Source organism: Dipodomys merriami, unplaced genomic scaffold (genome assembly GCF_024711535.1).
Source record: "Dipodomys merriami isolate MVZ:Mamm:240054 unplaced genomic scaffold, mDipMer1.0.p SCAF_3, whole genome shotgun sequence".
NCBI classification, from domain to species: Eukaryota; Metazoa; Chordata; class Mammalia; order Rodentia; family Heteromyidae; genus Dipodomys; species Dipodomys merriami.
This window is the reverse complement of record NW_027204492.1, coordinates 3,245,829-3,317,917: the sequence shown is the minus strand read 5'-3', so window position 1 is coordinate 3,317,917 and position 72,089 is coordinate 3,245,829. Positions and strand designations below refer to the sequence as shown.

At 41.3% G+C, this 72,089-nt stretch overlaps 1 protein-coding gene across 2 annotated transcripts; it reads left to right on the top strand.

The window, feature by feature from the left end:
* Positions 1-52,738: 52,738 nt before the first annotated feature.
* Vma21 (vacuolar ATPase assembly factor VMA21) lies at positions 52,739-62,949 on the top strand. Of its 2 annotated transcripts, none has more exons than XM_070039577.1 (3): positions 52,739-52,863; positions 57,773-57,882; positions 58,626-62,949. In XM_070039577.1, exons 1-3 carry the CDS (start codon positions 52,754-52,756, stop codon positions 58,766-58,768), a joined length of 363 nt encoding a protein of 120 aa, XP_069895678.1. In that variant the 5' UTR covers positions 52,739-52,753; the 3' UTR covers positions 58,769-62,949. The 2 variants fall into 2 exon arrangements, with proteins under 2 accessions (XP_069895678.1, XP_069895679.1); XM_070039578.1 differs by lacking the exon at positions 52,739-52,863 and adding an exon at positions 52,950-53,121.
* The last annotated feature ends 9,140 nt before the right edge of the window (positions 62,950-72,089 follow it).

Here is a 72,089-nt window from a genome sequence, read left to right as displayed (position 1 = left end):
CCTGTCCTGATTCTGCGCATGATGTAACTAAGGCTCAGAGAGATTAAAAGACTTGCCCAAGGCAAAACCACAAGTTAACACTGGAAGCTGAACAGGAGAGTAGCTGATTCTTCATTTAATCCACCTTGCCCTCAGACACAAGAGAGAACAGTACATATAATGGAGTCAATGGAATTAGAACCCCATTAAGATAACTCTTGAATATATTTCTTAACTGTCCAGATACCTTCTTCTGACAACTTCTAAGTCAGTCGGAATTCGTCATTTTCTCTCTAGATTCTATCCCATAACCTTGGTTCAGGCCAAGAAAAGCCATGGAAAACTCCAGAAGACAGAAGAGAAAGAAGCATTCTTTCCCAGCACACTGTGTGGGATGAAGGGGAGAAGCATCATACCAAGACTCACAGAACTCAAGAACTTGGTGGCTATAGTGTCTTATCTTGTGTGGTTAGATATGACCGTATCCTCTAGGCATTTCACATGCTAGCTCTCTCCCCTTGATAATATCAATACCTGGAAACAAAAATTAATCATTTCAGGTTCCTTGGGGCATGTTTGGCAAGCAATCCATTACATAGCTGAAAGGGTAATCCAATTTAGTGGGCATGATGACGCAGGAGGATTGCGTGACTCATTGGTGTCGCGTGCTCCAGTGGTTAACTGACGTGTTGCTCAGAACTACACTGCCAAAAGAATTGAATGAAGAAGACAGACGTGTGTGTGGTGACCTTTGGCTGTGGCGATGGTGCAGAACAAAGGCTCATAGGCCCAAGGAAGGAGAATTCTATTTCAACCCCAGAAAGACCTTTCTGCCAATGGTGCTACAGACATGGGCCCACACTGACTCCATGAAGAAAGAGGAAGTGGTCAGGGCCAGGCTGTGCATATAGATGGTGAGATCCTCTAGTAAGGACTCTGTGCAGGAGAATCCTGAGTCATGGGAGTGACTGACTAACAATTCCTTACCATTAAAATGTCGAGTCAAAACAGACTATCTTCTATGGCAGGGGTTGCCAGAAAATGAAATTTAAGAGATTTCTATGATATGGAACTGGTCTCACAAGTATCAGATGTATTCTGAAATACTGGGCCTCTTTGGATGGGAATGATGCACTTGTCTTGGGGACTGCAAGTCTCTTGAGGGAGAGTTCATGTGTCATTTACCAGTTTGGGGAGGTGATATACTCTCCTGGGGACTTGAACTTGTTGCCTTGCTTTATTGTTTAGTCTTTTTAGCTTTCTTTTTTCAGAGCTGAGGACTGAACTCAGGGCCTTGCACCTGCCAGGCAAGTGTTCTTCCACTGAGCTAAATGCCCAATCCCTCGAACTGGATATAAAAAAGAGGTAAACAACCTCTTCCTAAAATCATGATGGTTGTCAGAGGAAGTGATCAACATGCTCTATAAAAGCCCTAGGCATAACTCAAATCAATGACCATGTATGCAAAGTTCTACAGGAGTTATCACAGCATTGGGTGCATTAAACTCTTTAGAAGGCATGAAAGCAGTTTCATTTGACCACAGAGAATTATGGCAAACCACAGGAAAGAAGGAAAGAAGTAGGAAACATCATGAGCAAAGAGTTGAGAGTCAGGAAACTGAGACACAAGAATGCCAAGTCGTACCAGCTGTGTGAGTTGGAAGTCCAGCCTGGCCACCTATTGACTCTGATGCTTACAGAGTTACTTAGCCTTTATATTCCACAGTTCTTAATTTGTAAAGTCGGGACAACAATAGCATCTCCTTATGAGATTGTTAAATTATAGAAATTGAGCATCCAGCAGGCTGGCTGAGACACAGGAAGCATTCTGTGCCCGCCATTAATGGAACGTCATGCTTCCAATCATCAAAGCCCATTTATATTTTCCCTCTTATCACACACTGAGATAATGAGTGTCCTACTTTTAATTACTCACAGTTTAATGAGGCAGACAATACCAATTAGAACATTTTCCTAATGAAAGTGTTGGAAGAACATAAGTCATTTGCGATTTACTAAAAGCTTATTTGTGCATCTTTGTTTGGCACTCTGAAGACATTGCCATGGAAATGTTATATTGAGCTATGGCTGTGCTAGTCCAGCATGGCTACATTACGCATAATGGAGCAAAGGACTGCTCTTCAACATGGCCCCAGGTGCTCCTCACTATTTTGACCTGCCAAGTGTTCATGGAGTGAGGGCACGGTATTTGCACAGGAACTTCCCCACAGTTAAATGGAACTGCAGCTATAAGCTAGGAGAGGAAGTTGGTGAGATGATATTTGTAAGTCAAGGTCTGAATGTGACATGACTTATCCATCATCCTCTTATTTTCTCATGACACACACGCATACATGCACACTCACACACGCATGGAATCTGAAGTTCACACATCGAAGAGTCCCCATAGAGACAAGAAATGTGCCATACCTCGTTCTTATTGACCCAGCATCAGGCCAAGAGGCCCAACAGCCAATCCAACATTATTCAAGGTATGAACAATGAGAATGAGTGACAGCACTAGAGCCCTGGGGTCCGCAATGCAGGACCCCCTCCTCGCCCTCTCAATGTTCTCAAAGGAGAAATAAGTTTTCTCCCAGAGGTGATGAAAACTTTGACATGACCAAGAAAGTGACTGTTGAAATCAAGTTACCATAACAAAGGTGCTGAAATTAAAGGTTACCCTTGAGGGCTTCTGGTTTCAAAATAAGCAAGCGTCTGCTTATTGCCATACATCAACACCAAGTTATAGAGAAAGGGAGCAAGGTTGTTCTGCAAAAGCTAGTGTACACAGGCAGCAAGCTTGTTTTTAGATAAACTTATTTAAAAACTCCCAAGAGAACAAACCCGAATTGATCTTGCAACAATTGATCAATGGTGCCTAAGTGTGGCTCACATTGATCTGTCTTACATAGCAGCAGAGTTCCTTGTCTGAAAGGATGATAAATAACCATGAAGTGTCCCTGCTCCACTGTGTTCGAGGGTCACTCCAACCTCCCTTCTTTTGACTTGCTCAGCCTCTACATCCTACTTATCTACATAGGGAATACATGCAATGATCACTTTTTAAGAGACTTGTGTTGCCTTTTATGGTTTTTTTTTTTTTTGTCAGTTGTGGGGCTTGAACTCTGGGTCTGGGCACTGTCCCTGAGCTCTTCAGTTCAAGGCTAACGCTCTACTAATTGACCCACAGTGCCACTTCTGGTTTTCTGGTGGTTCATTGGAGATAGTCTCAGGGACTTTCCTGCCAGGGCTGGCTTTGAACCATGATCCTTAGATCTCATGCACCTCAGTATCTAGGATTACAGGCATGAGCCACCAGAGCCCAGCTTGTATTGACTTTTAAAATGTAGAAAATTAATGAAGGCAAACGATCTTCAGATCCATTAGATGAAATCACACTTTGTTATCCAATTTGCTAAGGGAGAGTCTTGAAATGACACAGAGTAATATTTGAGAAGAGCCAACTAACCCATCAGAGTCGACAGAAGAGACTTTTTAATCAAGTGTTTAACCAGCATTTTCATCAAATGTGGGTCCCTATTGGATGGATGTTAACTATGTCTTTGTAACAATGCCTGGGGTGGCTGAGTATGATGGGTCTTTTGCTACTCCTCTGGACAGTGAGACCCCATTTCAATAACATAAGCCAGGTGTGTTGGTGTATGTTTGCCATCCTAATTGTGCAGGAGGCCGTAAGAGTAAAAACAAGCTGGGCATCACATGAGACTCTGTCTGAAAAAATAAAGCAAAATAGAAAAGGGTTGAAAAGAAGAAAAAAAACCAATGCAAGACAGACATTTACTCTAATCCCTTCTATTGAACCTCCTCATTGTATGGTGGGATTACAGCATGTGTACTGAGGCAAAAAGCATGGAGACAATGAACACTACAGGTAGGGACAGTACAAGAAGCAGTGAACAGCTGCAGTTAGTCCTTCTCTCGAGATCTCATATCGCACACACCGTTTTTACCACTTGCCCACTTTATACCCTAAGTATTTGTGCGTCTGGCCCATCCCTAGCACCTGACACCACACCCAACTAGCAAGCATAGCATAAGCATTCAGTGAATGCTGAATGGCCAAAGCACATGTTTGGAATGCTACGTTTGTCCTCTAGATCGGAAGCCATATATAATATATCACAGGATAACCTCAGCTATGAGGAGGAAGGGAGTCCTTCGTGCTTGTGTCGCTTCCATATTTTTATTTATGAAAGGGAACTCCTCGCCAAGTTCTTATTTATCTGTAATTCTCACTTTTTCTCCTCCCCTGTCCTGTGAGGCAGGGTGGGGGAAGAGGGGGGAGAGTTTCCAAGGTTATTTCCACTTAGCCATTCAAGGCTGTCGACGTTTAAATCTGCTCTGCCAGGGACGGCAACTAGAGAAGGCCAAGCCAAAACCTGTTGATGCCAGACTTCCTTTCCCTCCTGCTGTCATGAAGGAAGAAGGAAGAGTGCTCTCTTATTCCAATTGTCCTACACCGGTACCTTGGCCTTTGTGGGCCTCAACTTGTTCATCAGTTGCTTTGGGCATCACTAGGTAATCCAAAAGGCAAAAATTCTCTCAAATGAAGCCAAGACTAGAACAACATGATCAGTTTTACAAACTCCCCAGCACTTGCAGTCCACATCCCTTGCTCGGTCCTGTCAGTATACGATCTTCCCTGCAGGACAATCTGAGTCCTGTGCTCCTTTGTCCATTTGAAAAAACACCATGTGACTGTTGTGCTCACATGCACAGAGCAGTGGTGAAGACCTTGGGTGAGTCAAGGGGACCACGTGCCCTGATCCATACGCACTCTGTGTCTTTTCTGTCAGCTCATGTCAGAGACAATGAAAATAACCACGTAGTAAAACCCAACCCTGACATCTCTCAGTCCAGGTCATGAAGACAGAAGCTAACTTGACAGAATTTGGCCTTGATCAATATAATATGTCAGATCTTACACCATATACTTCAAAAGTGGAGCACCTCCAATTGAACAAGTACCACTTTAAAGAATGGAAACAGGTCACAGATATATGCAGGATTTTTTAAATGTGAGAAAAGTCTTGGAGATCATCTGATATAATAACTTTTTTTTATACATATGGAAACTGAGGTATCAAGCAGTGAAATTTCTTGCCCAAGATCACACAGCAAGTGAGCTGAAGAAAGAATTGAAGTCCTGGTTTTCCACCTGCCAGACCAAGTCTCTTTTGATTAAACCTTGTATCTTGAATTTAAATGCAGATGTTAAATGTGGCAGAATTTCAGTGACAGACACAAAAAAAGAAAAGAAAAAAAAGACAGATCTGGCTTTCTGTTTAAAGTAAAAAAGGTGCTAAAACTCAAATGACTCCTAGATTGTGGCCATTTATCAGTACAGATGACAGGAGAATATCTCTGCTCTTGTCCTCAGCATATTCCCTCCTCCCCCCTCAACACACACCTTGTCTGCTATGAAAAATGCATTTCTGTTAGTGATCAAAAACAGCCCTGGGTCTGGAAGAGCCTTTTCTGGGAATATATATATATAAACTTTGGCAGGACTTCAATCAGTGCAGCTCAAACCCCACACCAAATCCTGCATAATATCAGTCAGTCTCCTGTCAAATGAAGACATTTTCTGGGAACTTGGGAATGATGATTATGACAATCTGTGGTTCTGAAGACTCACAGGCTGATGGAAATGAGTTGGATGAAGCTGATAGGTGTAGTGGAATACACTTTAAGAATACAGCATTCTGGGGCTGAGAAGATGGCTTAGTGGTAGAGTGCTTGCCTTGCATGCATGAGGCCCTGGGTTCGATTCCTCAGCACCACATAAGCAAAAAGAAAAAAGACGGAAGTGGTGCTGTGGCTCAAGTGGTAGAGTGCTAGCCTTGAGCTGAAGAGCTGAGGGACAGTGCCCAGGCCCAGAGTTCAGGCCACATGACTGGACCCCCCCCCAAAAATTAGGGGCTGGGAAGGTGGCTCAGTGGTAGAGCACTTGCCTTGCAAATCTGAGGCCCTGGGTTCGATTCCCCAGCACCACATTAAGCAAAAAGAAAAAAAAAGCCAGAAGTGTCGCTGTGGCTCAAGTGGTAGAGCGCTAGCCTTGAGCTGAAGAGCTGAGGGACAGTGCTCAGGCCCCACGACCGGACCCCCCCCCCCACAAAAAAAAGAATCCAGCATTCTATCATTCTTCATGAAAGCAAATTAAGTATGAAAAAAGACCCCACTGGGAAAATTGTCTTATATAGTATGCCTTTTCAGAAGGTGAAATTCAGACTTGGGAGGAAGGGGCCATGTGTTTCCTGTAGTTCATAGCTTGCATGTAGTTGTGAACAGAATCTCCACTGGTGGATGCTTTTGAATATTTATTTAAAAAGATAATTATAAAAACATAGTCAACACTAATGGAGTGGGGTGTGAGTCCTAGAAGACGGTGACTTTTAGTGTAACAGCACATGTGGTTGTCTGGGGGCCACCTGAATAAAAGGCTGATACTTGAATCCACTTGTTGGGTATGGAGTAAGATGACTGCACTAGGAAGGCAGCATGGCTGTGAGAATATATGAACAACTAATATGCTACATGAAAGGATGGCAATTTGTCGAGAAATACTTTGAAGCTGGGTGCCGGTGGCTCGCCTGTAATCCTAGCTACTCAGGAGGGTGAGATCTCAGGACCACAGTTTGAAGCCAGCTGGGGTAGGACAGTTGGTGAGACTCTTATCTCCAATGACCCACCAGAAAACCAGAAGTGGCACTGTGGTTAAGTGGTAGAGTGCTAGCCTTGAGCTGAAGAGCTCAGGGATAGCACCCAGGCCCACAGTTCAAGACCCATGACTGACAAAAAAAGAGAAATATAATCTTGAAAGGATTGAGCAGATGCAGACCTAGTAAATTTCAAGGATCTGGGTGCTGGTAGTTCACGCCTGAAATCCTAGTTACTCAGGAAGCTGAGATTTGAGGACCAAAGTTTGAATCCCATTGGACAAAAGAGTCCTTGAGATTCTATCAACAAAATAAGCAGCAAGAAAGCCAGGCTGGAGGTGTGGTTCAAATGGTAGAGTATCAGGCATGAGTGAAAAAGCAGACCAAGAGCACAAAGCTCAATTCCTGGTACCAGAGCGCGTGCGCATGCACGCATGCATGCGCATGTGCGCGCGCGTGCACACACACGCACACACATCCCAATGTTCCAGCAGTTAGAAAAAAAAGGAATGGAAAAAGGCATTTGGAATTTTAACAATAATTGAACCAGTTTCAGCTATTCTCTGAAGATAATTCATAGGGAAGATGATATTTCTAGATCTTTCTGCTGTCTCCCAGCTCCCTGTCTCTACCACCAGAATTGTCTGGAGAACTTGCTTGAGCTTTAGTTGCTAGGGGATTTAATATTCTTGGTAACTTTTAAACTGTTGAAGTAGGTGGCATGTTACTAGACAAATCATACACTGCATTTGAAATCTTGATTATCTTCTACTGAAGAAACAGTGCTTTGTGACATGTGCATTGACTGGACGGTGGGACATCTTGTTGGCAGCCCTGGCAGGGCTATTAATGTGCTGTGGGCAAGGGCGACAGCACAGCAGGGGTCTTGGCATCTCTATCAGAATGACAGGGGCTGTGGACGTGGCGGAAAAATTGTAGAACTTGACAAAACATTTCAGATTAATTACTCTAGTTCTTGGCTGCAAAATTCTTTTTTTTTAATTTTAATTTATTTTTTTATTGTGAAAATGCTGTACAGAGGGGTTACAATTACATGGGCAAGATAATGAGTACATTTCTTATCAAGCATTGTAGCCTCCTCCTTTGTTTCCAACTGTTTTATTTTTATTAGCATGAACACCAATTATTTGTCCAAGGAGGTTTCATTTTGACATATCCATATATGCATGATTTGTAATTCTTTCTTTCTTTCTTTCTTTCTTCTTTCTTTCTTCTTTCTTTCTTTCTTTCTTTCTTTCTTTCTTTCTTTCCTTTCTTTCTTTCCTTCCTTCCTTCCTTCCTTCCTTCCTTCCTTCCTTCCTTCCTTCCTTCCTTCCTTCCTTCCTTTCTTTCTTTCTTTCTTTCTTTCTTTCTTTCTTTCTTTCTTTCATTCTTTCTTTCTTTTTTGGGGCAGGTCATGCGGCCTGAACTCTGGGCCTGGGCGCTGTCCCTCAGCTCTTCAGCTCAAGGCTAGCGCTCTACCACTTGAGCCACAGCGCCACTTCCGGCTTTTTTCTTTTTGCTTATGTGGTGCTGAGGAATCGAACCCAGGGCCTCATGCATGCAAGGCAAGCGCTCTACCACTGAACCACCTTCTCAGCCCCAAAATTCTTTACAAATGGAATCCATTGCCAGGTTGGGACTAGGATGCACATTTTACGTTAGAATAGAAACTGAATTGTGCCACCCCATATTTGAAGTGATTTCTGTGTATGAAGAGACTAAAATAATTTAGTTGTGTCCAATGGGTGGTGAATTGCATTGATTTTGGCCAGTGATTTCCTTTCAGGTGGTCCTCCCTATGGAAGGTGATTTCTTAACGCTTCCCTGCAGAAGATGAAGAGCTCTGTGCTCCTACACAAGCTGCTTGCAGCCTCTCTTCCCTACATAGCTAAGTAAGCTGTTTTTTTCTCTGTCCTGCTTCTATATAATAAATGGCTGAACTAAAACTGAGCTATTCCGTAAATATTCCTTTTTATTACTGTGACTACCAGAGATCCAGGGCTTGGCTCCATAATTTATGATAGTGTTTTCTCTCTCACTCTCTGCTAAGATTTTCAAGATATAAAATGTTTTGGCAGCCTCTCTCAGGTCTGATATGAAAGCCAAACTGCAGGTCTTCTATCTTTCTCCCAAATTCTTCATCTATAGTTCTCTCATCTGAGTACCTCTCCCTGTGCTAGGCCTTTAGCGTCTTTTACCTGGATCATTGCAGTAGGTCTAGTTGCATACTTTATTTTTATTTTTTGTTTACTATGGTTTGAACTCAGGGCACGGTGCTTGACTCATGCCCCCATCTCTTTTTGCTTTAGCTGTTTTTCAGATATGGCCTTGTGGGATTTTCTCTCAGTTTAGCCTTGAACCTAAATCTGCCTACTTTTGTCTCCTGTTATAGACATGAACCACTATGTCTAGCTTGCTTGTTTACCATGACCCACCCAATCTCTAACTCTGGAATATCTAGGAATACAGACATGCACTACTATGTCTGACTACATTAATAGTTTATAAGTCATATGCATTCTATATATTTTTCTTAGTTGTTGGCTTTGCTTTTTAATCTAGAGTATCTTTTACTGAGCAGAAATTTTGAGGTTCAATATGGTAAATTTATCTCTTTTCTCTTTTGTGGTTTGTGGTTTTTATGACTTTTTAAGAATCCCTTCCTTAGGGGTGACATTGTCCAAAAAAGACATGCATTCATTACCTGACTTATGAAATGGCAAACCCTCTATACACCTAAATAACAATAAGATTATACTAAAACAGAATCCCTTCCTTAATCTGATACTTTAGTGACATTCTGATATATTTTCTTAAAAACATTCAACATCTGCATTTCATATTTAGCACTCTAGTCTACTTGGGGTTTCTTTCTGTATATGGTTTGACATAAATATATACACGTTTGTATATGTTTTATGTGGATAATCATTTTTTTCCAGTATCAGTTATTGAATAGTTCTTGTTTCTTACTTGATTTGTAAATCTCTGTTACTGTTATGATTTCAGTACGGCTTGTCCTTCGAACTCATGCAAGAGTTTCATACCCAATGAGAGACAATGAATGATACACACTCTCTTTGTCTCTAGCCATGTGACACTGATTTCTCAGGAGACTGCCACAAGAAGACAGTCACCACATGCAGCCCCTAGACACTGCATCTCCAAAACCACGAGGCAAAAGAAACCTATTTTCTTGATAGAATTATACTGGCTCAGGTATTTTGTTATAGTTATGAAAGCTGGCTAACATAGTTATGTATGGAAGTTCCATATGTATGGACTTGTGTCTGAGCTCATTGATCTGTTTAACCTGTGTAATATCACACTGTTACAATCATTAGGGCCTACAAAAAGATTTTATATCTCATGGGGAAAATCTCTTACGTTGTTTTTGTTCTTAGAATTTCAGTAGCTAGGGGCTGGGAAGATGGCTCAGTGGTAGAGCGCTTGCCTTGCATGCATGAGGCCCTGGGTTCGATTCCTCAGCACCACATAAGCAAAATGAAAAAAGCCAGAAGTGGCGTTGTGGCTCAAGTGGTAGAGGGCTAGCCTTGAGCTGAAGAGCTGAGGGACAGCGCCCAGGCCCAGTGTTCAGGCCCCACGACTGGACCAAAAAAAAAAAAAAAAAAAAGAATTTCAGTAGCTATTTTTAGCACCTTGTTTCTCTGTGAGTCTTTAAAATGATCACACTAAGTACCATATTAAAAAAAAGTGAAGGTCTTCATGGAAAGTGTGTTAAGTATACAGAGTAACCTGGAGTATTGACATTTTTATGATAATGTTTAAAACAGTTAAAAATGGCAAGATACACAACTTACATGGAAGAGGTGTGTTGTGTTCAGATACTTCCCTAGAATTGTACAAGGGCTTATGTCATAGAATCTCAAAAATGTTTGTCAGAAAACGTTCTGTCAGTCTTTCTCCTGTGTGTACTCAAAGCACCCTCTAAGCACATGCAGGGCTTATTATTTGCCTCCTTAATTCTGTTGCATTACGAGTCCATCTTTTACCATTGCCATAGACTCAGTAACCTTGAAGCATCAACATGTTGAAATATTTTAAAATGAAATTTTTCTCTTACCCATAGCAGAGGACTGGAAGGAAAAAGTTGTAGGTAGTGTCTGCAAGTAGATGACAGTGATATGATCCTCTCAATATGTTTTTGCTTTTTTAGTGATAAAATGTTCTCCTACACCCTTTCATTCACATGTACCTATCCCTTCGACGTATATTAGAGAGGACATGTGAGGAGAAGAAAACCATTTTCCAGTACAATGGAGCCTCCTGTTGGGGGTAGATCGAAAGCCACAAAGATGGCACTTTGCACTGCCCAATCTCCTCAGAGACTCAGAGTTCATTCTTCTTGAGCAGATCCCACATCCAGAAGGAAGTAATCCCCAGGAACGGGCTGGACAGCAGGGATTTTCTGAATCGCAATCTCTAACAGAACACCCTTATATCATATTGACAGGTGAAAAATTAAATAAATGTGGCTCAACTAGAAGGTGGCCAGAGATGCTATAGAAAGGACATTGAATTGGGAATCAGAAGACCAGATTGTAGCCACCTCTCTGCCAGTTATCCATCTTTTTACATGGCTGAACTTTGCCTTCTGCAGACACAATTGGCAGTCCATTCCAAGGGAAATCTTCAAAGAGCATGGAGAGAAGGGCCCACAGCTTGCTCTGAGGTTGGGTAATTATCTGGAAATTGATTCTTATCCTAAAACGACTGTAAGATCCTTCATTTTGAGGACTATTGTTTTACTCATTGATTGACTGACTGACCCATTCATTCCACCAGTCAACAGATCTCTCTCTAGCAGTTCTTCGGTGGCAGGCACTAACTCTATTCCTGTGAACAAAGCAAGGAATGAAGCTGTACCCTGAAATGAAGCTGTAACATGGAGTGAAACTGTTACCAGGAAACCTGACAAGAAGTAGTGAAGAAGGGATCTGGCTAAACTCTGGGGTTACAAACAGACAAGCCAGTGGAGATATTGGAGTGAAGGGAACTTTTGTGGTTTCCCCCCCCCCCCCCCAGCCTACCTCCTCACTGGGCAGGAGCGTGGTCCTCAGAGATCATCCATGTCAAGGAGCCTGGCACTATGTCCATGAGGCCTTCTGTACAAGCTTAGCAGGAACAAGCACATGACAGCAACAGCAGTCCCTGTGAGCTCTGAGCCTACAGGAACAAGGGCCAGCTGCAGCGGGCAGCACACGCTTGTGAAGTGCCCTTTTCATGTGCTTCTGAATAACCGACTTATGGCTTGTTTGAAATAGCGGTGAGAAGCAAGGGGGATGCAATCCGGTGCAACAACTTAGCCTTGTTTCTTGGTTATATTTGTGCACTTTCCAAATGACTGACCTGCCAAGAAGCAGAGGTTCCTTTCGAAATGAAGAACAAAAATCACCACCCTTCTCTTAAAAGTTTAAAGTGCTAGAAAACTGCTCAGAGCAGGGTGCCCAAGTGTCTCATATGACTTTCCCGAGGAGAGAGAAGCACGGAGCACAGGTTCAGGTCCTTCACCAAGTCATAGTTAGAGGGGGCTGGCTATGGGGCCAGGTCACAGATATGGGATGAAGGGACTGCAGCATGACCCAAAAAATTAGCAGAAGTTCCTCCCCCTCCCCCCGCCCAGTACTCTTGCCTAGGAAACTGCAGATCAGAAAGAGGAGATCCAATCCCTGCCTAGCTACAAAGGTTGTGGAAGACACTATGACCTTCCACGTTTGGGCTTCCTGTCCCCCTTCGGCATTCGGCAGGCTCATCAGGACAGGAGAAAGGGGGATGAAGGCCCTTGGCCGGAGAAACCTTAAAGGGAGGTGTATGAGAGTGCTGGAACCTCCATCTCCTAGCTCAAGGAAGATGGGAGAAAGTGAGGGCCAGGGAGGGAGGCACTTGCTCAAGGTCATCAGGGAAGCCATGGGTGTCCAGTGTCTAGTGATGGCTCCGTGGCCTGCAAGAAGCACTAAGGGTGCAAGGCCAGGACCTCGTTGGGAGGCTGGGGTGTTAATCAGCTGCTGGTGACAAATGAAGAGTCATTGCCAACAGTCTCCTTTCCACGCCAGGGAAGGAAATGAGAGCACTAGACATCAGTTACTGTATTTCAGGTTGGAAAACTTTTTGCAGTTTTTAGGAGTAGCTGTTTCCCAATTGAAGTAAAAAGACAAAAATGATGACATGGCCAAGTAGGCCCCTTCTTCCCCTGAGACACCTACTGTTCCCTCCCCATCCCTAATCAACAAGAGAGACTGTCACCACAATGTCAGCATGCAGACATGTCTGGTGACAGACCACAGGCAGCCCTAAAAGAAGAATATCATCATATCATATAGAGCTCTCCTTCATGACAACTCCAATTCTATTTGTCTCCTGTGTACTAACAGATCTCCCATAACCATTCCCACAGCCAGCTCCCTTGAAGGCTTGCACAGCCTAGTCACAACTGCTTTTAGTTCCCCTGCCCCGGTGCTCAGGAGTCCTTGCTCTCCAACGTCACAGGCGGTGGCGGCAGCAGCATCCTTCTCAAAGGTCTGTATTTTTGAGTTTATGGGGCTTTCATGCATGTTTACTTGTGTGATTTCTCAATATTTCTCAATGAATGGCAGTAAGGGAGACATAGTGTCTCCCTCAAGCTTTAGAAAGGTGGAACAATACTCAAAGTGAACATAGCGATGCTAATTGTGTAATCTTCCTTTGAGTCACAATGTGCAAATGCTATCTATATAAGAAATACTTTGGCCTTTATATATCCAGGTTCATAATAGCCCCAAAGAGAAAGCAACCTAAATATGCAATGACTGATGAATGATTACACAGAATCAAGGTCCTATAACTTGGAATATTAGTCAGTCTTGAAAAGCAACAAAATGTTGACATACTACATAATGAACACACCTCACAGACATTATGCCAAGTGAAATTAGCTGGTCTCAAAAAGACAAATATCTCTAGTGCCAACTCCACACATAGAAATGTTGAGGTGAGTCTTCTAACAGAGATGTAGAGGTCTTTGAAATGTGAAGTAAATATTTGCTGCAATGGAACTACATTCTTTTCAGAATGTGTGCGATTGTTTTCTCAGTACCAAAGATTTCCTTAGTAACACTGCATTACTACGTAAATGAACATTTATATTATTCTTAACCAAATAAATTTGTCTAGTGATTAGGATTGGCTGGGCCCTGTGGAACTAATACATTCAATTAAAATGACCCAAGCAGAATAAAAATATACCAATTAACTCATTGGCAGCACCTTCCCATAACCTCATGTAAATTTTTGTGGTTCCTCAGAATGAAATGCTAGCTGTAATCTAGTCATAGCAGCATTGGGAATGGTCATATTTCACAATGTTCTAGCGAGGTCCAGCAGGGCTCACTAGACCTGCTGCTTCCACAGGAGAGAGGAAGAAGGCTCCCAGGGCCAGTCTCAGTAGCAGAGAGGTAGAACATGGTAACAGGAGAATGTCAATCCATCAATTCAGGGGAGTCAGATCCCAAGGAGGGGCCATACTTCCAAGTCTAACCAGAAGAGATTTACAGAAAGCAGTAAAGTTCATGAGCTTAAGGCAAATTAACCTAGGTTTGCTGAATATTTATATTTGCAACTAAGAGTGATGTGAACCTTGATGAGGAGAGAAAGAAAGTAGATTAGGATTTGGTGTGACCTAACTACTTTGATTTCTAGAGGATGTCAAAAGCAGAAGTCCATTGCCAGTTAGGTGGCTAGCCAAATATAGAGGGCTATGTTAACTTGCTGCCTGGAATTAAGAAGTTTGAAAAAAATCAAGGTACGTTGCAATGTGGACTAGATAAATAAATTTCTTTGAATCAGTACCTAGAAGAAGCTCAGTCATTACAATGGATTCAAAGGAAAGACTCAGCCCATGGAGGAAGGCTTGGTAAAACATGCCATAGATCCTGTCATAGAAAATCGTGGCTGAATTCTAAAACAGGCCCTGGGCCCTGAACACGTGATTCCATGATTCCAGTATAATGAGGGAGCCATGGTGGGCAATGTTCTCCTCTGGTGCCAGAACTAAGGATTGGGAGTGAGGGAAGCTGAGAGCCAGGAGGACTTGTTGCTGCTGTACTGTAAGGATGCTGCTGCTTTTCCCTCATGAAACAATCCAGCAATGCGATCGCAAAGGCTCTTTACCATCTCATTGGCAATCCTCCTAGAGAAAGTGCTTTGTACAGAGAGAATCCAAGGTAAACTTAGACAAGGGTTAGATTTCCGTGTCTTCTGCACTAGGGACTGCTGACCTTCATCTTCTTCTTCCCACTCCCGCCATCACATAAGATGATGTTCATTTGGGATACTCTAGTCCCTTCAGTGGCTATGCCTGGACTCCTATCTTTGCTTAGGACTCCAATAGCCTTGTTTTCTAAAAGATTGAGACCCAGTGGACGATGCTTTCCTTTGGGAAAGAGGGCATACAGATTCCAGGAGAGCCAGATGCATAACTCTAGTGGTGTTCTCCATACCCCTAGTCTTCAGACATACTCACACACATAGTATACTTATTTTTGGAGGCAATTTGGGGAAGATAGTTTATCATTATTTATTCACTTCCCTGAGTTCGAGTCATTTCTTTTTTTTCTTTTTTTTGGGGGGGGGGTCCGGTCATGGGGCCTGAACTCTAGACCTGGCGCTGTCCCTCAGCTCTTCAGCTCAAGGCTAGCGCTCTACCACTTGAGCCATAGCTCCACTTCCAGCTTTTTTCTTTTTGCTTATGTGGTGCTGAGGAATCGAACCCAGGGCCTCATGCATGCAAGGCAAGCACTCTAACACTGAGCCAACTTCCCAGCCCTCAAGTCATTTCTTTTAAAAGTAGACCTTTTAAAATCGAAGAAACATCCATTTATTTATATATAGAAATTTCACATATTCTTAAAATGATTTCTCTTTCCATAGTGCAGTAATATATGTTTGTCAGAGAGGAATTGTAAAATTTGTCTTTCATGAACTAATTTAAATTATATCAAGTAATGGATGAGAATCAAGATTCTGTCAATATTTTCAAAATAAGAAAATTGTGAAATATCTCTTTTCAAAGTTATCTTGACAGTTCCCCTACCCTGGGTCATTTCCCATCAAAGAGCCTTAATTCTGTTTCCTGAAGACCAGGTCATAGGATGCATGGCCTAGCGCTGCCCCCCTCTCCCCCGCTTAACTCCCATGGCCGCCAGTATCATCAGATGGTGAAACTATCACGAAGTCCCTGCCTACCATCTATCACCAGCCATTCTATTCCATAGTCTTCAAAGGGAGGGCACTTACTAGGTGCTCTAGAATACATGGCCCATAAACAGTGTCTCTTAGAGTATGGCATTGACACGAGGACTGGTGTAGGTGAAAATCTGATGTGCACAGGTCCTCTGGCTATGCAGAGGATGAAACAATTTGATTGGTCTATGAGGATTCTAACTTTTCTAATTAGCTTGTATTTGGGTTTTGGTAAAATGATTTCAAATAAATTATTTTTATCCATCCATCCATTATGAGAGGCAGCATTTATGAACTTTATTTTCCAGACAAATAATATAAGGATCAAAGAGGGTTGACTGACTTTTTGAAAGTCTATAGGTCACATGAGATGGACTTCTGGAAATTCATCCCCATGTTTCGTCATTTGTTGATTCATCTAATATTTACTTAGCAAGTATGAATATGAGGCTTACATTGTGACAGGTGGAACACTGGGCTCTTGATTTAATATGGAGAAGCCAATCAAGGAAGATTGCAAATTATACATTTAGAGGAGCAAAGCAAGACTTTGCTTTAGGATGATTTCAAGATTTCACATTTTTCATTCTCTTTTCTTTTCCTTTAAGACAAAGAGTGTTGTGGTTAAGATAGATTGCAGACCTAAATTGTCTAGGCTCTCATTTCAACTCCATTAGTTTGCAGTTGTGTGACATAGATAGGTAACGTCTCCTCTGTGTGCTTATGTTTTCTCATCAGTAAGATGGAAGTAATAGCAACCACTACCTTAAAGAATGACGGGGAGTTCTCTGTATTTGCATAGTGCACCAGTATTTGCACAATGCTAAGAGTACTATGTGACCCATAGTTAGTGGTATGTAAATAATGCTCTTATTATCATTTTGTCTTTAGAACAGGAAAAAATTTAGAAAAAAACTCGGGGCAAGTTGGATGTGGCGCAAAGTGATTTAATTAGGCAAAATTAGAATTTATTCAAGTATCTACAAGTGTCCTGTGGCCTTCCGTCACACACAAACAAGAGATTCCATTGCAAAATACGCTTTCTGTGTCCCTTGATGTTGAGCATTTGTTAAGAATGATGGGATAGGGCTGCTTTTGCTGCATGCAGCACAGAGAGGTGGCTAAAGACCCAGCTAGAGGACATACTATTCATCCAAGGAAACAAAACTCTCTTCTTTCATCCAGATTTTCAAAGTCCCAGCAGAGTTCTCAGCATGGCTTCTTTTGTGAATTCATTAGCACACTGGAAAGTAGGTAAGCACACTGCGCTGCCCAATTGAGGTGACCTGGGACAGAGTCCCAGCAGCTCTACTTGATGGCTGGGTGACCTGTACAAAATCACCTTGGCACTGCATCTCTGGACCACTTATTTTGGAGACTTCCCAGTTCAGGCTTAGCTCTCATGTTTAGTATGTTAGGATGAGAACATCTAGGTTACTTTTGGGAAAAAAAAAATTCCTAGTCCCACTCACCTTTTTTGGCAGGGGAAAGCAACCATTTGTTTCATCATCTCCCTTATCTCTGCATCAATAGCCTTCGTTGGTATTGCCTACTTTTCCATGATGACCATTTCCTGTAGTATCCTAGGAGTCTACAGAAAGAGCTGCATGTGTTTGATTCCTCCTTCTGCCATCACTTACAGTACTTGATAAGCACTTGTGGCACTAATGAATGAATACACAAAGACCTAAACTGTCAAATGTAAACTAGTGTGGTACTGGGGTCTTTGGCTGAAAAAGTGGAAAATTAGCCAGTACTAGTGCTGGTTGCCTGGAAATTCCATGGCTGGAATACTGCTTGTAGTAGCTCTGTGCCTTTCTCCTGTTTGTATTAACACTTGATGAGTCTGTGTTCTCTTCTGAGACTACAATGTCTCTGATCTTCTTTTCAGCCGTTCCTAGCTGATACAGGTGGATGCCTTTTAGCACTGTCTCTAGAGTACTGCCTGCCTTTAGAGCACTGATTCCTGATAAGATTTTAGCTTCTTCACTCCAGTTGATCTAACACATGGACTATGCCCTCTGTTTTGAATCAAAATGGATTATGCTGTGTCTTTTGAATAAAAACCTGCAATCACTTACTGCAAGGCAAGACCATCATGTTGGGGGAGCACTAAGTTGAGAATCAGTATCGTGGTTATGGGGAAACACTGAACAAACTCCTTGAGTCCTCCTTCTTCTGTTCCCATGGCTAAATCTCCCCTACATGAAGTCTAAGCACAGCCTCACTGTGAGCAAAGCAGGCCTTGGTGTGTCTTTTACACACATCCACCCTGGAGCCATCTTCCCAGGACTGTGACCCTGCATAGCACTCATAAGGATGATCACAGGCTTGAGTCTAAACAAGCATTAAGAACCCCTCCCCACCTTAAACCTTCATTGAAGACTGCTTGAAAGCAACAGACCCCAGGACTAAGTTCCAGGTTGCTTCTCCAATACCTTCCACCCACAGCAAGGGGATTTATCACATATATGGGAGGACCTGGTTTTTGTTGACTTCTCCTTTGCAAAACAAACCAAAATCAAAAAAAAACTCTATGTCATTGCTTCGGTGAATGCTATCATAAGCGTTATTTCTGCGAAGAACGCTTTCCATTGTTTGTTTGGTGGTACAAATGAGTAGGGTTCCTTAATGGCATTGTAAGAATACTCTTCAGCCAGGAGCAGTGATAGTTCAGTGTCTGAGGGGAGGAATGATGGGACATGAGCTCTGAGGCCAACCACTCATGACAGAGCACCTGATCCTGACTCATGTGCATGAACCATGTCAAGCTTCTTAGTTTCTCTCCTGGCAACTTTGCATCCAGTATGGCTGTCCCCAGGCTCTACTATGCTTGAGCTCTATAGCATCCTCCACCGAAGCCCCTACAGCAAGACTAACTTCCAAAAGGTAACCACTATCTCCACATCCAGTACTGGAAATGTCTCAAAGATCACTCCAGTTAAAGGATAGGCAACCTATATCAAGGGCATTCAACGCCACAACTTGGTGCTGTGTGAGTTTGTCCCTCTGACTGATGAGCCCTCTTTCTTCTCCACTCTTCTCTTCTCTGTCCTCTCTGTGACTGCAATTCAATGCTCTGGGAAGGTGGAAGGAGTGAGCATGAGGATCAGAGTGTTTTTTTTTTTCATGTGTCTTATTCTGAAACCAGTACAGGAAATGAGAACTCAAGAGCTACTTTTGGACTCCGGTGAAGCTGGCATAAACTGTAGGAAACTACTTGACTTAAAGAAATCTCTTACTTCCCCCCTAAATTGATCTATGGGTGACGCCAGAGTAGGATCCAGAGTCATATATTTGTATTCGCCTTCTTTCATTGTGAAGAATAAACACTAGATCATGATTCCCTGGCTAAAGTTGAGACCTAAGCAGGTCAGTACTGTCGAAACCTGTAAGGAAGGAAAGATTCCAGACACTGCTCATACCTCAAAGAAGTGACCTTTGCTGTGAATTAATTGTTTGGAGATCATATTTCTCACATGCTTCTCTCACAGAAGGAACTGATTAGAAGATAAAATTCATTGCAAACTGGGAATAGCCATTTACTTTTATGCCACGGTTAAAATGTATTTTAGAGGTAGTTTCTTCAATGCCTTTCTATGAAGATTAGTCTTGGCTGTGAAATCCAAGAAATTCCCTTCAGTCAGGGGCTGCGTCTGCCTATTCAGGCGTTAAACTACTTGAAGACTGCAAAGCAATATGAGAAAGTGTCCTGGATTAGGGTCTGGCTAGAGCAGAAAGTTGCATTCTTTTTTGTTTCTTTGTTGGTTGTGGTGACAATACTGGAGCTTGAACTCAGGGACAGAGCTTTGGATTTTGCTTTTTTTTGCTTAAAGCTCACAGTCTACCATCAGATCCACAGCTTCACTTCTTGGTTCTTGGTGGTTAATTGGAGTCTCATAGTCTTTCCTGCCCAGGTTGCCTTTGCATTGCAATCCTCAGATCTCAGCATCTGAGTAACTAGGATTGCATTGTATATTTCTGGGGGCTTCGGGGTAAAGACTGGAACTGCTACAAGGAGGGTTATTTAGGTACCTGAAAGGTGCTGAGGTGCCCAGTTTACAACAAGGCACATGCATTTTCCCACTACCTTGTGGATGAAGCAGATACTCAGTCAGGGGACGTGGGAGTCCTCAGCCCTTTCCACTGGGTAAATACCTTTGAAATACTACAAGGTGTTCCATGGTCCACTCTCCAAGATAGGGAAACTGGGCCAGAGCAACTTTCACAAAGTTGGCCTAGAAAGAATGGCAAATTCAGAGAGAAGGCTTAGGTTGAATTTTCTCCTTGAGAAGCTGGTAGTCTGGGTGTCAGACAGTAAGGAAATATACTTGTTGCTATGCCAGCAAAGGGCAGGCCTCAGAACAAAGTTGAGCACATAGAGCTTCCTCCCACCTGGGCTGGCTTTGTAGGATGGGCCTTTGTTAATTGCAGCCCAGTCCCCTCTGACCTCTTGCAGCACACTGTTTCCTCCTCTACTAGAGTGCTCAGCACTGGACTGCATTGTCTGTTTATGTGTCCGTCTCTCCAATTAGCCCTCCAGTATGAGAGGGCAAGGGCCATGCTTTGTTCATCTCCCTCTTCCCAGGGCCAGTCTGTGCAGAGAAAGCCTCAGGGCAGCTTTACTGGCTCAGGAAGCTCAAAATGGGTGGGGGAGTACCGGGGAGAAGAGAAGCTTCAGAAAGAGAAGAGCATGAGGCTCATTGTCATCTTCCCAATACATTGTGAGACCCCTGAGCACCACTGTGTCCTCATATCTCTGTATTCCCTAAGTGCTTATCCTTGTGCTAGCTGAGGTTCAGAGTACTAAACTGGTGAGGGTCTTCCCTCCGCTCGCCAATTTATGCAAATACAAGCAAAATCCACTCTCCAGAGCCCACACCTCAGAAGTGCTGCCTTTCCTATGAGGGAAAATAGAAGCATGGCACTGATCACATTAAGCTGCCTGTCAGTTTTTGGACTCAGAAAAATAGGCAGAGCAACCCACACTCATATCCACATCCCATAAGCACAATGGAACAATCTAACCCAGACAGGATAGTGGACTATCTACAACATGCCAGGTCTGCTTTCCACAAAAATGTCTACTTAGCATCCTTCCTTTGTATAGACAGAAAATAGCAGTGCTTGAGAAGAAGAACAGGACCAGGAGGAGGAGGCAGGGGACAAGAGAATGTAATGGGGTGTGTGTAGTTGAACATGATAAAAAATACATTATTTACATGTACAAAAATGTCATAATGAAATCCACTATTCTGTACAATTAATAAAAACTACAAAAATCTAGCTGTTAGAATGGATAGAATTGAAGATCATCAGGTTAGTGAGGTAAACCAAACTCATAAAGCCAAAAAATTAGCTATTTTTACTTATCTGGAAAGTATAACTAAAAATATGCATGTTTATGGACAAGTACATGTATATATACTTTCATGTCTTAAAAATGGCTTATTAGACCAAACACGATGATTCCATTTATATTTCCAGCAAATGACATAATTTTATTCTTTATGCCTAGACAATACTCTGTATCCAATTTTCTCTTTTTTTTCTATTGATTGATAGGTGCTTAATCTGATCTTATGGAGAATAGTGCTGCAATAACCTGAGGTGCTCAATATCTCTTCTTACTTCCATTCCTCTAAGTAAATGCCCAACATTAGGATATCACTATCACATGGTAATTTGTTTTTAGTTTATTGAGGGACCTCCATACTGTTTCCCATATTACATCCCCCCAAACAGTGTCTGAGGATTTTCCTCCCACTATCATTGCCAACATTTATGGCTCATTTCTTTGATGATAGCCTGAATGACTAGTGTCAGATGTAATCTCAGTGTCACTTTGATTTGCATATCCCTGATGCTTAACTAAGTCAAACTATGTGCATGTACTGATTATTAGTACAACTTCTGTTTTTGATAGGGTGAGGGAGGTCATGGGGCTTGAACTCAAGGTCTAGGCACTGTCAGCCTGGGTCCTGTCTCTGAGCATTTTTGATCAAGGCTAGCGTTCCACCACTTTTAGCAACAGATCTACTTCCAGTTTTCACTTGGTCAATTGGAGGTAAGAGTCTCATGGACTTTATTGCCTGGGCTAGCTTCCAACCATAATCCTCGGATCTCAGCCTCCTGAGTAGCTAGGATTGCAGGTATGAGCCACCCGTGCCCAGCTGTACTATCCTTTTTGGGAACTTTCGAGTCAGTTTATTTTCCCATTGGTTGATTGAATATTTTGGATGCTTAATTTAAAGTGATACGTATGGTCAAATTCCAAGAAGAAAGCACAAGACTCTCCAGGAACTCTAAACAGAGATAGATAATAAATCCAAGGGCAATCAGCGTAAGTCAATCCACTTGACTATAGAAGCCAAGCCAGTGAGTATAGGAGATATGCTACCTTCTTCATGAATTTGAGGTAAAGATGGTTAGAGATCACTTAATCTGTACAATTCAAAAATGGTAATTAATACTCATGCATTATAATTTATGAAGTACCATATGCATAATCTCTTATTTGATCTTTGTAGTAACTCTATGAAGTATAGAGTCCATCTTTCACATTAAATAAACAGAAGGCCAAAAAAGTGAAAAGATTTGTCTAGGGCGTACCATTTATAAGTAGACCATTTGGTCCTAGAAGTGGGCATTCAGGGCTATAGTGCAATGCCCCTACATAAACCTTCCCTTCCTGCAGAAAGTTTATTCCAAAAAACTGACAGGTTGAATAGAGTGACTGTGTGAGGGTCAGAAGTGGGTCTTTTCAGTGCTCCTTGAAATCAGATAGTACTCCCTTATGTCTAATCAGAAGGACTACTTCAGGGAAGGCTTGCTTCCTACTATTGGATTTTTTTTGGGGGGGGGTCCGGTCGTGGGGCCTGAACTCTGGGCCTGGGCACTGTCCCTCAGCTCTTCAGCTCAAGGCTACCACTCTACCACTTGAGCCACAGCATCACTTCCAGCTTTTTACATTTTGCTTATGTGGTGCTGAGGAATCGAACCCAGGGCCTCAGGCATGCAAGGCAAGCGCTCTACCACTGAGCCATCTTCCCAGCCCCTACTGTTGGATTTTTTAATTGGAAAAAGGAAACCTTGTTCAGGATCCTGCTCTCAAAGTTCCACTTTAGGCAGACATCTGATTGCAGGAGAAAGAGATGTATACATGCATTCGAGTGGACAGTTTACCTGCCTTACCTTCAATGTATTTCCCTTTTATGTTTTGTGGTACTAGAGTTATGAAAGCATGGCCCTGTGTTTATTCTGTTGCTTGATGCACACACCCTTTTTGTTTTGTTCTTTTTCAAGTTAATACCTGATACTGTTTGCTGTGGCCTGTTGGACCTCCATCTTTCCAATCTCCACCCAAAGAGCTGAAATCATAAATGTGAATCACTGTGCACAACCCTATTTCTCTGTAGGATTTCTCACTTTTTTTGCCAGTTGTAGGGTGGGAGAATTTGCTGAGATACATATGCAAAACCATGTGACAATGGCAGAATGCCATTGCTAACACATATTATCTACAATCTCATGTCATTATTATAATCACTCAAGGGGTGGGATGCTGCTGACAATTTTTGTTTACTCTGTTCTCAGACTGTGCAGAGAGGCTAACACCCTTTCTTTGCACTAAGAATACAGTGTTTCAGCTGGGCACTGTTGGCTCACATCTGTAATCCTAGCTACTCAGGAGGCTGAGATTTGAGAATTGTAGTTCTAAGCCAGCCCCGGCAGGAAAGTCTGTGAGATTCTTATCTTGAAGTAGCCACTGGAAAACTAGGAGCAAGAAGTGGCACTTTGGTAGTAGAGTGCTAGCCTTACGCTGAAGAGCTCAGAGACAGTGCCCAGGCCTCGAGTTCAAGCTCCAAGTCTACCAGCACCAAAAAAAGAATATAGTGTTTGCATGTCACACATTTCTTCTCCTCTAGCTATGTTCTCTACTCAGGCAATCTGTCTCATGTACTGTCGTAACTTCAACTGACAACAACGTGTGGTGATTCTGAGCTTCATTTTCCAACTAGATTTTCTCCTGAGAACTCAGATCTGAGTATCCACCTGTGCTTTCCTCCCTTTCTTATTATTTTTCTCTTGTTTTTATTGTGTACTACAAGAGTTTGAACTTGGGGCCTTGTACTTGCTGGGAAAGCACTACACCATTTGAGTCCTTTCTGCTTTCATTCATTTTTTAGATAAGAGCTCATGCTTTTGCTCACATGAACGTAGGACTGGGGCCTTGCTACTTTTACCTCCCAAGCAACTGAGATTGCAAGCATGACAGTATCACGCCCAACCTCCCATAGATATTTTGTTCGCATCCAAACTCATATGTCCTTTACATATCTCAGCCTCATTTGCTCAATATGGAACATACTCTCACAGCAGACAACTTCTTTTTTTTTTTTTCTAAAGCAACTAGGTAGACTTCAAGGAGGAAGGGGCATGCAGCGAGTGTATGATTGGATTTAGATTTGGTGAGACAAGAGGGAAAGTATTCAAGTGAAAGAGAAGTGGGTGGAGGCAGCAAAGCTTCAGGATGTAGTAAAGACTCAGACTGGATTACTTTTTCCAATCTCCCTTCTTAGAACTCCATTTCACCTCTTGGTAAATACCTACGTCCTAATAATACTCTCCACATAACGTTGGCTAGAAGCTGCATAAAAGTCATAGAGTGGTGCTAGGGTATCTGGGGCCAGACTTAGATGAACCCAGCTTCTCCCCATCTGTGCTTGATGGTCTCAGGATCTTGGGTAGCTCCAGGCGTGGGCTCCAGAGGCATCACTTCCTCCTGGGCCAGATGGGTCTAAGATGAAGAGAGAAGCCTGGTCTTCATTAAAAGCTTCTTGTGGGACAGATGGAGTGATGCATGCCCACAATCCATAACTCAAGGGGCTGAGACCAGAGGATCATGAGTTTAAGGCCAGCATAGGCTACAAAGAATCTGTCTCAAAAAGACAAAAACCAATAAATAAAGTGTCTGTGAATGCTGTTGCTTCTCACTAAGGACCATGGAATAAATGAGTGACTGTGTAGTACACCCACAAAGGTACTCCATATATTATTTTTGCTGGCATGAGGACCCTGTGAAAATTGTTATATTGCAAAGAAAGTTCCTTACTTATAAAGTGAGGGGACATCGTTGTTCAAGTGGTAGCCACAATCACCGACCACTTCCTGAATCAGTGGCAAAGCTGTAGAGGCTTTCTGTAGGCATAGTGGAAAACCATGGATTCAACAGCATATGCACACACCAGTTGCAGATTCTTTTAAAAGGTGTTTAGATTTAGTCTAATCATGTATTATTTTGCAAAGAACTAACTTGGAAACCTCAAGGCATTTCTACTGAGGAACAGATTGGTCCTTTCACTGTTCAATAAACACACAACAAATAACTATGATCCTGTCCTTGCACCTGTTCTACAAATGATGTGAGAGGCTCATTTAGCTACTCCCAGGGTGGCCAGTACCCTGAGTTCAAGCCCAGGCTGAATAACCTTTAGAAGGCAGACAAGCACCTGGATATCCAAGTAAATAGTTTAAATACTCTGTTATTTAAGACTATACTTCCACGAACACATTCAGGTTTCAGAGTTAATTAAATACTTGTGGAAATTTTAATTTTTTTACTCATGAACAGCAAAGATGATACGCTTTCTTTAAACAGGGCCACCTGGGCAGTGATTATTAGTTTTTCTTGGGTCTAGACACAAATTGAAACGAGGATTCCAGGAGCAATTAAACAAATGGGAGCATTCTTGTGTGGCTTAGGCCTTAAATCCTTTCAAATCTCACTTCTTGGGCATTTTCTTTTAAAAGTGGTGTGCCTGTTTGCTTTTTATTTGGCTGAACGGGAGAGCAAGTGGGGCCAGGCAGACAGTTCATCCCCCAGGAAGAGGAAATTAGGAGATTGGGTGCTGGCTTTAGTTAAGTAACCTTTGAGGCTCAGGTCCCCCAGCCACTTATCAATCCCTTGGGTATGCTGATGGCCTTCTGCCTAGGACATTGTGTAGAGGAAAGAACAAAACCTGTAAGTATGTGATAATGAGAAGTGGAATTAGTCCACAAGTTTTCTACCTGGAAACTGGGCATGTCCCCTCCGACACCATCACTCTGTAGTTCTCTGTTTGGATGAGTTTTGCAGGGGTGCAAGTTTCCTATAGTTGTATGGTTGCACCTGGTTTTGGTGAAATCTTTTTTTTTTCTTTTGGTCAGCTGTGGGCCTGAACTCTGGGCCTGGGCGCTGCCCTTCAGCACTTCAGCTCAAGGTTAGTACATTACCACTCGAGCTACAGCACCACTTCCAGCTTTTTCTACTTATGTGGTGCTGAGGAATAGAACCCAGGGCTTCAGGCATGCAAAACAAGTACTCTACCAGTGAGCCACCTTCCCAGCCCCTGGTGGACTCTTAAAATCTGTCCATGTCCTAGCTGCATAGCTAGTGAATGCTCATCTTCATATGTCCTCCCTCTCTCCTTCCCTCCCTCCTTGCCTCCCATCTCCCTTCATCTCTTCCTCTCTCCTCCTCTCTTCTTCTTATGTTCTCTCCTTCCCTTCTTCTTCTTTTCCTGTCTCTCTCCCTCTCTCTCCCCACTCTCTCAGATTCCCATTGGATACCAATCATTCCTTTACCTTAATTCCAAGCATGGAGGCTGCAGTCTTTTTATACTATGGGAAATTTTCTTATGAGTTCACTGGTGATACTTTGTTTTAAGAATTTTCATTGAAAGGAGAATCCTGAATCCTTCTAGAAATTCTTGCTAATAGACTGAGGGGTGGGTGGATGAATGAAAGCTGTCACAGCATCATATATACTGACACCTACAAAGTGTGTGTGTGTGTGTGTGTGTGTGTGTGTATGTGTCTGTGTGTTTGTGTGTGCCAGTAACTTGGGCTTGAACTAGGCCTCATGCTCTCACTTGGCTTTTCCACTCAGATCTGAAGCTCTACTACTTGTACCATGCCTCTAGCCAGAGTTTGTGCTGGTTAATTGAAGCTAAGGGGCTCTAAGATTTGTCTTCCCAAGGTTATAACCTTGATCTGGGGATTAAAAAGCCTCCCAGCAATTTCATTCACTCCTTGTCACACCTCTTAATGCATTCTCTGTGTGGCCAAAAGGGACATTTCAAACCCTCTAGGGCAGGCAGAGATGTGTCCCTGAGCCAGGCACCCTGAGCTGTTCAGATTTAGGCCAGCCACACTGAAGTCTGTGCCTTGGAAAGTGACAAGTCTTTTGCTGGGTGAGACAAGATGGTATCAAGTTGGTGACAGGAACATGCTTGAATGTTCACTAGACTTTTTCTATACCAAGCTGTGGCCAGGGTATCTGCTTAGACGTGAACAACGAGGAGATGAGTTCGGTCCTCAAGGACAAGCCACTTGTCACCAGACAGCAGGCAGTGTTCTTGCTGCTACTAGGGTGATTTATGAAGCACCTTGGTTGCTAACGTCTTTTTAGTGGCCTTGCCCCAGAGTGTCAGCCATGCCTAGTCATTTGAAGAGGTAGGGAATAAAGGTTGCATCAAAGCCAAGTTGCTAGCTTTGGGGATCGGTGGCCTTTCCCTGTACCCTATCGCCAAGATACTGGAGCCCCAGGAAAACCAGGGTGCCCACAGAACCCTTAGCGCTCCTTTGCAGATTGTGCCCTCCACACAGCACAGAATGGCTCCACAGTGCCACCTAGAGGCTGTCAGCGTCGCAAGGCAAAGGCAGTTTGGGCTTTAGAATCACGCGGCAATAGTTGATACTTCCGTGCTTTGAAAGCATGCCTGGGCGGAATTATATTTGGTGAAGGCCATTTCTGAGTGTATGCCTGTACATTCAGTCCCTTCTAGCCTATTTCTTGTAATGGCCTAGTCGTCCCCCAGTGTATGCACTTAGATCCACTGGGATTCAAGAAGATTTGGGGAAACCCAGATGCTCCTGCTAATCTCTAGTCACAAACAAAAGGTACAAACAGGACAACTAATCATGCCAAACATCCAGGTGCATGAACTGCTTCAACATGTCACAAAAAGAACAATACCTAAACAGGGTACCAGTGGCCTGCACCTGTAACCCTAGCTACTGTGCAAACTAAGATCTGAGGATAGTAATTCAAAGTCAGCCTGGACAGAAAAGTCTGTGAGACTAATCTCCAATGGACCACCAAATAGCCACAAATGGAGCTGTGGCTCCAGTAGAAGAGCACCAACACTAATCAAAATTGTAAGGACAACTCCCAGGCCCTGAGTTCAAGCCCCAGTACTGGTACTGGCACACACACACACACACACACACACACACACACACACACACACACACACACACACACACACACACACACGAGACAGCATTCCACAACCCTGAAAAAGAGAATCATCTTAAAGTAACCTAAGCCAGGTACTATCATTGTGGGTGTGGGGAGAGCTACTAGCTCTTATCTCCAAAGTACTCATTTATACCTCTGCCTTACACCATGTGTTCAAATAGCATCTAGGTGGAATGAATAGTGGAGTGTTACATTGGAAGAAAGTACTAGTGCATGTTTGCATAGGTTTCTAGTTATGAATATGTTCTAAATATAGTACTAAACACAGAAACTATAAAGAAAAAGACTTACCGAATTGAATTAAACTTGAAAACCTGCCCATTTAAAAAAATAAAGTGAAAAACCAAAATAACATGCCTCGAAAATTACCGCATAAGAGAGAGACAGTGATTAATGTCCTTAATATATAAGGAACTCTTAGAAATCAATAGGAAAAAAAGATAAACACTGCAGCAGGAAGATTGGAAAAATACATGAAGGAGCAACTTATCAAAAGACAGGTAAATAAGAAACATTAACAAATGTTCAGCCTTAGTACTAATTAAGAGAATAGTAATTAAAACTACAGGGAGATGATATATTTTCAGTTACAAAAAGGAGCTAAAATTTTAGGGTAGAACTAACTGCCAGGGTAGGAAATGGTCCAGCAATGCTCCCTTTCTTGCTTTATCTGAAGGACATAGTAGAATAAGAAAGAAACAACCTAGATATGCACAACCATTTAAAGTCATCAGTGCAGTTTCAGCAATCCATGCTATATTATTAGATAGAAAGAGTATGTGAGAAGAAAATTGCATGTCTAATGTAAAATGATGGAGAGGTTGATCAGAAATAAACCTCAACTGCACTCACCTCAAGTTAGGAAGCAGGAGGAGGGATTCCTGTAGCATTTTAATGTCTTTTGGCTTATATTCTCTTATTCCAACATAGAAATCTTTGCATTGACTTTCTTGCATTTATTCTTTTTATTTTCTTAATTTTATTAAATTACAAGAGTAGTTCAAGCTTGTGAAAAATTGAAGGGAGACAGAAGTCTGCCTGTAAAAGCTCTCCCTCTCCTCTCACCATTCATTTCCCCAGAGAGGACAGCTGTGAACGGGTTGATATACATATTTTCCAGACATTCATGTGCACATATAAACATATATATGCGTATTTTGACATCAACAGTATTGCACTGTATACACTGTGCTGTAACTTGCTTATTTCATTAAACAATGTGACACAGACATATTTCATGCAATACATCTAGACCTTATATTTTAAAGGACTGTGCTACTCAACAGCTGGCTATTATTGCCTCCCACAAATTGACCTGTCTGTCTGTTTTTCTGTTAGTCTATCTATCTGTCTACACACACACACACACACACACACACACACACACACACACACACACACACAAATCTGTATTTTCAAGGAGTGTGATACCTCTGGATTTGTTCTTTTTCATCAAGATTGTTTTGGCTATTTGGGGGTTTTGGGGATTCCCTGTGAGCTTTAGGACTTTTTTCCTACTGTGCAAAGTGCCATAGGGATTTGAAAATCTGTGGATCACATACAACAATCTGGAGATTGTAACCATATTGATGTTTTCTATCCAGGAACACAGCATACCTTCTATTTCTTTGTATCTTCTTCAGTGCTTTTCTCACTGTCTTATAGTTTTCAGTACACACATCTTTCCCCTCTCTCATTAAATTTATTTCTATATATTTTCAAAGTATCTTGTAAGCTCTTGCTAGACACAGAACAGAACCTCTGAGGAGATCCCTCCTTCCTCACCCAACTGACCTGCTCTCTGAGAATGACCCCTGAATCTTACTTCCAGATGGCCCAATCTGCATGCCTCCTTTACAGAGGAGGACAAGGAAACCCAGAGAAGAGGAGGTCTGAGGACAAGGGCAGCAGGGAGTCAGAGACAGACCATCTATCTGCTCAATCGCAATTCTCATTTGTGATGCTTTCCCTTTGTTTCCTTTTTCTTTTCTTTTTTTGGTTATTTTCCAAGATGAGCTCAGGATTACAACTTATTTTCTATCACAAAATGGATAAATGCAAGTTGTGCAAGATTTGGATGCTAAAAAAAGCAAAAGAAAGGAAAAGATACAACCCACCACTAATCTGTAGAAGTTTTCTGGTCTCTGTAGCTCCTTTCTGCCATTAGTATTTCATTGATATTCACAATTCAGTCCCACTGAGAATCCCCCTTCTTATGACTTCTGTAGTTTTTATCCTGGATTCCTCCATCTCCCTCTCCTTTTTCCCTCTTTCTCCCTTTTCCTTTCCCTCCTCCCTCTCCATTTCCTTTTTCCCTCTCTCTCTCTCCCCTTCTCTTTCCCCCTCTCCACCTATTTTTCCTCTCTTATGTGTGATTTAAGGCAGGCAAGAGCACAGTTTGTGCCTGGAACCATCTTCAAGTCAGTGTTATGCCTGACATCTTTCCAAATGCAGCCCTGAGGGCCAGATTGTACCTTGGGGATGCCATGTTTGCCTTAAGAGATCTGCGGCTCAAATTTAGTTCTGAGTGTATTGCTGGAGCCTTGGGCATATTTTGGACTTAGTCTTGTTGTCAGTCACATTGAATCATTTTGACCCTGGCAGGGAAGGCTCTGATACTGCACACATTGAATGTCTAGACTCACGGGGCAACTCACGAGTGGAAGGTGGAACCTGCTTACAGTAAGCACTCCAAATGTTTGCTAAATAAAATACCTACCTTTCTATATCAACAGGTGCTCAGCCTGGAAATAGCAAGTTCCATAAAAGAACGAACAGTATTGTATTTGTTTCTGCTGAGTGAAAATCTCACATAATTGTTTGTCTTAAAGCACTAGGAAGTTACTGAAACTACTGAAGATACTCCTGCGGCCCAAAGCTGTGGTTCAGAGACAGGCTATTTAGGAAGGTGCTACCCACTAAAGAAATGAATAGCCAGGAAGCCATTTATGCCCCCTTCCTGTGTGCAATGGCATCTGATGCCCCCATAACCCTAGCTTTGCGTCGGCCCTGCAAGTGATTGTTGCAAAAGTCACACCCACAACTTTGGGGTCTCTGCGAGTTGTCTACCTATTCATTTGATAATAGCCAAGTTAGTTTCTTTATGTGCAGAAAGTGTACAGGTATCACTTTGCATGGACCCAGCCCTTTATGATTTTAGTTTTTTTCTTCGAATACAGTATCATACTAACTTGGTCATGGCTGGCCTCAGACCATGATCCTGCTGTCTCTGTCTTCTTCATATTTGGAACCAGTGATGTGTACTACCATCCCAAGATGATAGGTAAGTTGTGTAGTACATAGGAGGCAATAAAAATACTAGCTTAAAGGTACCTTAATCAAATTACAGAAAGGGCACATGGACATTCTTGGACTTCAAGGCTTCAGTACCATTGCTGCCAGGATTTGGAGGCATCTCTTTCCTTAGCTCATCTTTAAGGCTGAGTAGACACAAAGTAGTTTAACCCTATGTCAACAGCATCTGCTCCACCTGTGGGGCCCAAGAAGCCAAATGGTGAAACACATGGGAAGACAAATGTATTTCCTGTGAAAGAGAAGCCAGGGCAGAAGATGAAAACTCCTGTTCCAGACATTTCAAGCACAAGGAGAAGCAAAGGCTGAACACAACATAGTTTTACCCAAAATATACTTTATTTCAGTTGGATGGCATAGAAGAGAGAAAGTGAGGGAGCGAGAAAGAGGAAGAGAGATAGACAGAGAGAGGAAGGGAAGGAAAAGGGGAGAAAGAAAGAGAGACAGATACAGGGTGACAGAACAGGATCGTGTAGCAGTTGGAGATGACTGTAGGTCCATATGTGTAGATCTTAGTGTGCTTTGGAGCCACATACACACTTGGGGGCAAGGGGAGAGAGAGAGAGAGAGAGACAGAGACAGAGACAGAGATAGATACAGAGACAGAGACAGAGACAGAGTTGTTTGAAAAGAACACCCTTTGAGTACAAAATAGAGGATTTTTTTTTTTTTTGCAAAAAATTCACTGGGACTTCCAAGCCTAATAACCCTGATCACCCCTATTTTTTTTTACAATTTTTCTCCCTACTATTATCTCATTTGGTTTCACAGCAGACTTATGAAGGAGGGGTTGGCAGGGCTCATTATCCTAAGTTGGGAGATGGGAAAATTGGAGCTGTTACTGTCAAAATACCAGCCAAAGAAAAGTGTAGTAGAGCTGGACTTAGAACCTAAGGCTGGGAAATCTAGCCTATCTCACCCAGGAATTAGCCTGCTCTCCCTTTCCAGAATCCACATCTTAGCAGAGCTCATTTTCGGTAGGAACTCACTGTTCATGGCAAAAGGAAGAGGGTAATGTGCTCAGGGCAAATAAGGCTGCTTCACTGACTGCTTCCCTAGCCCAGGAAAACTCTGCTTTTGCATGCCCTAGCCAGTGACTAGATGAGCTCTATTGTTCTCCTCATTTCACAGGAGACAAGGCAGAGGCACAGAGAGGCAGGTGTCTTGCCTAAGGTCACACAGTTATCAAGGCCAGGCTGATTCAAGAAAGTTCCCTATAAGCCCTTTGTTCTCTTCTAAGAGGAGTTATCTGTTTCTATTTCAATTCTCTCATTTGAGATGGTCCTTTAGTACAACGCACCTTGTGTTGTTGAGTCAATCCAACATAAACATTCCCTGCTGGTTTCCTAGGAAAGGATGTCATAAAGATGGAAAGAAGAGAACCTGATGAGGGACATTGAAAACAGCTCAGACTGTGGACACTTCCCAGTATAGCTGCTTATTCCTCCCCAGACCTTTCCCACATGCTTTATATGCTAGAGAGCTTTCCCTCCTTGTCCACCCAGTGGACTTGTTCCTTAAGGAGAAAATTTGATAGTCCCTTTCTCAATTCTGATGTTATTAATTTGGATTTTTTTCTCTCCTTCTTTTGGTCAGTTTGGCTAATGGTTTCTCAATCTTATTTATCTTTTCAAAGAACTGACTTGTTACATTGATTCTTTGTATGGAGTTTGGTAGCTTCTATTTTGTTCATTTTTTCCCCTCTTTTCTTTATTATTTCTTTCTACCTGCTAATTTGGAATTTGGCTTCTTTTGGTTTTGCCTAGAGTTTGAGATTTTTCTTACTATTTTTTTAAATGAAGGCACTCAGCTATAAACCTTGCTTTTAGGGCTGGGAATGTGGCCTAGTGGTAGAGTGCTTGCCTAGCAGGCATGAAGCCCTGGGTTCGATTCCTCAGTACCACATACAAAGAAAAAGCCAGAAGTGGCGCTGTGGTTCAAGTGGTAGAGTGTTAGCCTTGAGCAAAAGGAGCTCAGGGACAATGCTCAGACCCTGAGTTCAAGCCCCAGGCAAAAAAACAAAAAACAAAAAAAAAACTTTACTTTTAGCATTATCTTTACTGTATCCCAAAGTTTTTAGTAAGTACTATTTTAATTTTCATTTGTTCTAGAAGTTTTAACTTTCTTCCTTTATTGCTTCAATGATCCAGTGATCATTCTAAACTGTGTAGGATTTCTAGTAATCTTCTTGTTGTCTCTTCAGAATCTGATCTCTCCTATTTTATTTGGCTCTAAGAACGTTAGATACTTCAGACCCACTTACTTGTCCTATGTCTTATCAATTCTTACAAACAAGAACTTTCCAGTATCATTCATAGTATTTGTAAACATAGATTAAAGCAACTCATATGCATGTGTGTATCAAATTAATTATTTAGCTATTGTATAATTAGGTCATTTTCAATTTTTTCCATTATTCATTTAACAATATTAAATGTTCTTGAATACATTAATAGATAAGATGAAATTATTAAATAGTGATTATTATTCTACCAAGTTCACTTGGACTCACTGCTGTCTTATTGCTTTGCTCAACTAAAGTCCTAAGGGGACAAAGTGACATAACTCCAGTCCACTGTTGTTTTTTTCCCTGCTAGCATATATTCCATATTGTACAAAGAAGGTTCAACATGTATATCCATACATTCCAGCCCACTCTCTAACCTGTAGGTTCCAGAGTACTAGACTCATCTAGAAAAAGGATTTAACCCATTTAAGACTGTTTTCTTGGCCCCAAATCTCTGATCACTTGTCAAGCCCTGGACATCTGCCTGGAAAAAGGAACAATTTACTAGCAGAATGAAAGTGTAGGTTTGTTTAAAAACACTTTTCCCACAGCACCATACAAGTTAGCATCCCTGAGAGAATGGCATCATGAATGCTCATTTGGGCATTTCTGCATCACTATTACCTTCATTTTACAGTTAAGGAAACTGAGGCATAGTAACTTCTTGCCTCTGTTAGAATAAATATCCAGGAATAGAACTGCTGTCCTACTTTCCTCTTCCTTGTTAAACTATGAGGAAACACACTTTGTTATTTATGATTCATTTCTGCTGTTTATTGTGTGACTAGTTATCCTAATCTTCTACCAATTATGCTTTGGAGAGGCCAGTGCTGTTCTTTCCCATCTGTGTTACTGCTTTATACTAAGGACATTGTCCCTTAGTCTACAATGCCTGTTGGAAGTGTTTTCTGCCAATTTTATCTATCAGGCTAGCTTCATCCATGGATAAAATGTGTATTTTATATTGAAATTGTGAATGGGAACATATCTTTTCCATTGTGTGTTCAAACAAGTTATTCCCAAATTAAAATATAAGCAAGTTTTGGATATTTCTGTATGTTAGTCTATGTCCCTGACTTTACCAAGTCTTGTATTACAAAAAATAATTTTCAATAGCTCCACCACCACCTCCTCCTCCTTTTCTTCCTCTTCCTCTTCTGTCTTCTTCCTAACTCTTCTCCATTCTTTCTTTCCCTTTTTTCTCCTTCTCTTTTCTTCCTCTTCTCTTCCTTCTCCTTTCCCCCCTCTCCCTCCTCTTCCTTTTATTCTGATAGTACTGAGGGTTGAACAGAAGGTCTTGTGTTTGCTAGGTTTGTGCTCTACAACTTGAGGTACATTCTTCGCACTTTGTTACTATCATTGTTATTTTTGTTTTGGTGGTTAATTGGTGATGGAGTCTTGCAGCCATTTTTGCCTGAAGTTGTATTCAAACTTTAGTCTTCAAATCTTAGCCTTTGAGTACTTGCAATTCCAGCGCTGAGCCACTGGTGTCTGTCTATGAGAACATATTTGCAAGGCACATATATAACAAAGGAATTGTATTCTGAACATAAAGAATTATTGAAACTAATTAGTAATAAAATAAATAAGCACTAGAAGTGTTGCTATGGTTCAAAGCGATAGAATGCTAGCCTTGAGTGCAAAAGCTCAGGTATAGCACCTGGACCCTGAGGTCAAGCTTCACAACCAACATTAAATACACAATTTGTATGAATATGGTGATACATGCTCTTATCCCAGCTACTTGGGAAACTGTGGTAGGGAGATCCATTAAGAGAGAGCCCTATGTGATAAACACACTAAAAGCAAGAGGAGTAGGGATGTACTGCAAGTGGTAGTTCCTGAGTGCAAACCCCAGCACTACAAAAGAAAAAAAGACATAAAAAGTTGAAAATGATTCAATCGGGCAAAAAAGATTTAAACTGACACTTCCCCAAGAGTACATTGAGATGGCAAATAAGTAGGTGAAAAAAGTTAGTAATTAGGAAAATATAAACCAAAGTCACATGAAATGAAACTAATCATCAAAACACTTCTTCCACAGCATTTGGCGGGGATGTGGGCTGTAATAAATGTTACTGCCTGCATGATAAACAACTTGGCAGCTTCTTCTAAGGTTAAGCACACATTTCTAGTGTGACCCAATAGTCCTACTAGTGCATACTCACTCCTGAAAATTGGAGCCTGGGTTCATGCATTAACCTGAGCCTGAATGTTCACAGCAGCTTTATTCATGAGAGTCACAAGCTGGAAACAACTCAAATGCTGCTCCATGCGTGAATGGTCAAAGACAATGGGGCGAACACATTCAATGAAATACTAATCAGCAGTAAAAAAGAAATAGACTAGCGATACATGCCAGAAGTTGGATGGATTGCAGAGGCTTTCGGATAAAAAAGATCAATATGAAAGGGTGAAATATCACTTTGTTGCATTTATATGACTCTTGAAATGATAAACTCCAATGGTATAGATCATATCACTGGTTACCAGTGGGGATAGGAGTACATGGGGAGTCTGGTGGTGATGAGGAGATGTATCTCCACATGTGGTCAAAATTTGTAGAACTATACACCAAAATGTATGTGTATAAACTGAGCCTTTTCTAGCTACAAATGGAGGGACTGCAATTTGAGGCCAGCCTGGACAGAACAGCTCACAAGATTGTGCATCAATGGAGGGAAGCCGGGTGCAGCGGCACACACCATCATCCTACCAACAAAGCCAAGCCGAAAACTGGCACATTGCGGTCCAGGTATGTATCTGGGGGGTAGTAAGAGCCTAACCCTAAAGTAGCCAGCAAAAAACTCCAAACAAGCAAACAACAACAAAACAGGGCTGGAAGTGTAGCTCTATGGCAAAGTATCTTCTAGAAAGCACGAAAACCTAAGTTCAGTCCTCAGTCCTGCAACAAAAGAAGAAATGCACAGAAAAAAGTGCTGAAGTTTGAGTCACGTCCAGAAGAAATACTATGATCACAATTTCAGTTTTCCAGTTTTGATCATTGTTGGATGGTTGGATGGTTGGATCAATATTACCATTCACAAAATTGAGAAAAAGATTACTGTAATTCTGTATATGTGTGTGTAAGTTATTTCAAAACAGAAAATGATTTTCAAAAGTGTAAAACACAAATCTGTACATTTTTACAGTTTAATACAGGTTACATTTTTATAAATTTGGGTTAGGGAAATATTTCTCTCTCTCTCTTTTTTTTTAGTGCCAGTCTTGATGCTTAAACTCATGGGTTGGGCTCTGTCTCTGAGCTTTTATGCTCAAGGCTAGGGCTCTACCACTTAAGTCACACTCAACTTCTGGTTCTTTGTTGTTAGTTGGAAATAGGAGTCTCATGGATTTTCCTGGCCAGTTTGGCTTTGAACCATGATCATCAGGTCTTAGCGTCCTGACTAGCAACTGACGCCTGGCAAAGAAGATTTTAAAAGCAAACAAACCAGAAACAAAATGTATTATGACAATTAACAAAGAGAAAGATAGTAAAATGGTTAAGAAGCAGATTAGTGGGGGTTCAATTCTAATTTGTCTTTATGCTATGTAAGATAAGTTCTCTGTATTCCAGTGACTGATAGGTCCTGATAAGACTAAAATGAATTGATACACATGAAGCACATAAAATGACATGTAGCATGTAAAGAGGGGTATGTGTTAGGCACTATTATTTTGAGAAAATGAATGACCAATGAGATGGCCACAGGCACATTTAAGTTATTACTAATGTTTATTCTTGGAGTGACAATAGGTTCACAAGTATTTATTATGTTACTAAAAATATAACATAAGGGGCTGGAGGAGTGGCTTAGTTTGTAGGGCATTAGCCAATAAGGACAAGTGTCAGTTACTGGGTTTGAGTTTTTAGCTGCGTGTTGAAGGCTCACACCTATATTCCTACCTTCTCAAGAGGCTGAGATTGGAGGGTTGTGGTTTGAAGTTAGCCCTGGTAGGAAAGTCCATGAAACTCTTATCTACAGTTAATCATAGAAAACTCTGAAAGTGGAGCTGTGGCTCAAAGTGGTAGAGTACTAGCCTTCAGCAAAAGGAGCTCGGGGACAGCTCCTAGGCTGAAGTTCAAGGCTCAGGAGGGGAAAAAAATAAAAATAGTAAGATATTCTAGTATGGGCCAGTGACCTGGATGAAAACTGGAGAACATAGAGTTTGTGAAACTCCCTCCACCAAATGATTAATGTCTAGATCATATGAGGAAATAGTAGACCAAGTACCAAGGAAAAGGCAAATAATCCAATCAATGGGCAAAAGACATTACCAGAAGTTTCTTGGAACATAGAGAACAAGTGCAAATCTGGAACATATGAACAGTTCATAATACACACACATTAACATCAGATAAAATACCTACATTGAAATCACATAAGGAAAGACTGAAGCAGTAAACTTTATATTTATTATCTTATTAATTTCTAAAACTTGCACCCAAAACCTAGTGGTTTAAAAAAGTAAATGTTCTCCTTATGACAGGGACTGCAGCCTTGTAAGAGAGTTCAGCCCAAGGACCCAGTCAAGATACACTTAGAGTCCTCTGAATAGGAGCTAATAGATACTTCCTCTTGTTAACTACTAGGTTTGGGTTGCAACTTTTTGAATCACTAAGATAATAAATATAAACTCTGCTACTAAGACTTTATCTACACAAAGTATATATATCTACAAAGATGTACATTTGCCTACATTCATCACAGACTCACTTACGATGAAAAATCATGTAAATGTTCAACAGTAATAGAATGGATAAATCCATTATGGTACATATATAATGATGCATCTAGCAGCCATTAACAATGATAACATAGCCTATCATTGGGGCTCACACCTATAATCTCAGTTACTCAGGAAGCTGAAATCTGAGGATCAAAATTCAAGCCAGCTCAAACAGACAAACCCATGAGATACTTGTCTCCAATTGACTGCCAAAACTAACCTAGAAATGGAGATGTGGATCAAATAGTACAATCTTGAAGAAAAAGCTAAAGGGAGATCCCTAGCCCTGAACTTAAGCCTCACATTAATAAGGTAATAATGGACTAAAAATTTTACAACTTAGAAGAAATGCACTAATTTTTAAAAAAATGAAACTACCAGTATTCATCCAAGAAGAGTAGGAAAACTGGAGATCTTCTGTGTATTGGATGATATGAAGACATTTTGAGTTAATAATCATCTCACACATTAAGTTCCAGCCCATGAAGCTTCATTTGAAACTTCTACCAGACATTGATGGAATATTTTGTACAAAATCTATGACTTCCAGAAGATATACAGCGAGAAGATACTTTTTAGGTTATATTTTTTCATGCTAGCAATAGCCCAACACCAAAACCAAATAAATATGTAGAAAAACCCCACAAATCACTAAAATCCAATATCTTTCATTAATATACTATAAAAATTCTCAAGGAAACATTGGCAAAAATTTTTGGTTCTTTCCATTGCCTAATATTGATTTTAAGTGAAAATATATTATTTTATATAGGGGTTAAATTGTAATATTTTTAAATACATATTTCATTTTAATATTTCTATAATGCATATAATATACTTTAATCAAAGCACATTATATTCTAGACTCTGCATGTAAGAGGAAACTGTTATATTGATCTTTCTTAGTCTCACTTACTTTGTTTTTCATTGGACAAGTCATATATAAAGAGTATACTGTATCATGTGCAAGTAATGTTTATTCTCATAGAGGAAAATTAATCACCATTCAAACATAAAGCAAGGTAATCTACCATATTAGCAGTCTGGAGGAAAAACAGATAATCATACAATCATCCGGACAAATTGGCCCTTTCTTTGTTTGAAAGTGACTATTTACAAAACATCCTTCTAAGAAGATGACAAACAAAATGCTTGCTTCTAATGTTGGGAGTGCAACAGGATGTCCATACTCATCATTGCAGTTCACTAGTGCAGAGAAGGAAAAGTGGCACCACCTCAGGCTGGAATGGGAAAAGAAAGCTTTCAAAATTCACACTCCATGATCATTTATGCTAAAAACAAAACAAAACAAACAAGCAAAACAAAAAACAGCCCCTTGGAGCCAGATGCTGGTGGCTCAGGCCTGTAATCCTAGCTACTCAGGAAGCTGGAATCTGAGAATCATGGTTTGAAGGCAGCTCAACAGGGAAGTCTATGAGACTTGTATCCCCAATTAACTAGCAAAAATCTAGAAGTGGAGCTTGGCTCCGATGGTAAAGTGCTAGCCTTGAGCAAAAGAAGCTCAGGGACAGTGCACAGGCCCTGAGTTCAAGCCAGAGGACTGGCACACATGCGCTCGTGTGTGCGCGCGTGCACACAACTCTTCCCCCCCACACCAAGGAATATAAAAATGTTACTAAAACATGAGATACAAGGCCAATGTACAATATACAACAAGCCATTTATACTTCTATATGCTAGTAAAAGCAATCACAGATTGAAATTTTAAAGCAGTATCAAGTTTTAAAAAGAAGAATAAAGTTAGACACCTGAGGCTAGAAGTATCAACACTTCTTGGAATGCTACAGTAGGCAAGAGGAGGTCGTATCGCTCATAAGACTGACACATAAATTAGTGGAACAGAACGAAGTGCAGAAATAAGCAAATGTCAACTGGTTTTGACAAGATGCAAAGGCAACTGAACAAAGAAAGAAGAGATTTTTACCAGAGGCGGCAAAGTCCTGAACTTTGACCTGTATATTGCGGCATATACCGAAATTAACTAAACATTGCTCTCAAGCTTAAATTTGCAAACTAAAATTTCTAGAAGTGAACATGGAACAGAATTTTTGTGAGCTTGGCTTATGCAAAGCTTATGTAGATAAGACACAAAGTAGAAATCATGATAGAAAAAAAATAAGATAGGTTGGATCTCATCAGGAGACAAAGTTAAGAAAAGGAAGTGACACAACTCAGACAGAAAGGAAATATCTTCAACGCATATATCTTATGAAGGATGACCAACCAAAACCTAAGAAGAACTAGGGCGTAAGTCACTCATACATTATGTCCCCCAAGGTGATCCAGCTTCTAACAGTCTTGAAACCTGTTAACAATAGCTTTCATGCCAAAAGGAGATTTTGCAGATGTGATTTAATTAAGAGCTTGAGCTAGGGAGATTATCCTGGATTTTGGAGGCTGGCCTGAAATGTAATCACAAGCATCCTAAAGAGGAAGACAGGGAGACAACTGGCTATAGAAGCAGGCAACGTGACCGCGGACACAGACTGGGGTGTTGTGGCCACCAGGCTGGAAACATCAGCAATCAAAATGTCGGGAGACAAGGAACCCCCAGAAAGAATTAACTCTGGCCACATCTTGATTGAACCTTTGATTGACACCCCATAAGACACAATTCTGACTTCTGGCTCCCAGAATTATAAAACAATTTAATCCTGATGTTTTAAGCCACTTACATTTCTGGTAATTTGTTACAGCAGCCCTAGGAAGCTATTATAGCCCAGCAGTAAGCAAACAGGGTAATTAGAAAACAGGCAAAATACTTGTACTGGCTTTCCACCAAAGAGAAAGGCAAAGAACACAGTAAAAGATGGAAAAGATCACTTGTTAGGGTAAGAAAATTGTCAGCTGTGAGAAAAAGGCAAGTTAAAACTACAATGAGCTCCACTCTACATCAACTAAAATGGCTAAAAATTGAAAAAAATGGTTATGTGGATTAACTAGAATTTTTATATTTTGCTGGTGTAAATACAAAAATGTGCAGGCATATTGGACATCAATTTGGCAGTCTCTTATAAAGTTAATCACACATTTACAATGCAACACACCAGTCTCACCTCCAGATATTTACCCAAGAGAAATATTGACAACTCCATTAAAATCCACATTTAAATGTTGGAAATTCATATCCAAACTAGACACAATCTGAATGTCCCTCAACCGACAAGATTCATATAATAGAATACTATTGAATAATAAAAAGAATTATTTAATGATGTGCAACAATGTGAACGAATCTCAGAAAGCATTATCTGAAGTGAATGAAGCAGACTACCTACTATGCAGTTCTATGTGTATGACATGACATTCTGGAAAAATCATAATATTGGGACAAGAGTTAGAGTAGTCGTTGCCAAGGATCTGATGTAGGGTTTGGAAGTGGAAGGTAATTAGCTGGGAAAGAAGCAGAAGGAATGTGGAAAACTTCACTCTTGCTTATGGTAGCCTGCAGAACTTTTTCAGAATTCAAAGCAAAAGGATGAATTTTCCCTTAAGTAAATGACATCTCCTTCAACAAAAGAAAGATGGCTACCAACACTAAGCCCAAGAAAATGACAATGTAGGGGCTGGGAAGGTGGCTCAGTGGTAGAGTGCTTGCCTTGCATGCATGAGGCCCTGGGTTCGATTCCTCAGCACCACAAAAGCAGGAAAGAAAGCCAGAAGTGGTGCTGTGGCTCAAGTGGTAGAGCGCTAGCCTTGAGATGAAGAGCTGAGGGACAGTGCCCAGGCCCAGAGTTCAGGCCCCACAACAGACAAAAAAGAAAGAAAGAAAGAAAGAAAGAAAATGACAATGTAGATCATGTTTATTGCCATTGGAAATGGCACCTGAATAGTTAAGTGAAAAAATTTTGCAAAACAAGAATTAAGGAAAACTCTCCCCCCTCTCTCTGTATGGGGGCTGTTTGTGTCTTCCATCCTAAGATTCCTATGTGGTAACGTTTATTATCAATATGCTGATGTAAGAGAGTGATGGGGTCACTGCTCCTATTAAAAGCAGGCAGGAATCTGTGCACCCCTGGCTCACACCTGTAATCCTAGCTACTCAGGAGGCTGAGATCTGAGGATCCATTCTGAAAACCAGCCCACAGAGAGAAACACTTTGAGATTCTTGTCTCCACTTAAGCAGTTAAAATCTGGACCCAAGACATGGCTCAAATGGTAGCACACTAGCCTTGAGTAAGAAAATATCAACAATAGCATTTAGGCCCAAGTTCAAGCCCCAGGATTGGCGCGCACACATGCACGCACGCACACACAATGTAATGTGCTCCCATTGAGTTTCTGGAAAGGTGAGAGGCCAACTTCAAGCTTCTTACAGCAGGACCTCATTAGCTAAGACTGCCAAAGGGCTTTGGCTTCTCCAGATGCCTCTGTACCAGCTGTAAGGGTCCTGTTGGCTCTACAGAGACTCAGCTTCTGCTAGACACAGCCAAGGTGTTTATCCTGTCATGCTGGCAAAGGGCCTCTGTGCTTTGCCGGTACCCATGCCTTCCCTAGTAACAGCAAACAGCTTTTCATCCTCAGGGCACCTGATCTCCTATTCTGGAGTAAGCTCATGAGCATGAGCAACTGTGGGTATCTTAGCTAACATCAGGGAGACGATGAGCAGATCTGCTCCAAAGTGTAGAATCAAGCCAATGGAGTTGTCTCTGGTAGCTCCCCTGTGCCATCACAGGAAATGAATCCCTTTCTTAGCCCAATTCACCTTCTCTGTTTTGTGTCTCCAAATCATTCAGAATGTTGCCTTTGTACTTATTCTCCAGCTCCTTCTCATATGATTTAAACTCAACAAGAAGAAATCCTTTCCAAGTTGTTTTTTTTTTTTTTTTTTTTTTTTTTTTTTTGTCGGTCGTGGGGCTTGAACTCTGGGCCTGAGCGCTGTCCCTCAGCTCTTCAGCTCAAGGCGAGCGCTCTACCACTTGAGCTACAGCACCACTTCCGGTTTTCTGGTGGTTTATTGGAGATAGGAGTCTCACGGTCTCTGCTGCCCGGGCTGGCTTTGAACCGCGATCCTCAGATCTCAGCCTCCTGAGTAGCTAGGATTACAGGTGTGAGCCACCAGCGCCCGGCCCTTTCCAAGTTTTAATCAGTTGTAGAATCGTCACAAGAACCTACCAGGTAGCTACTATCATGATGCCCATTTTACAGACAAACTGAGGTACAGAGCATGAAGTAATTTGGTTAAGGTCATTTAGCTAGCAAATGACAGAATTGAGATTTCATGTTGACTGATCATTAACCACACTGCTTTACCACCAAGAAAAAAAATAAAAATAGTGTGGCACACAAAAGGCACTCAATAAATGAATATAAGGCTCAATGGAGGTATGAAGTTCCTCCTGTGTGGACAGCCTGGTAATTTACTCCATCACCATCCCACCTGCCTGTTTCACAGGCCTTGTGTTTTCTCAACAGTCTTCCTTCCTCCCCATCCCTTCCTTTGTCCCCTCCTTCCTCTTTCATTCCTTCTGGATGATAGTGAGTGAGTGCTGCGTTGGCAGTGGGGCCTGCAAGGCAGATGCTTGCTCTCCACTCGTGCTTTCCTCTGGCATTTCACTGGGCACAAGTGACTTTGAGCCCCGTAATAATGTGGGGTATGAAAGAGCCTCAAATTATCACTACAGAGCAGGCTGAGAGATACTGAAGCAGAGGACACCTAGGGCTAGGCCATGAAGAATTTCCACTGTGCTATAAAAATCTGTGGATGAATATGGGATTTCAAAATAGACTTTGAACCATGTGCTGGCAGCTCGCACCTGTAATTGTAGCTACTTAGAAGACTGAGATCTGAGGATCTTGGTTCAAAGCCAGCCAGGGCAGGAAAGTCTGTGAGACTCTTTCGTGCAATAAATTACCAAAAAGCTTGAAATGGAGGTGGTAGAGTGTTAGCCTTGAGTAAAAAAGCTCAGGGATAGTGCTCAGGCCCTGAGCTCAAGCCCCAGTATTGGCAGGCAGGCAGGCAGGCAGGCAAGCAGACAGACAGACGGCCACACAGACAGACACACAGACACACAGACAGACAGACACAGACACAGACAGACAGACAGACAGACAGACAGACAGACAGACACACACACACACACACACACACACACACACACACACACACACACACACACACACACACACACACACCAACTAAAACTCCAATCGCACCCAAACAGACTATGAGTGAAGGGAATAGAGTGGTGCTTAGAAACTTGCTGGACTTGTGAGTTTGGGACAGCAGAGGAGAACATGGTCTTTGGGTGGACAAGCATTGCCTGGACTCTTTCCTGCCTGCAGGCCTGCACACGTGCAGTTCAATGTTCCTGGGCTACCCCCTCACCCCGCCCCAGGCAGCAGGGGTTTCCTGGAGCTCCCATATCAAGCCAGAAGAAGGAATGGGACAGGGATGTCACTGCTTTCCCTGCTTATGTGACATCATAGAAGCTCACAGGGTGATCTTGTCCAACATCTTGTCCAGCTCTCCTCCTTTCTTTAACACCATGTTTAGCTGCTTCTCCTAGACCCACAGACTCTCTTTTCCAGCTCCTGTCCCTGACCTTTACTTACCTTCAGCCTCCTAGGGCCTATGGTGCACCCTACGACCCTGCCTGGACAGCGGCTGAGCTCTCAGTCCATTCCGCCATGCTCTGGGTTGGCACTCTGTCAAGCAAGTAGACAGCAACAATCCTCTGGTAGGTTCCACTGTATGTTAGGGCTTGGGCCAGAAAAAGTAGCCTCCTCTTCCTCCTTAACCCCTAGCAGCCAGAATCTTGGTTTTGCCATCTGGGAAATGAAAAAGTTGGTTTCTGTGATCTGGAAAGTTCCTTCCAGCTGCAGCATTCTAGGTGAGTATCTGAAAGCCCTCCTTTTGAAGCTTTGAATTCTGTAGGAAAATGATTACCATAAAAATGTTTCCAGGTTGGTGCCTGTTTTCTGTCAGAGCCTCATTGTTTGACAAGTGCTGTGCAGACTTAAGTGATATTTACTCACAAAAATGCTTTGCTGTGGGATGTCATCATTATGCTGGTGTCAGGGGCCAAGGATAACACTCCCTTACAGGCCGTCCCTGTTCTAGAAAGAAAGAAAGAAAGATTCATTCACCCACTCAGCTAAGTCCAATTATGTACACAGGCATGTACTAGGTGCTATAAAATGTATTCCCCATCCACCGCAGGCTTGGAAAGTACCAAATCATCCCGTCTGGGGAGGAAGGGACTAGTCACCTAGTATAATTTACCCTCCTCCTCCTCTCCGAGGTGGGGACCCTTCTGCTCCAACCCTGACCACCAGGGCAGGGAGGGGAAAGAAGGGGAGGGGGGACATAGCATTCTACCACATTTCCAAAAGTTTCATGGTTGGTAAATGAGACTCCATGATGCCATTAGAGCTGGGCCAGTGCGGGTTACAGTGAATTCACAGTTTGCAAGATGAGAAAGTGAGAAAGCTCACTCCAGGTGACATAGCAGCACCGGACCTGGTCACACTTGCATCTAGATCTTTGTACCCAGTGCACGGCTCTCTCTCTCTCCTCTAAGTCCCAGCTACAGCTTTCATGATACTCTGCAGTCCAGCAAGTGACTGCTGCATGCCTTAGGTCAACAGATCTTCATAGCAAAATCTACCTGAGGTAAGTGATAGCTGAGAATACCATTGACCTGTCTCTGGTCCTGAAGAAAGGGAATGGTGAGAACACATTCAAATCCAGCTTTTAGCTTCGAGTCTAGTTCTTTCTATGATAATCCAGCTGTCTCTTCCCTGGGTCCTGTGTGTCTGTCTTGTAGATATGGAATGCCACAGCGATTAAGGTATGAACACACATTTTTTTGTGATATTAGGGTTTGAACTCAAGGCCTAATTGTTAGGTAGGCATTCTACTAGTGAGCCATAACTCTAGATATTTTTGCAATAGTTATTTGAGATATAGTCCTTCATTTTTACCTGTATTTTTGATTTGCCTATTTCTGACTTCCTATTATAGCTGAGATGACAGGCATGTACCACTGTGCCCAAATTCTTCCACTGAAGAGTCATTGAAGACTTTTCTGACCAGGCGGGCTTGGCACCACCATCCTCCTAATCTCAACCTCTTGTGTAGCTGGGATGACAGAAATAAGTCACCTGCTCAAGTGCCTGGTTTAGGGACACACAATAGACTATAAAATTCCCACTGAGACAGTGTTAGAGAAGACTTAGATGTACCTACATGGAGATTTAAAGGCCTGGTGGACAACCTAGTGCAGTGAGACGTGGTCTGCAAGCAGCAGCGAATATTCTTGGGAGGCACTGAGCTGAGCTCAGGAGAGAAAATGGAGGCTGAAAGACTAGTTGGCAGTTTCTAATTCTAGCAAGGATTCTTCTGGTGAAGGCGTGAGGTGCCATCGTTTAGTATGTTCCCAGAGGCAGCACTTGCTCCAACTGGCCTTACGTAAATAAGACCAATGGAATGTTGGGAGTCTAGGCACAGAGACTGTGTCATCATGTACCTAGGCCAAGTATCTAAATGGAGCACAAGCTACCAAAGTAACAGCACCACTCCAAGAAAAGTGGGTGGCAGATGGGCAGCAGGCCATGGTAATAGATTGTCTTCTTAGTACACAACATCCTAGCAGAAATCTTTTATCATTCCCTAGCAGTCAGATTTCAGCCCAACCACACTCTCCGAAAAACAGCTATTTTTTCTATATGAGTGTGGTACTGGACTTTGAACTCAGCGCCTTGTATAGCTAATATAGGCACTCAACTGTTTGAGCTATACAACCAGCATAGTTTTGCTTTAGTTTTTGGACAGCTCTTACATTTGTGCCTATGGCCTGCTTTGGCTCAGAATCCTATCATGATCTGATTACAAAGGACAGTAGCACACCTGGATTATTTGTAGATATTGGGTGGAAGATTCTTGGTAACTTTTTGACCAAGATGATCTGGAACCATAATCCTTTTGATTTCTACTGAGATCAGCAGAACTGGGACTGTGGATATATAACAACATGCCTGTTCCTAATAGCAGCTGTTTTGTGGTATAAACATCGACCTTCTTGGTTTATAAATACCTGTGGCCAAGCCTACATAGATGGGTCTCTCCAGGAATCAGGCTCCTCTCTCATCCTTTCTTTTGCATCCTGAGGCTCGAAGGACCACACTATTTACCCCTTAAGGAACATAGGATGTACTCTGTCCCAAGGAAATCCAGATTCTGAGTGGCTTGACATGATCAGCCTCAGACTCCAAAGGGTGGATCGGTGGGAACGTGAGGAGACATGAAGCTGGTCCCTGCCATCTTTAACTGTTCTCCCAGCAGAGTTCAGAGAGCCCAGGAAGACAAGGGGAGAGGGGAGCAGCAGAGGCCCAAATAGGGCTCTCAATAGAGCTCAATTCTAGTGCTGAGAGCACATGCTTAAGATGCTGTGCTGTGTGTAGTGTTAAGATGACACAGCTACATGTCCCGTTCCCTTCACAGTGGACAAGCCAGAAGAGAAAAAAGTCCTAACTTCTTGTCACAGAAGTGGGAAGAGATGAAACACTAGCCTGAAAGTCTGAAGTGCCACCATTGTCGGGGGCAGGGAGGGAAGGGGACTGAACAGGAGGAGAGAAGGAGATGAATAGAGAAGGAAAGGAGAGTAAAAGTGTAGAGAAACTGGACAGACAGACAAAGACACAGACAGAGGCACTTGGGAAATAGTGAAGTAACAGTAATGGGTGACACAACATGAGCCCTTTGAGGATTCCCTGTTGCTTCCATTGTCTTACAAGGTCAACCAAGGCGTGTATTTCTGTGGACAGTTTGCAGAGGGCAGGGAGGGGAGACCTGTGGAGGAAGAACACTCTGGGATCTTGTGGTGAGTAGGACCACATCTGGTATGACCTCATCTAGGAACCACAGGAACCAGCATCTTTGCACCTTTATGTTGGCAGCATGCACTATCACATGTGTGCATGTATGCATGTGCACACACAGAGCTTTTGGATTTCAACTCATTTGCATTGTAAAGACACTTACAAATTAATATATACAATGGAATTCTATGCTTCCACCAGAAGGAATAACACCGCCCCACTTGTAAATCAATGGAAAGCCTTGCAAAAAATCATATTAAGTGAAGTAAGCCAGACCCAAAGAAACATAGGTCCCATGGTTTCCCTTATTTGCAATAATAATTAGTATATATCTAGGATAGTCTTAGCAGAGGAGCAGAATAGCTCAATAGCCACATACCTATGACCATATAAGATGATGCCAAGTGAAATGAACTCCAAGACATGAACACAAGAGGTTTTTCTTTGTTGTACTATGTTCTTTAATGTACTATGTGATCTCTTGCTTCTTTTGTATGTTCTTCCCCCTATGGTATATCCCTGTTGTCATTGTATTTGATTTTGGTACCCTGGTATTGTATATACATTTATCTGAATTAGGGAAGAGAAGGGGAACAACAGAATGGTGAGACAAAGGACAAGGGAGGAACCAATGCAACAGCGATACTCACAAGACTATGTTGGAAACGATCTGTACAAATTGGGGGATTGGAGGGGAGGGAAAGTAGAAGAAAAATGAGGCAAGGAGTAAGAAGTTTGACAAGAAATGTATTTATGACCCTACTTATGTAACTGTAACCCCTCTGTACATCACCTTGACAATAAAAGACTTGAAAAAAAAAAGAAATAAATTCTTTCATTGAAAAATCTGGGATTACAGTTATAGTAACTATTATAACAAATAAGTCATAATAATCATCTTAGTTTGTTTCACATAACTACAACTACATTTTTTTCACCAGGGGGCATATTTTACCAGTTTTGATTTTCAAAAAAAGACAAAAACAAAAACTGATATTAGTCCTTATAAAGAAGTCAGGGACCATCTCTCATCTCTCTCTCTCTCTCTCTTTTTCAGTGTAACTTTCTCTGCATGCGTGGTGGAAGCTATTTTTGTGTGCCAGGTCTCATTTCTGACAAGGCCACATTGTGCACGCATAGACTTGCAAAGTACCAGTAAGATGTTTCAGGTTGGGCAGTTCCATCTAACCACACAGCCAGGTGCCCAACATGGAACTGTGGGGGAGTATGGTTTGAGGAGTTTGTAGAGCAAATCAGAGCGTGCTTCATAATCTGACTTCAGCGGCACACTTTCTGTATCATGGGATTAGCAGTACCGAAGTCTATGACAAGATTGCAGGGCAAACTCTAGACCAGGAGTTAGAGATGGATAGTCATTGGATACTCCCATCACCGATCCAAGGAATTTGGGGACATGCCACTTTCTATTGTTAGCTCTCAGTTTTTCTCAACTAAAGTGAAAGTGTCAAATGAGTGTTCTTTCAGTTTGAGAATCATTTTGTAAATCTGAAAGGAACAACAGAGGAATCCCCGTGGTCTCCTCTGCCGTTGCCACGCCCCCTGACATGCCATTTATTTCCTCGGCAACGGCTCTGTTAGTGTCCAATTCTTTAGCAGCTGCTTTAGGCAGAAGGTTCCAGGGATTTATTGACTTAGCAGACTGCTAGTTAAATTCTTTTCCTCTACATTTTTTTTGAGTTGGTTTGAAACTTTTTTTTTTCTTTCTCAGTATCTTACAGTGAATCTTCTCACAATATATTATGAAGCATGAACACAAAGGTGTGAAAGTTTACAAAACACACACAAAAATGTAAATGACACTATGTGGACATTTTGTCCCATGTTAAAACTCATTTATGAGTGGCCCTTGTTTGAGTTATCACGCAACTACCACACAGGCTGCTGATATAATGTGATGAAAGAACCCAGCTAAGCCAGGTGTTGGTGGCTCACACCTCTAATCCTACCTACTGTAGAAGCTGATATCTTAGGCTTGTGGTTCAAAGTCAGCCTGGGAGGGAAATTCTATAAGATGCTTATATCCAATTAACTAGCAAAAAGCTAGAAGTGGAGCTGTGACTCAAGAGGTAGCATACTAGCCTTCAGTGAAAAAGATAAGGGACAGCACTGAGGCTCTGAGTTCAAGCCTTGTTATTCGAACACATGAAAAGGAGCCTACCTGGGAGTAAAGTTTTGAGCTACACCTCCAGATATAGACATGTGACTCCCTAGTCTCTAGTGTCTTTACCTGTACAAAGAGGAGTTTGGGCTTTTATTGTGGATTCAATTGTGTGCTAATACCCAAACTCATATGCTGAATCACTAAGTCTCAGAGTGGCCCTGTAATGTATTATGGGTTTCTGAAAGGGGAAATTTGGACAGCATTTGTGAAGGCAAGCCAGAACAGATAGATCCTTCTGTTACAGTGACCAGAAGGAGCTAAGTTTGCAAATGCCTTTATCTCAAACTTGAGTCTCCATAACGGGGTAGAAGCATTTAACTGGTGTTCTCTTACCAAACTTGTGCAACTTTGTTACTGCAGTCCAAGCAAACTAACACGATTTCATCAATGGTTCCTGATCATTTTATTTCTTTTGTCATCTTGTCAGCAATGTTTAGTTAAATTGAAATAATTAAATTGCAATATTTATTCCATATTTACAATATACAAGGGTCTTTATAGAAATTTGTTCTACTTGATTATTCCCTAGTGTGCATTCTATGACTTAGAAGATTAAGATTCAGTCTAATACATATACTATAGTTTTAGCTTTTAGTAATTCTTTGTGTATTTTCTCATGAAATAACAAGGACCATCTTATCAATATGGTTTAATTAGTGCCCCCAAATAAACAGTGATATCTTAAGTAGATGTAGATATATCAAGTAAACACATTTAGTTTGTTCAGTTTGTTATAAAAATATTGAAAATTAGCTAGGTGCTAATTTTCAGTATTATGTAATCCTAGCCACTCAGGAGGCTGAGATTTGAAGACCCTGGTTTGAAACCAGCCTAGGCAAGAAAGTCTGTGAGAGTCTTATTCCCAATTAACCATCAGAAAACTGTGGCTCATGTGGTAGAGCTCTTGCCTTGAGCTGAAGAGCTCAGGGACAGCACCCAGGCTCAGAATTCAAGCCCCATGACTGACCAAAAAAAGAAAAAATTGAAACTTGTTCTCAGAACCTGTGTTACCAGTTTTTGAATCAGTTGGGGTATAAGAACATATGATGATTATCTATAGAAGTATGTTCACAAAGTTTTCTTATAAAGGGCCATATGGTGAATATTTTAGGCTTTGTACACCATACTATTTCTGTCACAAGTATTACACTTGAACACATTACAGATGAGTATGGGTGGGTGGGGTTTGATCACATTTACTTATGCTGAAATTTGTAGTTCTTAATTTTTGCATGTTGTGAGAGGGCACTTTTGACTTTTCCTAGCTATTTAAGAGTGGAAAGAAGATTCTTAGTTCCTGGGCTGTACAGAAACAAGTGGCAGGGAATGTGTGTTCCAATTGCTATTCAGTTTAATCTGGTATCTAGATTGTGTAAAGGCAAGCCTCAAGTTCTTACCTCATAGCAGGTGCTTCTTTACACACTTATGGATGTTGTGGAGGCCTAGAGAGGGATTATAAAGTTTTAACTAAAACTCGGCCTCTGGCTGCTGATGCTGCTACTCTGATCTAATTCACTAAGTGCTGTTTTGGTCGTGATTTCAGATGTGTCCTCTGTATTCCTATGATGCAGAAAATAGATATGTGGTCAGCGTCCCTTTCCAGGCTGTGACCATGTAAGGGATGGCCTCTTACTAGCAGCCAGCGGCAACCTAATTTTGTCAAGCTTGACCCGGGCTTTACACACCCTGTTTTATACCTCTCGGGTTGCGTGTGCCTGGTGGCCCATCTGTCCTTACTATTTGAGGCCCTGTTATCTCATTGGCGGCTTTCGGAGCAGCTGAAAATATGTTTCTAACTTTAAGTGGAAGTTGGGGTCACCAGCTAGCAGCCTGGAACAGTCAGTCTCAGCAAGGGTTGTTTCTGAGTGCAGTTCCCTAGTTTTGACGGAGCACACCAGGTAAGTGTTAAACGAAGTCCTCCCAGCTTACCGCCATCGTAGGCGGGCACTAATTAATGAAGCGTTTGCTCAAGGACTGGTGGAATAATGTGTATTGCGTTTTTATGTTGTTGTCCTCGGAAACTGTTCAGTTGCCTAGCACCAGAGCCTTCCTCTGTCAGGTCGCCCGTCCTCGCAGCTCCACGGCTACGATCGCCTCGCTCCCGCGGCTCGGCCAAGGGCGACTGCGACCCACACAAGCAGTGATCGTTCGCGCTCAGGGGGCGGCCACGTCGCCGCCTGTCCGGGACGGCTATGCTGCGCGGAAAATCTCGGCTCAACGTGGAGTGGCTGGGCTACTCACCGGGCCTGCTCCTAGAGCCCAAGCCGCTTCCCGTGGGCCGCGCCCAACGCACCTTCCGTGGGTAAGTCACGTGATTCGTCGCGTTGCGTCTGCGCCTGCCGTCGCCTTAATCTTGCGTCACTGCGCTGCGCCGCGCCCGCGCACTTCAGTCCGCTGCTCAGAAGGCCTAGAGAATTCCGGGTCTCCAACCTGCAACTTGCTTGCTTTTAAAGTACCCTTGATCCCAGTTCGCTGGCCAGAGTGTCTCGCAGCCGCACAGCGACAGCATGGATCGTCTTGACAAAGCGGCGCTGAATGCACTGCAGCCACCTGAGTTCAGGTAGCCGCAGCGGGGTCCGATCTGCCAGGCGGGCGGTCCTAACCAGGAGTGGGGTCCCAGCACAGCCGGGTAGTCAGAGGGATGTAGACCCTTGGGCCGGCTGGCAAGTTGGAGCTTGCAGCGTCCGCACTCCTGCTCCGACTCCAGTTTTTCCGTTGGGGAGTAGGAACTTGGGGTCATGGGAGACAGGTCAGCAGGCTTACTTCTGCTGCTGTCTGTGCACTTCCTCTCGCTCTCGTCTGTGTGAAAAATCTTTCCAGTCCTTTCCCTGCACTCACGTTAATCTGTCTGAGGACAGAACTCAGGCTTCTTTCTCCTCCTGTGATCTGCACCATCCACTCTAACACATTATTTGTTTCTGTGACAGGAGTACAGATTGGCCCTGATATGAGGCTGTTTCTTTTAGGGGAGGGTCAGCAAAATGGAAACTGGTGGCTGAATGGGAGTTTTAAGAAAGAACACATGTTTCTAACCAATCATCCTGGCTACCAGTCTTTGAGATCTATTGTGTCAGGTGCAGTGAAGGCACTTATGCACAAGATGTGATGTCTTAATACTTAAGTTTCTCCAATCATGTACTTTCCTATTATGAAAAGGATAACCTGGGCTCAAGATAAGTAACTTGCCCCACAGAATTAGAGCACATTATTTACTGTTGAAGCTGGCGTTTGGCGAACTCCACTGATTCCAAGGCCTGTGATAAATGGAGTCAATGTGGTCTAAACACTACAAGAAATTAGCCAGTTTTTGAAAATTTGTACACTGAACTTTGACTTTATACAATCCTGCACCACATAATGATGTTATGGTCAATCAAATCATTGATAGTAGTCTACCAGGATTATATTGTCTAGTAACATTTAAGCTTTCTTAGTATGTTTTCTGTTTCCAAAATGACATAGTTGTATAACAATTCATTTCTTGGAGTCTAGCCTTGTTTTGGTATATGACTGAACTTCATCCTAAATTACCACCATACCTAAAAGAAACTAATCTTTTTTTCTAGTTTCATTTTTTTTCCTAGTGAAGATTGAATCTACACGCTTCTACATACTAGACGAGGATTCTACCACTGAGCTACACTTCTAGCCTAGTTAAAATTTTTTTTTTGGGGGGGGTCTGGTCATGGGGCCTGAACTCTGGGCTTGGGCGCTGCCCCTCAGCTCTTCAGCTCAAGGCTAGCGCTCTACAACTTGAGCCACAACGCCACTTCCGGCTTTTTTCTTTTTGCATATGTGGTGCTGAGGAATCGAACCCAGGGCCTCATGCATGCAAGGCAAACGCTCTACCACTGAGCTACCTTCCCAGCCTCTAGCCCAGGTAAAATTTTAAAGTTCAATGTAAAGATAGTGATTAGAAGAAATTGAATTTATGTCATAAGTTATTACGTATATTCTATTTGGAATATGTAGTGACTAGAAGCAAGACCGGATAATACACATTTGTAAGTCAGGCCAGATAACAATCAGTCAACCCTTATTTTCACTGGTAATGACTGACTCTAATTTTTTTTTTGTAGATTCACTAGTGCTTATCCTCATTACTCATTATGGTCACAATATATTCTTGAAATTTATGAGTAGAGCTCAGTTTAACAGAACTTGTGTTTATTGAATAGCAGTAATATAAGTCAGTAGCAACCAGACTGAGGTATGGTAAAAGATGAGCCATTGCTGTACTTGAAGAAAATGTTAGGACTGGAAGTGGCACTGTAGCTGAAGTGTTAGAGTGCTTGCCTTGAGCTGATGACTCAGGGACAGCACTCACGCCCAGAGTTCAAGCCCCACAACCGACAAAAAGAAAGTGTTAGGACTTATTTATTGTAGCACTAAATATTTAAATTCTGACATATATACAGAGCATGTAATTTTAAAATATGCTATATGTTCTTATAATTTATGTCATTGGATAGGACATATTTGGAGAAATGTGTTAAGTGATGTGTCTTTGTGCAAACATAATTGAATATACTTATACAAACAAATCTAGGGAATACATATATCCTATTGTAAACTAGATTTTATGGTGTCTGTCTGCTTTTGTGGTATTTCTTTTTTGATGATTACTTTTGGTTTAATATAAAAATGACAACATGGGAAGTTTACGCACGAGTGTTCATTATATAATTTGGTGCACAGACTGGATTTCCATCTTCATTTGTTTATTTGTTATAGTCACTTATGTGTAAATATAAACTACTATTTTTACTTTATTCAGGGTTTGCAATTTATATTAAAGGGAAGTATGTTAGAATAGTCCCTAACACATTGGAAAACATAACTTTTATTTTTAGGAATATATAAAAGGTAATAACCTGGAGCCCATAATTTGTATTTGAGTATTAGCTCTTTTTCCTAAGAATTTAGATGCGTTATATCTTTAAAATAACCTTTAATAATCTTCTTAACCTTTTCTTTCTTCATGCATTTTTATTGTTAGCATGCAGGTGATATACAGAGGGGTTACAGTTACTTAAGTCGAGTAAAACAGTGTGTTCCTTCTTGCACAATGTCGCTCCTTCCCTTGCTTTCTCCCAGTTTTTCTCGCCTGACCCTCCCCCAGGAGTTGTATAGCTCATTTTCAGCTTAGTGATTTTTTCCTGCTGAATTAGTTCATGCTTGTCCCACAATTTCTGTGCCCCTCCTTATTCTGACAAAGATAGATAATGAATAAATAAGACTAAAAGAAGAGAAAAACAGCCACCAAGAAAGAACTCTTATTCTCATTTTCTGGATTCATTTAGATGCATGCTATTTTATATGATCAGATGCATACAGATATTGTGCTTCTGTGCTCTTTTTTCCTAAGAATAGCCTCCTTTGGCCTCACTGTGTGTGAATGCCCAGAGACTTGTATAATTTATCACGTCCTAGTGTGTTTTTCTTTGCCATCTAATATTTTTACTTGTAGATTTATAGGCACATTATAACTATGACCAATAAGTTTTTAGGAGAAACACGTAGATCTCTCAGTATAGAAATTTAATATGAAAAACATAAAAACAATTATACTATTAATCATTCTCCAATATTCACTGAATGATGCATTTATGTCATTCTTACAGATTATTTTGCATTTTTTGAATAAAAGTGCTTCTTATAAATTCTTGAATAAAAAGAGAAAAATAATTACCATTTCTAGTGGTGATGTGGCTCAAGTTGTACAGCATCAACTTTGAGCAAAAAAATTCCAAGGGAAGTTTGTAAGACTAAAAGTACAAACACATACCAATTTTTGTTTTTTTAGTGTAGTTTTGTGATAATATTGTAACTGAAAGTGTGTGACTTTACTATTTCAATATTGCTTTGGTGATTTGAAAGTTTTGATGGTTTTATGTCAATTTTAGCATCAGGGTTGCCCTATTGATTGGAAATCATATTCAGTGTCACGGTAGGTTGTGCAGTAGGGAGGGGAGGGGCAATATTACTCCACCCTCCCCCCCCCCCCAAAAAAAAAAAAGGTGGAAGGGGAGCTGTGCCACACAGTTTAATACATGCTAGCATTAAGCAAAAAAAAAAAAAAAAAAAAAAAAAAAAAAAAAAAAAAAACTCAGGGATGGCGCCTACGTCCTGAGTTCAAACCCCAGACCGGCCAAAAAGAATGACAAAATGTTGCCGCGTTAGGGTATATTTTCTACCCAGGATTGCAAATTTTGTGAGGCTGGGTCAGCAGTCAATTCTATACATGTGGTCAGTCACATGGTACGTGGATTGGGCTAGAACCGCTGCTCTTAGTCTATGATGCAGGGGACGGCACGGGAGGTGGGGGTGGGGAGGAGGTATTGGGCTTTCTATGAAGAAATGGACTGAGTTTTCGTGAGTTGGAATTTCCACATTACCTTGCCAGAGGATAATTCTAATGTGGGAAGTCACAATCACGATCACTTGTTTCCTAGCATCTCTGAACACTAGCTGATTCGGACGTGGTGGTGGTGAGGCGAGGTGGGGCGGGGCCAGGCTAGGCCGCCATATTTGCCGCAGAGGAGTGCAGTGGGAGTTCGCCGTCCTGGATTTGTATTTATCCTGGGCACAGGGTGCTTCCAATGTGAGAAGGTGCAGTTTCTTTTGGAGTGGAGTGCATTTGGTTGCTGGCTGGTAGCGACCTGCTGGGGGTGCAGCCGGACAGGACTCCCACGGGGAGGAAGGGATGGCATTTGTCGCCAAAACAGACTGAATCAGAGATGTTTTCAGTTGGGAGTTCGGTACATACAATATTGGATCCACTATCGGAGCCATTATTCTTCCACCTGGACCATGATGCCACATTTGCTGATGCGTGGCCACGGCTTTAGTGGCAGACGGCTGTTGGCTGCGCCAAGTTCCAGCTTGGACTTTGTATTTTGGGGATCTGGTTCTCTCTCTGGTTACTATGCCTGGGCTGGGCATTCTGGATACTGGACTTGAATACCTAGTGAGTTGGAATGAGAATTTCCTTTGAGTTTTGGATGTGAAAGGACCACATTGGAATTGAATTGCACTCTGTTAAAGGTGGGTACTTTTCTGCTCATAGCTAAGGTTGATATTCAGACACCTTGCCTGTGATAGCTATTTGGTTGCACTGTGTTTTGTAAATCTCTGCTCTCTGTTCATTGTGTTAAGGAAAATCAGGAATAATTGGATGAAATTTTTGATTATTTTATGTTTTATTTTAGAAATGAAGGTTCCTTAGCTTCGACTTTGAAGACACTGTTATTTTTCACAGCTTTAATGATTACTGTTCCAATTGGGCTCTATTTTACAACAAAATCATATATATTTGAAGGTAATCTTTAAAACAATTCCCCCCTTTCTTAATTTTCAATTTTTTATGATTTTTCAACCTTTAAATGTTGTGTTACTGTTTTGTATTTCGATTTGTTTTTAATGAATGAGCATTCTCAGCTTTTGTAATTATTTCTATTGGGCATTTATTTATGGTTGCTTATGGAAGATCTTAGACATGTTTTCCTATCCCATTGAGAATAACGATTGGCCAGAGATGGGAGGAAGAATTTAAGAGAATAGATTTTCGGTGTCAGATACTGGAAGGGAAAGAAAAGGAATTCTCCTTTTAAACATCAAAGCTCTTCCACACAGTTTTAAATTAATATTTAAAATGATATTTTAGTATATAATCCATGTGCAAAAGGCTTATGCCTGTAATCTTAGTTACTTTGAAGGCTGAGATCTGAGAATCAAGGTTCGAAGCCAGTAATTGCAGGAAAGTCCCTGAGACTCCTATCTCCAAATAACCCCCAAAAGCCAGAATTGGAACTTTAACTCAAGTGGTAGAGCTCTAGCCTAGAGTACAAAAATCCTAAGAGGCAGTACTTAGGCCCTGAGATCAAGCCTACTCCTGATACATGGACATGCATCAATAGGATTATTTTGCCATCTACAATAATTTCAGTTAAATAAACATGTACCTAGTAAGAATTAGGTATAATGAATATATCTAATGAGTTAGTATGCATTGTTCATTGTATGTCTGGGAATAAGATGAAAATTATTTTTTTCTCTTCATAGGTGCACTTGGAATGTCCAACAGAGACAGCTATTTTTATGCGGCAATTGTAGCGGTGGTGGCGGTTCATGTTGTGCTGGCGCTCTTTGTGTATGTGGCCTGGAATGAAGGCTCACGTCAGTGGCGTGAAGGCAAACAGGATTAATGTGAACATTACTTTCTGCTAGTGATAAACGGATTTTTAAAAATATAGCAAATGCTTCTGGGGTATGGATAATGAATACATATTTATTTGAATAAATTGAAAAGTTCATAGTAAATTCAGTCATAAGGACACATTTGACTAGTATATATTTGGACCCATTTAATACAGTGGTTTGTATACTCAATTTTGACTTTATGAATCTCTCATTTGCAAATGTAAAATTAGTACATTAAAATTAAGTAAAGTAAATTTGTTAAACAAGGCACCCATTTTTCTGGGAAGAATTTAATGATGCTAAAACAAAAATGTTTTATAGCATTTTTATCTTTTGCTTCAATGTTCTACTGCTCTGGACATACTAAGCTGTGTATTGTGAAGCAAGTCTAAAGTTTAGTCTACACTGGAACACCTTCCCTGACATGAGGATAGAAGCTACTTGGATTTGTGGTTTTAATTTCCTATAGAAAGTTGCTTAAATTATGGGCACTCTACTTAGTCTCATCATCTTAGAGAAAGTTCACAGTAAGTGTAATCGCTAGCCAGTACAAAACTAGGCTAAGCCATAGCAAAAGACTTTGACTGTAGGATTTAGAGAACAAGATAGGAGCAGGGTGCCAACTTTGTGCTTTTTCAGACCAACCTTTTGCTCCTTCAATATTGATTTGTGTTACATGGCTTCTGGAAATTCTTTTTTAAAATTGTTTCATTTTTTCCTACTGTTACTTAAAAAAATAAAGTATATATGACAGGCATTTACATTCTCAAGTGTTTGTTCATTTTTTTCTTTTTTTTTGGTTATTTTTCTTTTTTTTTTGTTGGTCATGGGGCTTGAACTCTGGACCTGAGATCTTCAGCTCAAGGTGAGGGCTCTACCACTTGAGTCACAATGCCACTTCCTGTTTTCTGGTGGTGAATTGGAGATAAGAATCTCACAACCTTCCCTGCTCAGGTTGGCTTTGAACTTCTGTCCTCAGATCTCAGCCTCCTGAGTAGTTAGGATTATAGGCGTGAGCCACTGGTGTCCAGCTCAATTGTTCATTTTTGTACAGTGACGATGTAAACAACAATGAAAATATCATCTAAGGTGCATTGTTGAGATCTGGCCTATTGGTACTTTAAAAAATAATAACCTAACTGTAGTAATATATAGTTAGGTAATTCTTGAAGTCCTTTTCTATGAAATACACCTAGTAAAAGGATTTTACTATCCTTTTAATCTGTAGCCATTTGTGTGTAATAAAAAAGCCTACTGACCCCCCCCCCCAAATGTTTATTTCTCATTATGAAACCACAAGGTGTTTCTGCATTCATGCTTAAAAATATCAAAATGCATATTTCACTAGGAATAAGCATTATTCAAAATGTTGCCACTTGGAGAAAACAACTTTTTTGATTTATAGTCTGTGTGCAGTTTTGAAAAATGTTTCTTAAATGTGAGATCCAGACCCTAAAAGTTTGGTTTAAGTTCAGAGCCTAACAGCTTTATCTGATAAGATGTTTGTATTTTTTATAGATGAGTAATTGTTTGTTCCTTGTCTTAAAAAGTACATTCTATCTAACCTCTCAAAATTCAAATGTCTAATTTCTTTCACCATAAAGAAATAACTTTTGAGGAGATAGACACATATAATCTAATTTAAACATTCTATATTATAGACATTTATCAAAATACTATATGACCCTAAGTACATATAGTTTTGGTGTCAGTTAAAAGTAAAATAATATAAAATTCAAATTTTCTGTTGGTAAAAACTCTAGCGTTTGCCATTATGAATTTACCCATTGTTAGTATTTTTTATGTTGTAGACCTGGACTAGAGGAATCAAAAGGAGGAAGAATGAAAGTCAACTACATGTTTGTGTTTAATTGTTAACAGAAATAACAAAAGCACTGTGACTCTTTCAGGATAGTTTAAAATTCTTGATTAAGGTTACAAGTCTATAGTTTAAATGTCTTTTGGCAGGTACTCAAAACGTAAGCTTTTTCTCTTTGGTTAAGAGTACAATTTTAGTATAATGATGTTTAAATCTTGGTTGTGTGGTAGCCTTCTATATGGTTCCCTCATTAGATGGCCTATTGTATTTAGGATTATCCATCTTATTTTATACAATATCAACAATTTTCCTATACTTTGAGCATGCTGTTTTGTAACATACAATGAATGTCAGTGCTGAATTCTTTTCTTGACTTCAGGTATTTGCTAAGTACATACTGGTAATGGATATTTTCCCTAAAAATAACGAGGAATATATGCAAAACTATGTAATTTTGTGTTGGAACAACATTTAAACCTTAAAATCAGATGCTGAGATTGATATTTGGAGTTGTTACAAAATAGCTTGTTTTCAAAGCATTTAGTTTTTCTTAGAGTTTTAACTGTTGTGACATCATGTTGCTACTGTTAACTGTGTTAAGTATTTGACAAATAGATTTGTTTTCCTAATGTCTCACTGGCTTCCTCTTGCACAATGTATATAGGTCATGATGTATAGCAGGGGAAAGTACAATTTTAAGGTATGTCTGTGTTCACTGCTGTTTGGAAACTAATGAAACATTAACCTCAATTAGAAAATATGACTTGAAGTGTCAGTCTAAGCTACTGATTCAGCTCCTGTTACTAACAGTACCTTCGTCACCTCATTTGTCCCCCATTATAGAACCCTTTTTCCCCACCATGCTAAAAAATGAGCACTCTGCGTGGAATACATCAGATGTCTTTAGCTCATCAGATGAATACCATTTTAAATATAGTAGTAAAATTTGGGATTGGGTTGTTGAGAAAAGGATTTGAAATACACTATTAAAGAAACCCTGGATTAAAATATCATAATGAAAACCATTATTTTGTACAATTAAAAAATACCTGGAAAAATACCTTAAAATCTCTACAGATTCCTAGGAATCCAACAGAAATACAATGATTGGAATGTTTTATTGGGAGTATCATATTGCCTTTCGTCAAAAGAAGCAACTAGTCACGTACTGGTGGCTCACGCCTGTAATCTTAGGTACTCAGGAGGATGAGATCTGAGGATTACAGTTTGAAGCCAGCCAAGGCAGAAAAATCTGTGAGACTTCTAATTAATCTGAAAAAATAGTATAGCACTAGCCTTGAGCAGAAAAGCCAAGCAAGCGCTCAAAACCCTGGATTCAACCATTAGCACTGGCAGACACAAAAGAAGCAGCTGATTACCATGTTCATTTTGCATTTTTATACACATTTTATATATACAGCTGGGGTACCTAACAAGACCAGCAAGAATTAGTTAAGTTGGAAAATTGTTCCTAAAGGAAGATTAAAGCTGAAGGTACATATGACAAAAAAAAAAAAAAACCTTAAATCCTGTTTACAATGTATCTAGTCTGTATTTCCTGTCTGCAGAAAAGTTTGTTTGTTGTTTAATTTATGCCCAAGTGAAGTAGACTGTTGTATCAGGCACAAAATTTGTCACTTGTCAGTAACAGGTTTTTTTTTCTGTCAAGTGCTCTGTGTCATCCACCAGTGTCATGTGGAACTGTCAACTCAAATTTTTCTGTGTTTAATGTACTTTTTACAAGAGTTGTGCAGAAATATGCATTGATAATTGTATGTTTTTTTTTACCTTTAGCAGGGGGGAAAGGGTCCCCTTAGAATGATTTTTAGTGGCACATTACCTTTAGCTAGCTTACTACTTTGTAGATTCCGTAGAGTCGTCCAGTATTCCTACAGATCAGTTTCCTTACCTGTGTGGTGCCTACATGTATTTGAAATAAATTATCTGTGCTTCTTTTAAGATGTTCTAGAAGTCACATTCATCAGTTATACAGACTATAGTCTTACTATTTCCTGTTCAGTGACATCTCACTGAACACAGATTATAGCAATAGCTAACAACATCTGCACAGCACCTTACAGTTTGCAGAGAAAGTTTGCACATTCTCATTTGAGTTTTGTATGGTGAACTTGTTTTGAGCTCTTCCTTAACATTGATGCTGAGAGTGTTAGAATCCTTAGGTCACTAGTTTCAGTGCCTATGCCGTAGTATTGCCTAGCAGGCCGACTAGAGGAATTAGGTCAGGTTGACTTGCATTAAGTGATGCTTTTCTAGTCCTTATCTGGATGGGTTTTGTATTCATTATATCCTGGACTATAATTTGTACAAATTTGCCATCTGTTGTCATTAAAAGTGTCCATAGTGTGACTTGGATGTGTCCTGGTTCAATTAATAATTTTATTAATATCTGATTTTTAAAAAAATTTGTTTGCCTGTCTCTCTGTTTATAACATGTACAGTATATACAGACCTTACCTTTTAAGTGTGTTTGTTTCTTTGTGTTATGCAGACTAGGTACAGAACTGTCAAGGAAAAGATAAGATTTGATACAGGGCATGTAGATCAGATATGCTTAAGGACTGATTGGGGGTCTGTGGGAGGCTTGTTACAGTTCATCTGAGATGGGCCTGTCAGAATTGACGTGGGAGAAAAAACAAAGCTAGCCCTATAGCCTCTGGTTTTAATTTTTGCCGGGGGGGGGCACAAATAATCTTCCAATACTACTAAAGGAGTAAGGTTGACAAATACTTGTGGCTAATAAAGATGAAAAGAGCACATCCTTGGAGATGTCTGGCATGGCCTGTGCCCTACATCCTGTTCCCTGGAACCGCCTGTTGGTGGTACTCTAGCTCCTTTCAGGGCTCCCGAGGAATCCAGCTAATTCTTTCTAATGAATATGTCTGATCAGAAGAGCAGGAAAGAGAGACAGTACAGGTAGGTCTTTGGGACTTATGTCTGATGGAGGATGGATTATAATCACTACCTGCTAAGAAAACTCACCAATGGCAAAATCCAGAGACATGCCTGCAGAGCACAGCCAGCAGCTCTGGCATTTTGCATGTGGGCAAGAATTACAGCTGTAGTGGGGAGAAAGCTGTCATGGTGGCAGGCTATCCCACTTCCCTCAGCACAACCATCACTCAATCTGGTGTAGCAGACAGAATAATAACATGCACCACAAAAAATGGCCATGTCTAAGCTGGATGTGATCCTCACACCTAGCATCTCAACTGCTTAGGAGGAAAGGTTGGGAGGATTATGGTTTGAAGACAGCTCAGGTGAAAAGTTAATAAAACGCCATCTCAAACAAGCTGGGCATGGTAATATATGTCTATAATGTTTGTTTCACAGGAGCCTTAGAAGGGAGGATCCCAGTCCCAGGCCAGTTAGGGCAAAAATAGTTACACCCAATCACAAAAAATAAGTAAAACAAAAAGTTATGTGGTGGCATGCCTCAAATGGTAGTGTGAGACTCTGAGTTCAAAGTCTTAAGTACTGCAATAAAACAACAACTGTAGTCTCTTCCCCAGAACCTGGCAGAGGAGTATTAAGATTTCAGTTGGCAGTATCCTGACTCTCTCAGGGGGACCAATGGATTTATCATAAGGTCCTTTGGGTAGGTGTAAAAATAGTACGCAAAGATACATCCTCTTTATTTCATAGACATATACGCCTCTATATATGTATGGATAGGTAGATTCTATCCATCAATCTATATATCTATCTCCAATCCTGGGGCTTGAACTCGGGGCCTGGGTGTTGTCCCTCAGCCTCTTTTTGTTCAAGGCTAGCTCTACCACTTGAGCCATGGCACTGCTTCCAGATTTTTCTCAGTAGGTTATTTGAGATAAGAGTCTAATGGACTTTCCTTCCCAGTTGGGCTTTGAACTGCTATCCTCGAATCTCAGCTTCTTGAGTAGCTAGGATTACAGGTGTGAGCCACCAGTGCCCAGTTTAGGAATATTATTTTATATGACAAAAGTGAATACTTATTACCATACATGGGAAAAGATGTAATTCAATGGTCAGTTTGCAGAAGAGTTTAATTGGATGAGAGAATGCTTGATAGTACCTAATAGCCTAACAGCAACCGATATATTCCTAAAAAGAAAAACAGGTTGAGTTTAAAGAGGACAAGGCCATGTTGTGATAGAGATTTCAGTGATGCAACCGCAAGCTAAGGATGTGTGGAGCCTCAAGAAGGGGACACATTCATTCATGTCAGAACAGGAAGATGTGAACAGCTGAAATATGACCCCGGCTAATGTTAGCAATGGCTTTCAAGGGCCAGGCAAATTTTTTGCAGGCAAAAGGGGCCATGTATGGCTCAACGCTAGAGCTCAGCTTAGAGTACCTGTGTGGAGCCCGTTCTTGAGGAACCCACTTTGCATTGGCTATCGCCAAAATTCATCCCCTACAGCCTGATGCTCTAGCATAAATTTCTATTGTTTTAAAGCACTGTGTTTATTTGTGATGGGTTCCACAGGAGTCTAACCTGCCATTCATTAACATGCCATTCATTCACTCCTTTTGTAGTAACAACACAGACCATGACACCATAATATTTTAAGGGCAGCTTCATAAAACTGTTGTCAGCAGACCTGTCTTCATCCTTAATGCCTAACAGGCGAGTTCTAGAAATCCAGTTCTAGAAATCATTGGCTATGATGCCAATTACTTATGCTCCTACTCTATGGTCTCAGTGCCTAGCTCTGTGCTATCACAGAGTGGATATCTAATGCATGTGTTGACTGAATGAGTATCACCTTATGGCCCCATTTTAGAGTCCTATTTAGTTTCCCATTAGTACAGTCTTTCTGTTTCCTTGAGCCTCTGAGGCAGCTGGGTCTAACGAAGGAGAACACTAGTGGCAGAATGGTGTCTGTCTCTGCTCTCAACATATTCTTTGTTTCTGATCCCATCACATAGGACTATCTATCTCAGAAGCAGATGTAATTTTCTTTTTTCTTTTTTCTTTTTTTGGGTCCGGTCATGGGGCCTGAACTCTGGGCCTGGGCTCTGTCCCTCAGCTCTTCAGCTCAAGGCTAGTGCTTTACTGCTTGAACCACAGCGCCACTTCTGGCTTTTTTTTTCTTTTTTCTTTATGTGGTGCTGAGGAATGGAACCCAGGGCCTCATGCATGCAAGGCAAGCGCTCTACCACTGAGCCACCTTCCCAGCCCCAGCAGATGTAATTTTCATTGGGGAGATGTATGTTCTTTCTGTCAGTATAGTGAGTTTTCCAAGTTTAATCTGTAACGACTCTACAATAACAACGGATTACATTTATGTTGTTGTCTCTTCCATTGTGCTTTGTTTGTTACTAGTACTAAAGACTTGTTTACAACCTTCACACAACTTTATGATTATCTGTAATTCCAATGTAAACCATTCAACTAATGTTTTATTGTCAAATTGAACTCAAGGCACAAGCTTCCTGAACTCTGGCTTCATTTTCTAATACATGCATGTATTTAAACAAAATAAGCATTGGTAAGTTGAACTATTTTCACCATGAACGTGTAATATGTTACTTAATGACATCTTCCTCGTGTACTATCAACTCCTTTTGGGGTAAAGTGATTATCATTCATGTTCTAAAGAATATTTAATTGGTTTTCTGGGACCATGTCACATTCCCCTGCCAGCTAACCCAGTGGGCTATGTTGTATTTCCTCATCCAAAATCATTGAGTTGGAAACTCTCCTAAATGAAAACTACATCATTTTAACAAATGTATTTAATTATTTTAAAGGAGTTTTACGCTTGTAACACAATTGACATCTAAGTACAGCATTTCCATAAAACTTTGACCTACCTCAGTCTGACCTACCATCAACAAAAACAGACATCCATGTATTTTCTCAGCCAAAGTCCATCGTTTGTATTAGGTTTTTCTCTTGCTGTTGTACATTGTGTGTGTTTTCACGGACCATTTACCTTTGAAAGGACATCTTGGGTACTTTTACATTTAGATGATTATGACTAAAGTTGCTGTCAATTCACATGCCAGTTACTGAGTGAACAAAATTTTTCAACTCATTTGATATATACCAAACAGGTTGCTGGGTTGTATGTTAAGAGTATGATTACTGGGCTGGGAAGGTAGCTCAGTGGTAGAGTGCTTGCCTTGCATGCATGAGGCCCTAGGTTCAATTCCTCAGCACCACATAAGCAGAAAAAGCCAGAGGTGGCACTGTGACTCAAGTGGTAAAACGCTAGCCTTGAGCTGAAGAGCTGAGGGACAGCACCTAGGCCCAGAATTCAGGCCCCACACCCGACAAAAAACAAGAGTATTATTACTTTAGTTAGAAGCCATCAAAGTGCTGTTCCCTTTTTCATCGCTATTGGCAATGAATAAGAGTTCCTCTTGAACCTTAGATTCACCAGTATTTGATCTTGTCAGTATTTGGGATTTTAGCCACTCTAAAAGGTGTGTAGTGTTATCTCATGTTTTTAAGTTATTTTACTTTTTGAGGGGATCCTAAAGTTTGAACTTGGGGCTTGATTGTTACTAGGCAGGTGCTCTACCACACGAGCCATATCTCCAAGTCCTCATGGTAGTTTTAATCGATAAGTCCCTGGGGACACAGAACTCTATGCATCTTACTTATGACAAGTCAGTCAGTGTATCTTCTTTGGTGAGGTATAACATCGCAGATTGTCTATAAAGTAAAAGGAATGCTTAAGATGATGCCTAAGTTCTTGCAACTTGGAATTTCTTTCTTGCTTTTAAATTTTACATTAGTCACCCGAGTGGTTGTTGTCAACTACAGACATCTGAGCCTTTTGATTGCTTCATGGTAAATTTAATATATCCTGAAAAACTTCCATAGTTCTTTTCCTGGCTAACATGAAGAGCTTTGAATGAGGCCGATACCTAGCAACCGAGACTCTTGAAACACCTTATTGAATGTGTTTATACAGAATATCAGGGAGAGTAGTGACAGCAAAAATGGTAACCACGCTTCACTGTTAATTCGTTTGGTGACTCACCCACTCTGTCATCCAAAGATGGCATTGATCTAAATTGTGACCTTTTCTTCTATCTCCTATCATTAAAATAATGCCAGTAAAAGGGCAGTGACTCACCACGAGAGCAGAATCTTTTTGAGAAAATTAGCAGAGCATTGTCATGGAAGGCTTAGGGAAAGGGTCTTTTATTAGCATCACTGGGTAAGCACGTAGCATCCTTTTCTGAGCTCATTAAGTGCTTCCATAATATGTCCTGTGAATTCAATCTAGCCTATGCTATTTGCTTGAGTCTCATTCAGGCTCTGAATGCACAAAGTGATTTTCCACAACCTCAATTGCCAATTGTCATTAGCTGCGTAATTCAGAGGGACTCAGTGGGGCTTGTTTTGCCTTTAGAAGGCTTTGCACACAGTTTATATGTATGAATCTGCATATGGATATAAATTAAGTACAGATCCTTACTTGATGAAGTGGATGAGTGGAGTGACAAGAGTGTTGAAATGATTAGTTTCCAATTACCAAATGAACACATCACAGAGAAGAAAAATCTATAAGTTTGGGACTTAAAAAGAATAAGGCCCAGAAATGCGGGTGCCAGTGGTTCATGCCTAAAATTCTAGCTATTCAGGAGGTTGCAATCTGACACTCCTGGTTCAAAGCCAGACCAATCAGAAAAGTCTCCCAGACTCTTTTTTTTGGGGGGGGGGTCCAGTCGTGGGGCTTGAACTCTGGGCCTGGGTACTGTCCCTCAGCTCTTCAGCTCAAGGCTAGCACTCTACCACTTGAGCCACAGCATCACTTCCAGATTTTTTCTTTTTGCTTATGTGGTACCGAGGAATCGAACCCAGGGCCTCAGGCATGCAAGGCAAGCGCTCTACCACTGATCCACCTTCCCAGCCCCTCCCCCAGACTCTTATGTCCAATTAACCAGCAAAAATTCAGAAGTGAAGGAGATATGGTTCAAGTGGTAGAGTAACAGCTTTGAGCAGAAAAGCCAGATGAGAGTGCAAGACCCTGAGTTTGAACCCCAGTACCAACACACACAAATACACACACACACACACACACACACACACACACACACACACACACACACACACACACACACACACACACACCACACACCACACACGTACAGGGAGAGGGGTGGGTAAGGCCCATGAGCTGTAAAGCATGTCCAATAAGTTTTATTTGATAACTTAATGTATACTTGAACTCTGGAATAGATACCTCACTTAATCGGAAGCAACCATCTAAAGACCATTTAGCTTCAGTGTTTCACCTTGTAGATGAGACCCAGAGGACTAGGCAGGACAGGACAGTTCTGAGTATAGTCACCTTGGTACCTCAGTAGCCTCTCTGCATCACAGCTGCTAGGGAATAATGTCATGCTTGCAAAAAATGCTAAAAGATATTCTTGTCATCTGCTCAGGACATAACCAATATATTTAGAAACATTTCCTGCACAAAAGGTTCCAGTAAATAAGCTCTTCCATTTGAAGGGGTACAATGAAGATTCTTTAAAAGTTACCTTCCATAGTTCATCTGAGTCCCTAGTAAACACGTTTTTAGGTTTATGTGGTTCTTGTAAGAGTATTTTCCCAAAAAGACACAAGCAATTTAATGTCCTAACTTCATGGAAGGAACATCATAAGTTGACTTCTCCTATGGCATAAATATTGTTCTCAGAAAGTCTTCCTACTGTCACAACCCTCATGTGTACTTACATGGCTATTTATGGTGAATAAGGAGCTAATGATTAACTTCTGGGGGTAACATTAACTCTTGGATCCCTCTGGTAGTCTACTGTGTTTATAAATTCCTTTTTTATATATTCCTTTTCTAGCAACACAGATTTTCTTCTTTCTAAATTTTATTTACTTCTCAAGAAGCTTGCCTGAACTAATCATAAACAACTGAGTTGACTACTTATGTTTCAGAATAGCTTTAAGTTAAAAACTTGGTGCAAACGTGATGATAATCAGTTGAATCACCAAATGAAAGTGAAGCTTTAGAAGCTATAAATAGCAGAAGTCACTGGTTTCAAATATCAGTGGGGAGAATTTGATTAGGTTGGATTCTGTCAGTCTCATCTCAGCCTGCGTAATTCTTGGACTCATATTTCTGGGGGCTGATGCTCCAAAGATCAAACTTTGCATTCATCCATCTAGATATTAACTTTATCAAATATTTCATGCATACATTCCATATGCAAATGCTTGAGGACAGAGAGGCATAAAGGATTTGGTACACAGACACAAGTCAGAGCTTTATGCATAAGGTGGCACTGGGCTGTGTGGGGAAATGAAGGAATTTTCAATGGACAGTGACAGTGGGGCATTTATTTCAGGCACAGAGCAAAGTGGGGTGTGTGTGTGTGATGCTGTCTTAGGAAAGGGCTAAGAGGACAGGAATGGGCAGAGATGACAGAGCCAGGACACAGAAGGTCCATGAGTGCTAGCCTTTGCCATAGAGGAAAAGAATTCAGTATGGCTGGATCAGATAACATATTTTGAAGGAGTGGCTAAAGGACTGGCTGACAGAAGGAAGAATCAATCAAGCAGCTTTTCAAGGCCTGGCTTGGACATATGGTTTCACTGAGCAACAGGTGGCAGCTGTAGTTCAACTATAGAAGCCAAGAGTCAATGTCAGTGCCTTTACTGTTTGGCCATATTGTAAAGTGATAGTTGAAAAATAAATCAGAAAGAATATGTTTGTATAAAATCTATAACTCAAAGTGGCATGGATTATTTGTCCAAAAGGGTTTCATGGTGATATGTCCATACATGCATTATAATGTACTTTGACCCAATTCCCTCCATCTCCATATCCTTAACCTTCCTTTCATTAAAACAGTTTTAGTGGGGTTTATTATGCTATTTTTTTTGTGCCAAGACTAGGACTTGAACTCAGGGCCTGGATGCTGTTCCTGAACTTTGGTGCTTAATCTTGGAGCTCTACCACTTGAGACATATCCCCACTTGTAGATCTCTGGTAGTGAATCGGAGATAAGCGTTGCCCAGGCTAGGTTTGAATTGTGATCCTTGGATCTCAGCTACTCTAGTGGCTATGATTGCAGGCATGAATGAGCAGTGCCTGCCTCTGTCCTTCTTTGTCCCCTTCTCCCTCCCACTGTTTTCCCCTGAACACTCACCCTTTAAATCTATTCTGAAAAAGTAGAATTATCCATGAGTCAATGAAACAATGTCATATACAAGACCAGAACCTTTGGTGTTGACAGTCAGTTTCCATATCCATTATTCCATTGGACCCTAAAGTTGGGAAATAGGTATAACAGAACTAACCTGTATTTGACCAATGGGAAAAGATAACATGCAGACTGAAGTTTAAGAGCTCCACTTCAGCAAGTACCCCTCTTCCTTGGTCAGAATTGAGCTGTCTTATGCAAGAGCATTGTCCTTAAGGCCAGACAAGCCAAACTTTATTGATCTTTGACATATATCCAGCTTAGGTCGTGCTTTAAGTTTTTTCCCCCCTCTTTACTGTTGTACATAAGTTCTATGTTCTTTACATTGAGAAATGACTTTCTATTATTTTACTCTTTCCATATGCAAAGACCAGACAGTAATTTGTGTTGCTTATTTATTTTTAGACAATGGCACACAACTGTTTTGATTCATCTTTAAAAGCATATTTCCATGGCACATCACAAAATTAATTAACTTGCTTTTTGAAGCAAGGCTGCTTTGGATCCCACTGAAACAGTGACTCATGAGGCACAACTGGCTCTCATTTATAGTCCTCCCCAGCAGGTAATTTAAATGTGATTTATGCAGAAAGGAAAAGAAAGAAAGGGAGGGAAAGAAAAAGAAGGAAGAGAGGGAGGGAGGGGGGAAAGGAGGAGGGAAAAAGAGAGGGAGGGCAGAAGTAAATGAATACTCCTTCTTGTTTCCCTCTTTGACAAGTTATGCTGGATGTGAAGTTAAGGAGAGAAAGTGGCCACATTTCTTTCTGTACGAAATATCCTGATAGCAGTGGTGTTAACTGGTATAGCCATGTCCCAAGTTGGGCAAATGGGGAAGGAACACCTGCAGGAATTATTGAAAGGAACAGTAACTGAAGAATAGACACTGCATGGCTGAGTTGGGTGAAAGGAAGAGCAATGTGTATTTCCATAGACATTGCCAGATTGGCTTTGGACAAAGGCTGACTTCTGGCCTCTGTTCACACTGATGTGACCACTGTGATTTTACTACAAACCTGTGTTCCTGGAGTTATGTATGAGTCAGACATGTTTTTCACTGGGTGCTTTTGCAAGAAGTGGGAGGCAGGAGAGTGTCTAGGTGGCTGTTTTGTTTTTTTCCAGAAAGCCACCAAAGCAAATGTACTGAAGACAGGCGTCAGTGGTTCAAGCCTGTAATCCTAGCTACTCAGGAGGCTGAGATCTGAGGATCTTAGTTCAAAGCCAGCCCGGGCAGGACATTCTGTGCAAATCTTATCAACTATTAACCCCTCAAAAGCCAGAAGTGGGATCGGGGCTCAACCAGTAGAGCGCCAGTCTCGAGCAAAAAA

Excerpts from the sequence above, each read along its gene's own strand:
- Vma21 (XM_070039577.1), top strand. The coding sequence starts at position 52,754 with ATGCTGCGCGGAAAATCTCGGCTCAACGTGGAGTGGCTGGGCTACTCA. Across the intron at positions 52,864-57,772 it reads GCCCAACGCACCTTCCGTGG|AAATGAAGGTTCCTTAGCTT; the intron begins GTAAGTCACGTG and ends GTTTTATTTTAG. Across the intron at positions 57,883-58,625 it reads AAAATCATATATATTTGAAG|GTGCACTTGGAATGTCCAAC; the intron begins GTAATCTTTAAA and ends TTCTCTTCATAG.